The sequence below is a fragment of the Cydia amplana genome, chromosome 12 (genome assembly GCF_948474715.1).
Source record: "Cydia amplana chromosome 12, ilCydAmpl1.1, whole genome shotgun sequence".
NCBI lineage: Eukaryota > Metazoa > Arthropoda > Insecta > Lepidoptera > Tortricidae > Cydia > Cydia amplana.
The window spans coordinates 9,129,362-9,201,450 of record NC_086080.1 but is presented as its reverse complement, the minus strand read 5'-3'; the positions used below and the strand labels follow the sequence as shown (position 1 = coordinate 9,201,450).

Here is a 72,089-nt window from a genome sequence, read left to right as displayed (position 1 = left end):
GCCGAATACCGAATAGTTGCCGAATATTCGTGGCATCTCTAGTAATTATTATGGTGGCGATGTCACTGTACATGGTATTCCCTTGTTTGAAATTGGAAATACCTAATCGTTTTTGGAAAAACTTTACAGGTTGGTACGAATTGTCAAGCTCCGAGAAAACGAAATCAATTTTTTTCAAATTTTGCAACTTTAAATAAATGTGAAAATAATAATCGATTTTTTAATATACATATATGCGGTACCTAACGCCTTAAGGCAGGCCACAGGTGACCCTCGCGCAGGCAGCTTTCTCGCGCAAAGATTGACCATAGCAATCCAGCGCGGGAACGCTGCCTGCGTGATGGGCACCTTACCAAGGGCGCAAAATTTTGATAGGTATTTTTTATTTTTGTTAGATTTAGTTATTAGTTGTACTTAATTTTAGTTTTATATTCAATTTATAAACCTTATTATGCAATAAATGAGTTTCTTGGTATTGCGGTACCTAACGCAGTTTTATGGAGCCCACTGTCGTAAAAGCATCTGCATGTCCCATAAGGAGTTTACTTAGTGTCTGCACGTTTAGTTAGTCGCTTAGTAATCGGATCCTAAGTCTCGAAGAAAATGTACGGTTTCGATGAATTGTGTTGCGTGACTATATATAATATGTGTTCGTTTACGGTCTCTTATTCTATGAACAAATTGGAAAGCTTATCTAACCTGGGTTAAGTGGGTATGAAAATAACACCAGGTACTTAAAGATATTAAAAACTAAATTAAATGATAACTAACTAAAATAACAATAATGCATTAAAATTAGCTTAAAACTACTAACGTAGAAGTAGAACGACTTTTCTCCTACCCCGATCAGAGCTAACCTTATCCAATTATATTTAATTATAAATGTTGTTAATTAGGTATGTAGGTATTTTTAATAGTAATATAGGTGCCTACATATTTAGACTTTGTAGAGTATCGATTTAATACAAACATTGTGCTAAACGAGACCCTGCCAAATAATAACACATGAAATATAAACAAGGGTTCGTCCGCGCCTGCGACGCCCGCGGCGAAAAGAAATCGAAATTGGGGCCTATTGTGCTACAAATTAAAATTACAATACTTTCAGTCTATAATTTTTTATCAGTAATCTGTATTTAAACAGGTACAATACAATTGTTGTATTTAAGCTGTTCAATATAATAAATTACGTTTCATTTTATTTTTTATTTTTCTTTAGATACTTTATTAAGTATTTACAATTATAAAAATATAAAAACAGAAATAATACCTGGTACTAAATTAAATTAACTAAAAATATCTACCTATATAGTTTCATTTGTGTATGATTGTCCCATAATGGTCATAATATTTATTTAATTCTACAAAAATATGTTATGATGGTGCTTTTATTATGAATTTTGTAGGAAACATGAAAGGAAAGGGTGTAAAAGCGGAGCTCCGTGCGTGAGTGTAGTGAGCTAAACTTTTCATTTCGACTGTCAATTAAAAATTCAAAGATCTTTATTAAAAAAAAACCTTAGTTGGAAGGTTGGTAATTGGTTTCCACATCGCTATCTCGTTATTTTCTCTTTCGAGCCACTAAACTTTCCTCTTCATACCACCTCTATGCCGACGACCTCCAAATTTACTCGCAGTGTGCAATTAGTGATCTCTCTCAAACTATTAGCTCCACGAACCGGGACTTGGAATCCATCTCCAGTTGGAGTAAACGCTATGGACTGAAAGTGAATCCGGTTAAAACGCAGGCCATAATTTTAGGTAGTCCTCAACTCACCTCTCGGATTGACTTGCACAGCTTACCAGCCATAGTGTTTGATGGCGTCCAGGTTCCTTATTCGAGTCAAGTAAAGAATCTCGGTATTCTAATAGATCGTACACTTTCGTGGATACCACAGATCAGTGAGACCAGTAGGAAATTGTTTGCTTCCTTGGGGTCACTTCGTAGAGTTCGTAACTTTTTGCCGCTTGCCACCAAAATTGCGCTTGCACAATCTCTTCTTCTTCCCATACTAGATTACGCCGATATTTGTTACCTGGATATTACGGAGGACCAGCTAAACAAACTAGAACGATTACAAAATGCTTGTATTAGATTCATATATGGCCTGCGCAAATTTGACCACGTCTCGGAATTTCGAACCAAGCTCAGGTGGTTGCCAATTCGTCTGCGTCGCAACTCTCACATTCTCACCCTTCTTTATAACATTCTCTTCAACCCCACTACCCCCCCTTACCTTAAAGAACGTTTTAAATATCTCTCTTCTGCGCGGTGTGCGGAGAAGCATCTCCTTGCTCCTCCTTCTTCTTCTTCTAAATTTTATAATACCTCCTTCACTTTTCGGGCTGTTCGATTGTGGAATGCTTTGCCGTCGGATATAAGATGCGCCAAATCCCTTTCCATATTTAAAAATCTTTTAAAATCCCATTACCTGTCACTGCCTTAATTTGCTTTTATTTATTTATGTATGTGTATATATATATATATATATGTATTTTATATATTTATTGTATTTACTTAAAATAATTCTTCAATATATCTTTTTATATTTATTCTTGATATGTGAGGCTATTCTATTAGTACTCTACGTAATCTCGTATCAGCACTACCCGTTCATTGTTGTAAGTTATTGGTTTCCTGCTACCCAAAGGTTGTCTGGAAGAGATCGCTTTTGAGCGATAAGACCGCCTGTTGTTACCTAATGTAATGTCTGTTCTTTCTCTGTATTCTTTTTCATCATGTGGTGCACAATAAAGAATATATTATTATTATTATTATTATTATTATTAAACCAGCCCTAGTAGCACGGTCGCATTTTTATCATTTATCACCATGCCTGTCACGTTCTTACAAGTATGTAAGTACGAAAGTGACGGGCTTAGTAATAGTCGATAAAAATGGAACCGTGCTGAGCCCGCTGGCCTCTTTCTCAGAGTGCTTGGGTGGTTTATTAGTAGGAAAATGTATGTAAAATATTTTATGTAAATATATCTCCAATATCTCCATGTTCCATCAGCGCCAAAACCTTAAAAAAAATACACATTATAGCTCGTGGGTGGCCATTTTCAAAAGAGTTTCAGTCATAGTCAGGTTTTTTTTAATTTTAAGAAATTATTTTTAGAATATTTTTGAATTTAAATTAATTATTTTTAGAATATTTTTCAATTAAAAACGTGGCGTAGGCAGGAAAACGAAGGAACACCTTATGTATCATAAAGATTATTCATAACATACTAGTGGCTCTGTGAGCTGTAAACGTCGCAAATGGATCCGCCATTAAAAAAAAATGAACCGACAAAAACAAAATACATAGGTATTTATCGAACCTGTAGGGCTAAGATGGCCGGCTCTTTATCATTTGTCACCATGGCTGTAACGTTCTAGGGCGTTTTTTTTTGTTGTCCCTACACCTTTTTTCAAATTTGGGATTTTTTATGTTATTTCTACTCAAAATCACGAGCTCTGTCTATCCTAATAGGAGAAAAAAAGTGTCCCAAAATTTCCATACATTTTTCGATCTTTCCATTGCGCGACCGCCATACAAAGTCTATGAAAAATGGTGACGTAATGGAAATAAAAACCTTAGGACACGTTTTTTCTCCTATTAGGATAGAAAGAGCTCGTGATTCTGAGTAGAAATAACATAAAAAATCCCAAATTTGAAAAAAAAGTGTAGGGGAGGGGACAACAAAAAAACCTCTAACAAATATGTAAGTGCGAAAGTGACGCATAGCATGACAGGTGATAAAAATGCGATCATGATAGCTGGTCTGCTCACCAAATTTTACGAAAATCGAATCGGTTGAGAAATGCGACCTGTTGAGGAGAACATTACGGACATGTTACGAAATATTTTTTTCAGGAAACGGGAAGGTCTCCGTTCGAGCTTTCGCTCGGTCAAAAAGTTTTTAAGTCATAATTCTAAGCTTAATAACTACAGCCGCAACTGTCCAACTTCAAATATCAAGTAACGTACACTTGTTGAGTTTTAATAAAGTTGTGTAGTGTATCGCAATGAACGCTTATTACTCGTTAGTACCGTAAAATGGGGTAGGGGCAAAACTGACATTCAATTAAACCTCGATAACATTTTATTTTTACATATGCAAACTGAATGGTGTATATAATAAGTGTTCCGGACATTTGTATTTTAGTTTTTATTTTATTTTGGGTAGTTCCATTTCATAATTTTGACGATAAACAGGAAATCCCACCTCACCCCGTAGTCCCTCGTAATTGGGGTGAGATGGGAATTCATACAAAGGTGATTTTGGAAGATTTATTATGAGTATTACTATAGCTCCATTTTAAAATGGAATACATTATTTTTGTAGCAGTAGCCTTAAAATCCCATCTCACCCCCCTTTCATCCCTTCTCTCCCCATTCATAACCCAACTCTCCCCGCGAACCCTACTCACCCCATTTTACGGTACAACGCCACTTGTTGCACGGCTTACAATGTCGGCATGTGCCGGTATTAAGCGAGTAATCAAACAAGTTGCGCCGCCCCGCATTTAATGGGCTCGTACACGGGATTATTAATAGCAGTTAACAATTTAATTCAATAACAGGCTGAGCATGGGTTAAGTAGGAAAGTTATTTAAAGCATATTGTGCTTCTTGATATACATAACAAACATCATTGAAATTATCTTCAACCTTTAAGCTAGACTTGAACGTAGATTTTAGTTTCTGCAAAATACGACTAAATAAAAAGAAATGTTTTTCATATTATTGCATAAATATACTGCCAGCGACCGATTAGGCGGGTTCTCTGTTCATATGAGCTTTTCGTTACAAACGGGGAAAACCGTGTTATAGGCTACGCTACGCTTGTAGCGCGTAGCCTTGCTCTGGCAGTAAATTTCAGGCCTATTCGAACGTACACTGAAATCAAAATGACATCCAAAGGTATAAAACATGTGGTTTGAGACTAACTAAATATGTAACAGCAAAGAAATATTATTAGTAGTAAGTACATAAGTAAAAAACAAGCAACAACGGTTGCACTCCGGGAGTGCCGATAGAAGTGAAAACTCACCTCACTATGTTACCGAAGCCCGGTAACACGATACATACGTTTAGCGGAGGTATTCTATTTATTTATTTTATATTATTATCATTCTCAAATAAGATCACACTTTTTCATTGACATGTTTATTTACTGACATGACAACGTCAAATTATTTGAACATAGGCAAAGAGCCTTGAAAAGGAGTCCGCAACATAAATGTCAAATAACATTCAGTTTTTCTTTATTGATTTAAATGCCATTTAAATTATGAGTGGCCACCTTACGGGGCTTACGGTCACGTGATCGCCTTACGCTGTCTCGAGTTTATCATTTTTTCCCCACTTCAAAAACTGACCAGCGCCGCTAAAGAAGTTTTCACTTCAATAAAATAACCACTTTATATGCACAGGCCAGCTCTGTAAGGGTTTCAATATAGTACATTAAAACTTAACGACGCATATGATGGTCGAATCAAATTTTGACGATCACGTCCGCTTATGCCGAGCCATTTAAGCAGTTTAAGTGACTTGTAGGGACATAAAAATTCCTAGTATTCAATAACGAATATATTAAGCCTAAGATACATAGGTAATGAAACGAAACTATATTAACGGATCATAATGTATAACTAGCCTTATTAAAATATTTTTGTTCATTAGTTTTATATGTGGGTATTTACTTTTGCATGTTATTATAATTTTGACAGAGGTGAATATATTTTTCCTCAGTCACCACCACTAATGTAAAGGGTTCGAAATGTCGGGATGTATTTTCAATGAATTATGCTGATGCTTCGTTTGTGGAATTAGTCGCCTCGTACGACACACTTATCCTATGTGAGGATTGGCGCTATCCTAACGCCGGCCACCACACGGCCTCTAATATTATAAATGTCTGTCAGTCACATCAAGCACCCGAAGAGATTTGGGTGGAATAGAGCAGATAACTTATAATACTTTTTATATAGGTAGGTACTTAGATATCTCAGGACAATCTCCTAAGCGGGGTCAACGTTATAACGTTAATACTACAGGGAGGGGGAAGGCATTTTAACGACTTACGAGGCTAGTTTCAAACTAATCTGGAGTAAGATAGAACGTAATGAACCAGTGGTGAATTAGGTAATCTTTTATTAACGGCACTTGTATTTCAGTTCTGGCCTACTTTTATATTCCGTAATCCCGTTCTATCGTTTACCCAATTTATCTTCTCTGTCGGTTTCCCTGTGCATTCGAGTCTATTCAATAGCATTTCTATTCATTTGTGCATCTGCTGGTATCTATTCAATAGTTCCAGTGTAGGACGTTAAACGAGATTCTCGCTTAATGCCCTATTTAGTATTTCTTGTCGTTATTTTTTGAATAGGAACTATTCACTACATTTCGAATTTCATTGTACGAGTATGTTCACTTGTACGATATTAAATATAATGTGTCAACGAAGCAAAAATCATCGAATTGCTTTCAATGTTTTTTTAAAACCAATACTGAGTGATAGATTACATCCAATCAAGGTACCTAATTATTCCGGAAAGTTTTGAGATTAAAAAACAGTTATTGTAATTTCAGCAACCTGACAAAATAATAAATCACTTCACTTACCATTGGCGCGGCGTTTGCCGAGACTAGGAGCAAGGCGAGTGTGCTCACGAGCACGAACATACTGCTGTACGCCGAGGAACACTTCATTGTAATTCTTCTGTCGATACCTGTTGAGAATCATAAGACAGGTTTATAGATTTCTACTGCTGGTAGGTACCTTATAGTCTGCTACAAAAAAATCCATGAATTTTAAAGGATATTTTCGATAAGAATTGTACACAATTCCTCAGGCGCCGCCGCCGTGAAATAGAACTTCCAACAGTTACAACCTAACCATCCTATACACAGATAATTTGTGATGTCGTTACACAGTGCATAGCATATCCTCAACCGTCAGATTTAAGTGGTAGACCTATTCTAGTTATACAGTATAAGACAATAGAAGATTAGTTATTAAATATGGCCTGTTTGTTTTGACTGCACAGTTAACTGACTTCACCTAAAAGTTATCGCAACTAGACAATAAGGTCTATCTTTGGTCTGTTAAATTGTGTTGTGTTAGTACCTACCTATGTATTATTAATTGTAACTTAGTATAAATGTTTAGACGCAACTGACATTAAAAATCCCTATCAAAATAAACATAATAAGTATAGAAAAATAATGTACGCGGCTTTAGCTTTGAATATAAAGATTTTTCTTTTAATGTTGAAAAATTTATCAGGTACTGGGTGGCCTGAATCATACGCAAGATAAACATGACACGTGTTTACAGTAATGTTGAATAGCCTTTCTGGCTGTGTCGGACAGTCGCGGCGGGCTGAGGCTTTTTTATTAGCCCGGAGCTCCTTCGGTGTCAAAGCGTCAATAGCACTGGTGGCGTGGATGCATTGTAAGTAATTAATTTCATGGAATTTTCCGCTGTTTGCCCATTTTATTCATTATATTATTTATTTGCGAAAACCTGACGCCTACATTTACTAAATATCTGCCCACTGCCCTCGTAGCCAGTTTATTCGTATATTTTTTCGGCGTGTTCTATGAGAAAAAATGGAACTTTCATGATTTTGCTTTTAAAACTGTCTATTCACTGATCATTTATTTTAACTTTTATCCTAACTACTAATGTGAAAATAAAACCAGCGGCAAGATGCAGGATAAGTCTAGTTTAGGGACCCCTGTTCATACCTGTTTTATAAACGTATCGCAGTATGCAAGCAACCTTGTCTTCATGTGTGTTCACTACTGTTAAATACATTTTTGTGTGTGCTAATTAATTAGTTTTCATTTTATTACAATTATTGTATCGGAACAAAAACGAGCTTTATCCCCGGTATTTAACTTCTTAGCCGCGTCAAATGGTAAAATTATCTATAGTGTGACAAAGAACACAAAAGTGTGACAAAGGACACAAATTAAACGATGTGCTTGGAACATTTCTACATCTACATTTCTTTCACACAAGTTAAAAATACACACAAAAAACTGTACATCAATAAATTTCCTAGTTCGCAATTTCGTACAAATTCCTCCTAAATAAGCTTAATAAATTTATACTTGTCATCAAACAAAGGTCTCAAAGACAAGTTACTTGATTGCTGTTAAGGGTTGGATGACGGTGAATTGGCATTTGCTTGATTGTCCCAAAACTTACCAAATCTCACATTCCAAACCTTTCCCCTACTTTCAAGATAAGTGATTTATCAGACATTCCATCGTTGAGTTCAAGAATTGGTTAGAGATAAAACGGAATGTCATCAAAGTTGCTTATTCATATAAAGTAATGGAATCTGTGAGTTCGTACGATCACACAGGTCCGCGTAGGTCTTTTACCTATTATATATATATGTGAAAATTAGGTAGGTACAATTACTTACTATCCTATGACTTACGCTTTTGTGTACAGAGTTTTTTTTAAACATTGCTTGGTATTATTTTAATTTTTAACAAGCAGAATTGCTTGGTATGTTATCTACGCCCGATACTAAGCCCGATTTGCATGTGCTATTAAGTGGAGGATACGGATCCTGCGGTCTCAACTCGGCTAACTAAAACAGAGCTTAAATCGTACCTAAGCTTAAACCAAAACAGTCATTGTCAAGTAAGATATATTCGGGCTCGTGTCGAATCCGTCCATTGCCAACAATCCTTACTTTGTGCTGGTCTTTGCATTAAAAATATATAATTAAATACTGGCAGATTATAAATGTGAAAATCGTTGTGCTTTTTAAAATATTTCCAATTCCCTTTTGTATGCGTATCTTATCTTTTATACATACGTGCATCATCGGTTGCGTCTGTTTTGAGTTTTTGCGCTAAGTAGAACTTTTTTTTTCAGGAAGGAAAATCTTCAAAAAGTGCATGGACATTTTTAGTACAAGTTATAAATCCAAATAAAAAAAGCATTGTATAAGTTATTCTATTCAGAAGTTATAAATTAAGATAAAAATTACAACTAAATTGCTTGCGGCATTGCCACACAATACTTCACCAACCTAGCTTAGTCTATAATGAACAACCTAATGCAAAATATATGTATTAAGCTAATGTGGAAAGACACGGTCTAGGCGTAGATATAAAAAAAAGATTATGAATACAACTAGCTTTAATTTATACCAGTATGATATTGATCAATCTCAATTCGAGTAATGTGCGAAAGAGTCTGCTAGAACAATATCAAATTAATGTCATATTTTAAAATATAGGAAAACGCCAAATGCATCTCACAGGTAGTCTTTAAATTAACTTTTCACACCACCTATTCGGAAAAGAGCTTTTTCTTCCCTGATAGGAGGGATCAAAGTGGCACTTTTCCTTCCTGCTAGGAGGGATCAAAGTAACACTTTTCTGTTCTAGCACACTATTTTTACTGTTTTTTGCACATTATTTTTTTTTAGCTTAAATAATCTGTTTAAGCATCAGATTGTGTCAACACTAAGATTTTTTTATTTTTCTCATAGTTGATGTGAAAAGCAGTATGTGTTACACGGTATCAAAATTATTTCGTCTTGGGCGTTAACACTTGAATCCCTCATTACGCTCAGGGTTCTACTTTAGAATCCCTCACTACGTTCGGAATTCTATTGTAGAATCCATCGCTTCAATTCAATGTACGCCCTTGACGGAAATATACCATTTTGATCCCTTGTAACACAAACTACTATTTATCAATTACATTTGTTCAAAGATTTTTTTTTATGTCTACGCGCATATGTATGTGAATCTTCTTTCAGTTTACGAACGCTTAGAAAGTGGATTCGCTTGCCATATTTGTATTTACTGACCTCTTGACAAATACGATCTACATTTTCCAATAGTAGTAAAATAAAATAGACATCACTAAACCATTGAAATTAGACATGTTCAAGTGTGTACTTAAATAAAAAAGGCATTTCAAATATTTTCAATTACCTAAATATGTATTGATAAGATTTAGGGACTTTAATTTTCGGTAAGTGGTTCAGTCCTGAAACATCCAGGATTTTTTTGCGATGCATCAGCAATAAGGAAGGTATGGCTGAAATCGTTAACGAAAGTCAAACAGAAATCCAATATCGAAATTGGAGAGTATTTTGACTGGAGTTTACAATTTGAATAGGTTAGCCCAGTGTTGTTATTAATTTCCATATTTATATGATGTAAAATATACAGTAAAAAGGACACATACCTACATCTGACATAGTTTTAACTTTTTACGCAAACGAAATACATAATTATAACTTTGCGGCACTTGCGTTTGTGCCTTGGACTGGACGTCAGATACTGAAATACTAGTTAAAAGATAGTTGGTGTACTTCGTACTGATTTACTAAATAAAAGAAGATTAAAAAATACTCTTTACTCCCTGTAAAGTAAGCGTTACATTGCGTACGCCTGCTTGGAATAATACCTACCATTTATTATAAGAGCAAGTGGGCGTTTTTTTTGTTGTTGTCCCAAACACTTTTTAAATTTGGGATTTTTTATGTTATTTCTACTCAGAATCACGAGCTCTTTCTATCCTAATAGGAGAAAAAAAGTGTCCCAAAATTTCCATACATTTTTCGATCTTTCCATTACGCGACCGCTATACAAAGTCTATGAAAAATGGTGACGGAATGGAAAAAGAAACCTTAGGACACTTTTTAGGGTTCCGTACCCAAAGGGTAAAAACGGGACTCTATTACTAAGACTTCGCTGTCCGTCCGTCCGTCCGTCCGTCCGTCCGTCCGTCTGTCACCAGGCTGTATCTCACGAACCGTGATAGCTAGACAGTTGAAATTTTCACAGATGATGTATTTCTGTTGCCGCTATAACAACAAATACTAAAAACAGAATAAAATAAAGATTTAAGTGGGGCTCCCATACAACAAACGTGCTTTTTGACCGAAGTTAAGCAACGTCGGGCGGGGTCAGTACTTGGATGGGTGACCGTTTTTTTGCTTGTTACTTTTTGTTGATGGTGCGGAACCCTCCGTGCGCGAGTCCGACTCGCACTTGGCCGGTTTTGATTCTCCTATTAGGATAGAAAGAGCTCGTGATTCTGAGTAGAAATAACATAAAAAATCCCAAATTTGAAAAAAAAAAGTGTTTGGGACAACAAAAAAAAACGCCCAAGTATGATGAAAACCATTTTATATGTATGCAATTAATTATTAGATAATTTATGTTAAACTAACACATATGTCTGCACGTTTGCTAACTGCCAAATCTTGTTTTTATTTATTTAATACCTGCTCTTTAAACCAAAACGCGGATGCAGCTGAAATCTAATACCGGGTAGAAGGTAGAAGGCGTCACATTAATATGCAAAGGCGATCAAGCTGAACAAATCGGTTGCATAAACTAACGACCATTAGGAGACGCGCTCACGACGAGCTTAGATGCAATAAGTAATAAATATTTATTTATTTATAAGGGAGCTTCGTTGACTACAACAATAGGGATGATGACACATGTTGAATTTTATAACAAAATCTAGTAAAATAGATAGCAAACGAGCAATTTATGACAATAATGTCGATATTAATATAAAATATTGAAAAATTACAAAAATACAGGACCTGACAGTTTCAAAATTTAAGTTTTTTTTTAACTTCCAAAAACGATAAAAGTAAGGGTACCATTCGATTCCTTACATTTCATCCAAAAAAATATTGTATAGCAACTATATACATAAACGCAATATTTCACCGACAAAAACGCAATTTTCTTGTTTTGTCCATTCTACTCCATACTACAAGATGGGCTCCCAGAGACCTTGACGTCACGGTCCATTGCCGTTTTGTATAGGGCGTTTTGCGAGTGAAGTGCGACTGTCGGCCTTTGACTACAATTTCTGACTTTTGTGTTACTTTAATGCAATGGGTCCCATATAGACATTTGATCCTAAAAACAAACCCGATCGATTGATACCATAAATGAAAATTAGTCATGTAGCCTATTATATGAACCTATATTTTAACTTCACTGCCGAATCATGTTTACAGTTCATTAACAATGTGATGAATGATGATGCGTTAGTCTTTAGCCTCAATATATGGGACGTTCCACGACAAAGGTACCTCATGGCGGTCGGCACTTACGCTATTATTAACGACGCTCCTATACTAATGCGGTGCTACGTGACGTAAGCGCCGACCGCCATAAGGTACCTTTTTCCGTGGAACTTCACATATGAGCACTTGGAAGTTAGAACGACGTCGGGTCGATATCATATTTTTAATTTAAAATAAATAGTATAAATATTATAATGATAGAACGTATGTCCGCCATATGATGAGGGTCGTTTTCTATTTGAGCTATGGGATCCTAAAATCGATAATCAACAAATTATTTAACGTAGAAATTTGATTATTATATTCGAAATTGATTTAGTTGAACGAATGTGGAGTTAACGATAGATTTTAAATTTGTTTTAACGATATTATTCCAATAGCCAACTCCTAGTTATTACAATGTCTATTCATCGTTGTTTTAGGACTCCAAAAACCTACAGTTTCCAAACAATGTTGCCTGAGTTTCACGAACAATTAGTACGAGTAGGTATACTAGTATAATCAAATATCGTGCTGTAGGTAACGGATTTTTTTATGGAATTATCTAATCTATACCTAAGTACAACATCTGGGGGCACGGTGAGTGCTCCCGCCAAGACGAGCAAAGCAAAGCGCAAGGGCACTACCTACCTTTTCTCGAAGCGCCTCGTCGTTTTTTTGAACCCTCTTAACTTGGGTTTGGATTATACCAGATAAACAAAACTCTCGGGATATGATGTCAATAGTGGATTCATTAAGCATAAAAAATTTAAATTGCATAGCTCTTATACTTTAGATTTTATTAACCCGTCAACTCCCACGTGTGTGACGTCACCATAAGCGTTCTGGCTCAAATTTGAGCCCTTGGGAACTGCCCTTGGGAACTGACAGGTTAATGTCTAAAAAACCCCGATTTCGTCACTGACTAACTCACTCACTCACTGTTGATCATCAAAACCTCTAGGGTACTTCCTGAAGTCCTAGGAAGCTGAAATTTGGTATGTGAGATAGTATTAGTCCACAAACAACAAAAAAAATCAAAAACTTGAAATTATTAGCCCCTAAGGGGGTGAAAAGGGGGGTGGAATTTTGTATGGGAAATCAATGACCGCGGAACCGATTTACCTAGTTGAAATTTGGTATGTAGATAGTTATTGTTATGGGGAAGGATATAAAATAGTTTCAACCCCAAAATCACCCCGTAAGGGTGAAAAGGGGTGGAAAAAGGCGTTAGGGGAAAAAGGGGGTTGAAGTTTGTATGAAGTGTGTATGGGGAATCAGTAAAAAGCAGATTGTATATAAAAGATGCCCCCAGGTACGTATTTCAGGATTTTTAATAGTAAATCACCCGCAACCGTTTAAATCAGGAGATTGTCATAAGTAACTTACAAAAAGATGTGAAATCCCACCCAAAACATTTTCATGTAAAATGTTGCCAAGACGAAACCATAAGGCACGCATGACAAAAAGTTATCAGACCTCTTGAAGAGCCAAGCTTCTAACTCTACAGGCCCTACCTTCCCAGACTCTACACCTTAGTCAAAATATGTGGCTTGGCCGTTTCATTATTACAAGAACTATTTTATAATAAAAATAAATTTTTCACCTTACGCCCATGTCACGAAACGGCCAAGCCACAAATTTTGACTAAGGTGTAGATCTCGGAAGGTAGGGCCTGTAGAGTTAGAAGCTTGGCTCTACAAGAGATCTGATAACTTTTTGTCATGCGAGCCTTATGGTTTCGTCTTGGCAACATTTGACATGAAAATGTTTTGGGTGGGATTCCATTTTCTCGAAAGAATTGTTATAGAGAATGTACCTCAATTTGGGTAAACGGTTTATCAAAGTTGTTTACATAGCTAAAATATCGAAATAATTAGCTCATAAATATGTGGGTAGAAACTTCCCCATAGTAGTGAGGACCGGAAATTGCTAAGTAACTTGGTTTTCATGTACCTACCTGAAACTTACATACTCGTATTTAGCTCTCACGTAGATACCTTTGACCCAATAGCAATCAGTCCTTGTGCCTAACATGAATAGATTTTTTCCATGTTTTAAGATAAAAAATTAAAACTTATTTGCTTTTGTCGGATATCGTCACCGCAGACAAAAAGAGCCAATATGTTCGTGACTATAGGCGCTGCGTATTTTGAGAGTTCGACTTTTTCTTGGATGGTATAATAGATATCCGAAATTTTAACGTACTTACTCTTATAATTCTAAATGCTTAATCTACGTGTACATGATTCGAGTATATTGGGGCAGAGGGGGACTATATGGGTTAGTCGTCCAAAGCATGAACATCGCGATTCAGAGAGAAAAGAACTGCTTGCATCTTCTGCACCATGCTATAGGGGCATATTAAGTAAGTAAAGTATAATGAATAATTAATAATTGAAACGGTATGTTTAACCTTTAAATATTGAATAAATTTGAATGATTTTCATCTTTGAGGAAATTAGCGTTCAGTAAAATAGGTAGGTTGGGTAGGTATATATACAGAAGTTAGATTGTTGTTTGTTTATACCTTAAATCGACGTAGCTGCCTCAAGTTTCTGAAGTTTATCAAATATAAGTTTACCGTTTCCGATGATCGATGTGAGATTTGCGACGCAAAAAGGGTTTCACAAAAATCATTAACTTATTAGCTGGCTATTTATTTATTTTAATTCTATTTACTAACCTACAAGTATCAAGGCCACGGGTTTTTAATGAATATTTATATGTAATAAGCAGAAATTGACATTATTTATTTATTTTATTTTAAGGATACATCTTTGATACAAAGCCTCACAAAATTCGATATTTTGTACGACAGACCAGTGTAAGACCTAAAAGTTACTAGGAGAAATTTTAACAATCCAGTTAAGGATTGACTAGTGGAAGAAAATACCGACTATTTTAAAATTTTTAGTCAGTTTTATCCCCGGGCGAGACGAGTGAATTAAAAAAATTCTTTAAATGCAGTTTCTTTTTTCTTTTTATTAAAAATAAAATAATGTTCCCTTTAAATAAAATGAGCGTTTTAGGGCACTTTCCCTTCAGGGCCAATACAATTTTTTCCACACTGTACCTATACTATCATTTATATGTACAAACGCAGTGAAGTTTGTAAAAAGCTTTTACATTTTTATCGTATTATATCTCACAAAATAAAAATAGTTTTAAATCATTATGCGTCTAGTCATGACGTGACGTACTAAAACTGATGTATGGAGTGAGCACTCTATGTATTTTTTTCTCTATGGTCCAGTGGAGCGTACTAGTTTGTCATAATCGTCATAATGGATCCATCATCCGTCATACAACATTTCAATGACGTTCCGCCAAAAGTATCGAGTTTAATTAATCTTGAGCAAAGATTATCAATCTGAACTTTTATAACCGCTTGAGCCGGTTAGGGAAATTTTGATTTCTATTTACATTTTGGGTAACAAATTAAAATAAGCTATATTATTATATATTAAGGATATTTCAATTAAAAGTTTGTTTTGACTTAAGTTATTGAAATTTTCATGTAAACGCTGGAATTGTACAGTAATGTAAACTTTCACATTAGGAATATGATAATTTTTTAAACGTCAAAAATAGTGTCCTTAAGTACCTACTTACAACTATGTTTTTAACGTTGATTCTAAACGAGCCTTTATGATTTGTACTCGTTACATTTATTTTCTAGCTTAGATACACTTAATGCTCTTTCTATATTATATACTCAACACAATTTGAAAAATACTTATACATATTACTGGAACTTGAATTTGGCACATAGTTTGTAAGTGGTGGACTAAAGTTATCTGATTTTACGGTAACTAAAACGATCAGTAAGTTAATCAAATGAAAAATAATTAAAATCAGTACCTAGTGAATAATTAATTAAAATGTAATTTATTATTCACTAGGATTAATTATGTACTCACTACTGGTTTTCCAATATTTTACAATTAACAACATAAATAATTAAATATGTTTATAACTTTACCTCTATTGAAACTGATTATGTTTTTATAACTATTAGAAATTATAATTTCCATATAAACCATATAGGTAAAATAGTGTTCTCTATATAAGTACTACTGAATTTTTCAATTTAAAATAGTAAGTACTTCACAAGAACCAATAATGATGATAATAAATATTTTTCCGTTTTTTTAGTAACTTACCTTTAATATCGCGCAAGTAAAGTAGCAAGCGAAGCTTCCAGCGCTTCCGTGTTGTCCGCGGATGGTTTTTGAACGCAAATGAAGGATCCGCGGTAGCCGGCGCGCCTTATATACGCGACGGCGCCTACTCGTAGCGGCTGCTACGCGCGTGGTTACGTAGGGACCTACGCTGCTACGTACAGTGAGCTGCGAAATTGTATGGAGAAATTATGAATGTTATTAAAAGTAGAATTATATATTTTATTAGATTATAATATTCGATAAAATAAAGTTGCAATTACTAAAACCAATTTCAAGCCAACTTCAAAAAGTAGAGAGATTTGGTAAAATGGTTCTTTAACTGACTTCAAAAAGGAGGAATTTTAAGACACACCTCACCTCACACCTGCAGTGATTAGGGTATTCTATAATATCTCGTGCATTTGATGTCGGAAACTGTCATTTTTTAAGTGCATCTTTTGATGAAGACCTTAAAAAGTTTGGCATTGATTTGTGAAGGCATTTTTACTGTTGTTATATCTATTATAATATTTTTTTTGATCTTTATAAGCACGTATATCGCGATGTTACGTTTTCATTTATCATCAATAAATCCAAACTGCTGACCACATTAATGTAACTATTATTATTGGGGGTGGTATCGGGCCTTTGAGTGTCACGTCGACCAAGTATTGATCTATTGTGACGGCCCTTTAAAGTTCATTACTAATGCCCGTTGCATCCAGAAAATTACAGATGCTTTGGGCCGTAACGTTCTGTACCTCATAGGGTTGCAATACATGCCGCCCTAAGTAGGTACTTCTTTTTGACATTAGTGGTCCACAGGAACAGAGAATGTGCATTGCAGTCTCCTCTGACTCCTGGCAGAACCTGCATGTCGCATCTTGTTTCTTGCCAATTTGAAACATGTGCTTGTTCAACTTACAGTGTCCAGTCAGTATTCTAGTCACCGCGCAAGTTTTGTGCCTTTTGAGCCCCAGCAGCTCCTTAGCGATTTTGCTGTTGAACCCTTTGATTAGAGCTTTCGAGTGTACTTGTCCTTTAGCGAACTTCCACCAATCGATTGCTCTCTTTTTTTCTAAGTCGCTGAGCAGAGAATATGCATCCTGTTTTGTGATTCCACAGAACGGTTCTGGGCCGACCAGGGGTGTGTCTGCGCCCTTTCTTGCAAGTTCGTCTGCTTCTTCGTTTCCGTTAATGTCGGAGTGCCCTGGTACCCATCTAAGTGTGACTTTGTTGGAGTTAGCCAGTGCATTTAGGTTTGTTTTACAGTTCTGGACTAGTTTTGAGTTTGACTCAAGGGATTCTAGTGCCAGCAGAGCAGCCTGGCTGTCTGAGTTGATGTAGATATGTTGGTGTCTTAGGTTTCTGTCCAGGTTAATCTCCGCACATTTGTTGGTGGCGAAGACTTCTGCCTGGAAGATTGAGGCCTTTGTGCCCATGCTGACGCTAGCTCTGAGCTTAGGTCTCTCACCATAGATCCCACATCCTACATCATTTCCTTTCTTTGAACCATCCGTGTACCAGATGTGGCTTCCCTCTTCAACGTACATTTGGTTGTTAGTCCATTTGTCTCTAGGAGGTATTTCTACTGTGTACAGTTTGGTGAAATGACATTCGGTGTGTGTGTCATCAGTGGGCATGCTAAGGGTTTTATTTGCAAAAACCCAGGCCTTTAGTTTGGCTAATGCTTGGGAGCGCCATTTTGGCCTATTTAGCGTGCATATTCTGTAGACGCACTGCTTGGCCTCCTTTTGCACCTGCAGATGGAGTGGTATAATGTCCAGCAGTGCATCTAGGGCCGCCCCCGGAGTCGAGGAGAAGGCGCCTGTCGCTGTTAAACAAGCCGTGCGTTGCAGGCTGTTTAGAGTTTCTATTGCCGTCTTTTGGTTGGTTTTGTTACACCAGACTGCGGAGGCGTAGGTGATAATTGGCCTCACTACCGCTGTGTATAACCACATAGCAATATTGGGTCTTATGCCTCATCTTGCTCCTGCCATTCGACAGCAAGACCACATGGCCATTTTCGCTTTTTGTATAATATTTCTCAGGTGAGGGTTCCAAGTTAACTTTTGATCGAAAATAACCCCTAGATACTTGACCTCTTCTGAGAATGGTATTATTTGTCCATTAAGTCTTGGTTCTTTAAGCTTTTCGAGCTTTCGTTTCCTTGTGAATGGTACTAATACAGTCTTGCTCGGATTAATGGACAATTCATTTTCTCTACACCATTTGAATATTGTGTTTAGAGCTCCTTGCATTAAGTTGGATATTGTGTGGAGGCAAGGGCCTTTGACGATGACTACAAGGTCGTCGGCATATCCTTGTGTGTCAAAGTCTTGGCCTGACATAATTGCAAGAAGTTGGTCCACTACTAGGGTCCATAATAGTGGGGATAAAACTCCTCCTTGTGGGCACCCTTTTGTGGTATAAAATTCATGTTCTGTAGTATGGAGGGTCAGAGTGGCTACTCTGTTAGAGAGCATGCTATGTACCCATCTGGTGGTGGTTTCGTCTACTCCCTTTGATTTCATACCGTTGAGTATGGTCTCTGTGGGCGTATTGTCGAAAGCACCTTCAACATCAAGGAACGCACATAGAGCGGTTTGCTTTTCCTCTAGGGTTTTCTGCACCTTGTCAACCAGGTCAAGTAGGGCAGTCTCCGTAGATTTACCCTTTTGGTAAGCATGTTGGTTTACACTAAGTGGTCTTTCCACCAGGTATTTCGCTCTAATGTGCTGGTCAATGATTCTTTCCATCGTTTTAAGTAAAAACGATGTTAGACTAATAGGTCTGAAGGATTTAGGTTGTGAATAGTCCTTTTTCCCTGCTTTTGGTATGAAGCGTACCTTGACCCTAGTCCATTGATCTGGTATGATTCCCCACGCGAAACTTAACGATAACTACTTAACGATACGTATTTTCAATTTCATATGTTTGGCAATTTATTTAATAAAAGTAATAGTGCATAGTTTGTATATTTTCTTACCAACACAATCGATGATGATGAAATGTAAGCTAACCTTACTTATTAACCTAACTTATTTTTGGAAATCTCTATAAACACACTAATTGGGAAAGGCTGAGAAATTGCATAATCATGCGAGCTTAGCCGCGGGCATTATAGCTGATATTTAGATAAAGGATCAGGAATGGGATATAATTATATAGACCAGGAAATCCAAGCATAGTCTTACATGACGCAGTCTGCGCAGCCTAACTAAAACTAAATTTTTCATTCATTTACACTGTTTTCATCATATATGCAGGATTACTTATACCAACACACTTATAAGTAACAATAACTAAATGAGCTTACTTTCAAGTTGAAATAAGTTTTTTGTCAAACATTGAATTTTTTATACAATCTTTTATAAAGCTGACTGTACTTTCCTTTCAAGAGGCAACTAGTACTCGTCGATACAATTCTAAAACACCCAAACACAATTATGTTACGTCTTACGTCGTTTTATTACAGAGTAACACCTCCGAGGGAGAGAGACACCTCACGTCCATACCATAATATTACATTGTCATCCATTAACTTACATATTATATGCAAATTTTCATGTAAGCGAATTTATTGTAATTCTTTTGAGAATAAAGATTTCTTTAAACTGAATTTTCACCTTCATCGGAAACCGGGATGTGGGTCAAATTTAACTTGCAAGATTTGATTACAGACAGACAGACAACAGGGTAGGTGAAACGGAAAAAATATATAAGCTTGTTAAAGTTCTAAAAAGGAGCGGCATTCCAATTTTATCAATCTGTTCTTGATATGATATTTGTTACTCTGTTTAACCAAACCAAATAGATCCAGGACATCTGGAATCAATGACAAGTACTATATCAGGCATATTCAATTGTTAATTTAAACAATCTTAAAATTAGTTTCGAGAACATCATCAATAAGGCTTCGTCAGTCACTAATTTAGACAATATACTATTATTTTATTTCCAACCGAATAAACATTATATTATTTACAAATGGCAACTCACCGTTTTTTTTTTATTTAGAAAACAAACAGCCTTTTACAAATAAGTCTTACAAAAATGACTAAAAATAGGCCTAAAGTTTCATACGTTACTAAGTTGACTATTACAATGAAAATTAAATAGGTTACTTAATTATAAATTACCCGTAGGTATAGTTGTGAGTACAGCACGCAAATAAAGTAAGAAAAAAATGCTAAATATTTACTTGAAACAATTTTTCAATTACTAGTAAACAAAATACGCCGAACTTTGTTCTTGAAAACGGACAAACTATGAACAAAAATGTCTATATCATTGAGCGACGAGCGAAGCGAGTTTTCTTACTAAATACGTCATTTTACCCTGCAGGATGAGCCATGCGATTAATCATACACAGGATTGATCACACAGCGGTGTCAAGATAGGCCCTAATAACTATTTGGAAGTGATTGCCGAGCAGCGATTATCCATTGGCAAACAGATAAAATTGACAAATGCCTGTTTATTGACTAGAGTAAGTGGCGATCTTATCGTTTTATGAAGTAGACTGGCCAACAAGACGAGGTTCCGTGCGATTTGGTTTATGTGTAATTGTGTATAAGTCACAGACTTAAATATACCATAGATCAAGCAAATATCACGATTTATATTGAAACCAAGCGTGCCGACTTTTTACCACCTACTGTGACGTCACAGCCGCAATTTAGTGATGAGAAATCCTAACCGATTCAAAGACACCAATGCCCCTCTGCCCCGCTACGATTCAACTGTCTTGCTCATACTCATAGATTTTATATCTGCGGTCTCGCTCGCTCACTCCCCGCTCCCCCGCGAACCACGTCAAACATCACAAATCGATTGTCATAAATGACATCGATTTTCTGACAGACAAATGATAAAGACAGACGAATGATAAAACAGACAAATGATTTTCTTTCCAACTTTTCCCTTAAATGAAGTCTGTGGTATAAGTACTATTAAAATACACATTTTAACTCGTTGGAAACTTAGTTATAGTATTTAAATTGAAACAATATGCGTTCACTGTTATTATGTTATTTATACGATATTTAAATAGGTGGTCAATTTATTTAATTTTTAGCTAATTTTACGGTAAATATGAAACATAGCCTAATAAGTGTTATTTGTGTCAATTTATCGAGAATCGTCTTGAATCCAATCGAAGCTCTTTTGAATACAAATGATCGAAATATCGTGTAACAAACAAAAAACCATTGGTGGTTCACCATTGTCTTCTTGGAATACAGTTGGAATAATACAAAGGTAATATTTTACGAGATCCAACAAGACGGTTTCGTGTTACAAAGTCGGAACAACTATCACTGAAACTAAAATAATAGTGATCCAATTTATGATGGCGATTGTCAGAATGGAGCGTGTGATGACGCGTGAAACGGACTGTAACAGTATCAGGGGGCCGATTTTTGAATTTCGACTGTTCGATTTCGTGTATTTCGTTCAATAATATCTCCACTGCTAGGCATTTAAATTCTACTAATAGAATTGAAATCGAGTGGTCAATACCACTAGATTCCAAATTTCTATCACTCGTATTTCAAAAATCAGCATTTCGCCGTTTACCACCGATTTTCGAGTGACGAAATCGAGCGATCGAAATTCAAAAATCGGCCCCCAGGCAGTCTACATAAAGAGTGGAGGATAGTGGATGAAGTGCGAAACAATTGACTTTAAAATACTTAGGTAGGTATAAGTTACTTATAGTTTGTCATAGGACTGTCTCATTTCAAACATAAACAGACAGAAACATACTATCTTTGTCTTACACTAGTAGTTAGCACCCAAAAGAAAAGGATGAGTATAGATTTTTTTGTTTTTATTTAGTGACAAATTTGGTTTGACCAACTATATAATAAATATAAGTATACCATATATTAATCTGTTTTAAATTTATTTTTGAAAAGAATAATATTTGACGCCATATGTTTAATTCCGCCTACGCTGCTTCGTCATAAGTACCTACACATTAAAGGTCCTTTGTCAAACGAAAACCACTTTACCATCATTTTGTTTTTAGGTACTTCATTATATCTATAGCCGTCACAGCCAGATATAAAGGTTTTAAATTCTCCTAAACAAAACGATTGGTCCACCTGCTGCCATTATATAGTGATTAATCATCATCTTCCTCGCGTTGTACCGGCATTTTTGCCACAGCTCATGGGAGCCTGGGGTCCGCTTGGCAACTAATCCCAGTAATTGGCGTGGGCACTAGTTTTTACGAAAGCGACTGCCATCTGACCTTCCAACCCAGAGGGTAAACTAGGCCCGTATTGGGATTAGTCCGGTTTCCTCACGATGTTTTCCTTCACCGAAAAGCGACTGGTAAATATCAAATGATATTTCGTACATATAAGTTCAGAAAAACTCATTGGTACGAGCCGGGGTTCGAACCCGCGACCTCCGGATTGCAAGTCGCACGCTCTTACCGCTAGGCCACCAGCGCTTCCATTATATAGTGATTAATGTTTGTCTTAAAATAATTTCCACGAACATGACGAAAACATTGTGTGACACACACCTAGACAAAACACTGCGTCATTCTTTCCTACATACATACCCGTGATCCATGATGCACTTTGTATTATAAAAATTGCCCAAGAGTATGCCGGGCCATGCTTAGTGGTTAAAGTTAGAGCGGAGGAGGACGGACATGGCGAAACTAGTTGTATTTCCTAGTTGACTACGGAACCCTAAAAATTACTACAAAGTTTCGGATATTTCATATATTGATTAAAAATATTATCTGCTTATACTTTTAAAATTGTGATGACATCGAAATATCTGCACAATGAAACTACAGAATCCAACTGTAATGATGTTTCAATTTAATTTGGTATACAGTATGAAACAACAATAGTACCTACTCGTAACACATTTCCTAAAATGTCCCAGAAAGTTTCTAAGAAACATTCCTTTTTTTTTTCCTTACACATTTGGTAACAAAAAAGGAATGTTTCTTAGAAACTTTCTGGGACATTTTGAGAATTGTGGTGGAAGTTATTCAGCTTCATGTAATACTTTACCAGCAGACCAATTTTTATAGAAATCTAAGATGTGATCGAAATGTACAAACTTTTTGAGAATTGCTCAGTTACGGCACAGAATAAGTAATAGTATTATCATACAGAACGGACACGCACCGCCCCGCCCCGATTCGGATTACCTCGCCCGCGACAGGCCGCGACATGAATGTGTGCGTAAGTCGCTCTACTGAGATTCCGTCAGAAACTCAATGACGCGTGTACAGACGTGCCGCGCACACATATGAACGCAAATCATTTTTGATGTATGGCGTGTCCGCCCTGTGGTTACGGGATGAATGAGAATACTCAATCATGAAAAATTAAAAAGCCATGTAAAGTCCGTCAACCAAATCTTGTCAGTAGTAAAAGGCGGCAAATTTGAAAAATCGCGGGTTAGCAACACTGTGTTCAAATAATTCCAAAACGCGTGTCATCTGTGTTTTATCTGTGGAATGTGGATCGTGAATGACAGCCGTCACCTTATTTGTTTTCATTTGGTTTTCATTCTGAATCGTTTCTGTTTCAAGAGATATTTCTGCTGTCACCATTAAATACCAATACATTCAATAAGAATAAGCAAAGCTAAGGGGCCTACAATGTACAATCATGCTCGTTGATGGTAAACATTACTGAAACAAACAAACAAGTACTGGAAGAACTCTTTCGAACTTTTAAGATTGTGTTCAGTTTTTTTGTTTTAGGGTTAAAAGGCATAAATAAAATTAAAACGTATGCCTAAATCTATCCAACAAGACCATAAATTGTGTCCTGGAAACCGTCCATAGGCCCACATGTCTAATATTTTCAGCAATCGGTTGTGACTATTTACAAAGGTAAACCTTTTAAACAGTATTAAGAGCCTTGATTATATCGCCGTTCTTTCGCAATATCTACCTAATCCATACATGTTTGTTGCAGGATTAAATCTTGCCCAATATAAGGCGTTCGTAGTAGGTAGTATCTCTTCAGACAATACTTACCTATGGCGGTTTATGTACGTGTACAACGCAACCAAGTCGAAAAGTGACCCTTATCTTATTTACCTTTAAATTAAATAAACACCCAAATATCAGTTGTTTTATTTTTAATATGTATATATTGTACAATATATACCAATCAAAAAAAATACACAGGTATGTCATATTCATCCAGAACAGTACACTAATTTACATTATCAAGTGGCATATTATATTGTAAATAACAAATATATGCACTATCTAATTATCTGCATTTTGATATGATTTTATTTTAGTAAACTTAGAAGATATAGATAGGGAACAAATAGAATATAAGCACTACGATAGAGAGTTGTTTTTGATATCTTCAAATTTGTTCATCATTTTGATTAACATTGTTTTAACATCGCTTTTAAATTGTCCGTCCATGTTTTAATTTTTTTCAATAAACCGCGAGTGACAATTTGAATTGACGTACGCAGGGCGCGCTCAGCGGAAAAAAAAACTGTTGGTTCGATGTACATTGCTGCTTTTCTTAGCGCAATACTGCTCTTTGAGTGTTGCCCTACTTCAGTTTGCTTTACATTGCTACTGACAAGATTTGGTTGACGGACTATATTCACGTTGCCTGTAGTTTCATAACAAGCAATATATATACATATAAGTTTTAAGTCCGGTACGTTGACAAAATTTTTGGCACCGACAAGTGATCTCTTTCCCAACATAAATAAACCTCAGGATCCGTGAAACTATGCTCCATTGGAGATCAGAGTTACTGTGGTGGAATGAGGTGACGCTCTCAATAAGCGTTATAAATGACAACACATCGTACTTATTCAGAAACGGAAATACCATTACAATACCAATTAGGTATAATATTTGTATGACGTTAGCCAGAGCCACAAAACGCACGGTCGACGCTGAAGCCGACCGCCACACATTTGCCACCGAAGTCGTACCGTATAGATATCGCGATGACAACAACTATATTTGCGATGGCAAACCTTTTTATAAGTGGGTAGGAAAACATTCTTGACCTTCCGTCGCAACTGTTTTAAATCTATTTCACCCAGATTTCACCCTCTGTTGAATCACGTGACGCTATGATGACGGCGAGGCATAATGCAAGCCAAGCAGAGAGAGACTGCGATTACCAAAATACTATCATATAAAGAGCCTCTGCGTGTTACGCATTGTCCAGAATAGCACCCAGTCTGTCTGCTGAAAACCTAAAAATGGCATACTACGGGTATTTCCAATCGATTTTATTGCAGGGTGTGATCTTTGGGGCACGGCTGCTGAGCGTGACAGAGTATTCAGGATGCAAAAACGCGCCCTGCCCAAAATCGATGGAAAACCTGTAGACTACTCAGCACAGAGTTTGTTTAAAAAACATAAAATACTCACCTTACCGTGCATATATATACTCACGGCATGCATGCATATAAGATCGAACATAGATATGTATAAATCTAACACTCAAATGCCCGTGGGTCTCAAATGCGCAGGTGACCCAGGTTACTTGCTCCTAGACGCCGACTCGCCAAATCACGACGGTCACTCAGTATTATGGGGCCAAACATATATAATGCAGTACCCAATGAGATACAATACTCAAAAACAGATTCGATATTTAAAAAGAACCTTAAGATGTTACTTTTAGATGAAGCTTATTACAGCATTGATGAATTTACTAGTATCACTAGTATACGGTAAGATCATTGACCCAGCGCTGTACCTAATATTATGTTATATTATAAATTGTATACACATACCTATAATAAGTAAAATGTAAATAGTAATTAAGTAACGAAATGACGTGTAAATGTATATGTTTCTTTTACCGTAAAATGGGGTGAGTAGGCGCAAAACTGACATTCAAACCTCGATAACATTTTATTTTTACATATGCAAACTGAATGGTGTATATAATAAGTGTTCCGGACGTTTGTATTTTAGTTTTTATCTTATTTTGGGTAGTTCCATTTCATAACTTTGACGATAAAGAGGAAAACCCACCTCACCCCGTAGTGCCCCGTATTTGGGGTGAGAGCTAGGGCTTTTCATACAAAGGTGATTTTGGAAGAATGTTGGATCGATTTTTTTTTATTATGCGTATTACTATAGCTCCATTTTAAATTGGAATACATTATTTTTGTAGCAGTAGCCTTAAAATCCCTTCTCACCCCCCTCTCAAACCTTCTCTCCCCATTCATAACCCACCTCTCCCCGCGAAACCTACTCACCCCATTTTACGGTACCAATAAATTACTGTATCACTGTATCATTGTATCACTACCGGTGAGATTTTGTTCGCGGCAGCGTGCGTTTCGTGGCCGTTGCAAACAAAAACATTTTTGATATCATTCCGTTACATCAAATGCATGTTTGAGAATGTAGCCCACTGCCCAGCTTTCGATTAACAAGCGTAGTGATAAAGTCGATCAAGATACACTGTTAATTAACCACAAGGTGTTTTGCTTTGTTTTCTGCCTCGTCCAATAGGAAATTATTTGTTTACATTACGTAGGTACCTACAGTCAGAAGCTTTACAGGCATATTCTAATTTTAACAACAGGATATGAATTAGATCAGATCCATATCTAAACCAGATGTATGTTTCCTGTTATTAAAATAAGAATACGCCTGTTAGTTACTAAAGGTTGCAAGAAAGGTTTTGTGGATCAGACACTGGTGAAAAAGAGTTTTCAGATTTTAAAAAACAAAACCAAAAAAAACACCTATTCAAAGTGGCAGCCATTTTTTACAAAGTTTGACTACGAATTCATATTATTAAGCTACCTTGCGGATCCTCAGATATCAATTTTCATCATGATAAGAGCAAAAGTTGCTGTCAAACGTACCGTTTTCGAGTTACAAGCAAAAACTGAAAAGGAGCAAATATAAATGCACACCTGGGATTGAGCAAACTCGGATTACACGCATTTAGGACCGAATGAAGGTATCAAAACGATTTCCAGCTGGCTGGGAATTAACTACTCGAAAAAATCTAATATGCCTATACCGTGTTTTTATTGAATTCCGTTAACTTCGGTGTATGGTTAAGTACGTTTAAGCGCCACTTGCACCATTCCTCTAACCCAGGGTTAACCTGTTAAACCTGGAGTTACCATGGTCACCAGTACAGTTTGACACTGGGTTAATGGTTTAACAGCTTAACCCCGGGTCAGTGAGATGGTGCAAGTGGCCCTAAGAGAACTAAATGGCATAGTAAATTAAAAAAAATTTTTTTTTGCTGTTTAAAAAAATTTAGATTAAATAGTAATTAAATGTAGCATGTATGAACTCATTCTAAACACTAATCAATATGTAAACCGGCCCTAAGGCAAATGTACACGCTTGTAGAGGCCTTATAGGAAAAAAATAAATTATTGATTATCTCCGAAATGGAGTTAATTAGAATATCGGAGTCTTTGAGAAAGTTACTTGATTTAAGCTCAGGAATGCACCCTTGAAATTAACGGCAATAGAAAAAACACGGTGTATAAGGGTAGTATGTAGATATTATAACGCAAATTTTTAATATCGCGTAAAACTGATATATTATGTCGTATTCGTAAGTTAGGAACCTTAAAAAGAGGCTTGACATTGATAACCCCCCAATGACTAAAGACTGAATTTTTTATGATATGTAAGGTTATGGAGGTGGTTTTATATGCGTACCTATGACAATTGTAAACTAGAGACCAACTCGAGACATAAAAAAAAACCGTCGAGCTCCGAGGTTTCTAATAGTGCCTTACTACCTATTTAATGTAAATTGGTTGGAGTCAACCAAATAAACACCCAAGAAACTTTTTCAAAATATTATTAAAAATTGTATCGTAGGAAATCTTGTACTTATTTATTATCAACCAATATTCATATCATAGTAGATGGTGAATATTTTTCCATAGTTATAAACTTTTCTAATTTTTTTTCAACAAATGTGTTTATTATCAACAATTAGGTATATTTGTTATCTCAAAATTTATCAAATCCTGTGAACTGCTAATGGGTTAATTACTAAATTAATATCATATTTTACATAAGAACTTAAAATGCCTCCTCGTCCTAGCAAGAGGTCGATTCTGATTGACAAATTTGTTATGGCTCTGATCTTGAGGCAAATTCTATGCATTTCGATACGAAAATGATGTCATTTTGCTATTGAAATGTATGGCGAATGGCCGTGCGTGGATTGTAAGCGTTGTTGGATTCACAGTGCATTTCGTTCGCACTAATCAGCGGAAGGTCGTGTCAAAACAAGATAAAGGCCGTAACTAATTGTTTAATCAGAATTGGCCTCAGAGTTTTGTGCTACGTGCGTGGCGGAAAAAAAACAAGCTACTACACTCGGTCTAGGAATATTTTGAACTTTGATGTACCTTCTTACTATTTGACCGCTGTCAACTGCCAGATAACTAACAGATTAGAGCGATCAAAAACAATTTGAATGTAAAATTTATTTAAAACAAATGTATTTTCAAAGACAAGGTCCAAATTTGTGTGTTCGAGTTACTAACTTTGACAAAATAAATCATGCTTCCATCAAATTATTATTTAATGGAGGTTTTCACAATCCGGTCTCATTTAACTGTCGTCAGTAATCGTCAGTTAACAGGATGGCTGTTTAATTTTTAATCGATTAATGAACGTACATTTTTTTCTACACATTACATAATATTATTAATATTATTATATAAAGAGGCGGGGACAATCGGAAACAATATAGGTAGGTAAATAAGTGTGTTTCATTAAGAACATGTTAAAATTGCATTTGTATACTGGTATTTTATTCTTATTATGTAATAGCGACACGCCAACTATTTACATTAAGTACTATGAATAGAAAAAAAACCGGCCAAGTGCGAGTCGGACTCGCGCACGGAGGGTTCCGCACCATCAACAAAAAATAGAGCAAAAAAATCGTGTTTGTTGTATGGGAGCCCCCCTTAAATATTTATTTTATTTTATTTTTTGTATTTGTTGTTATACAGAGATACATCATTTGTGAAAATTTCAACTGTCTAGCTATCACGGTTCATGAGATACAGCCTGGTGACAGACGGACGGACGGGCGGACGGACAGCGAAGTCTTAGTAATAGGGTCCCGTTTTTTACCCTTTGGGTACGGAACCCTAAAAACTTGCAATCACAGAACCCGCACAAGATTCTAATAATTGCAGAAAATAAGAATGGCGGAGTAATTTGTGATTGGTATTCAATGTAGCAAGAAAGAAATGGAGAGAAACTAGACATTTATTAGTTCTCGTTTAGTCAAGCTCTGAGTCAACCGACATCGACAGGTGACCTTATGAAAGACCTTCCTGCTCCCTTGTGAAAGTTGTGTCTGAAAACAGTTCTATATTATTTGAGTCAAAGATAACAAAACAAAAAACCAGCGAGGGTTCCGTACAAATTTAACTTATTATTTATATTATTTTTAACAAGCTTTTATTAGGTCGACCTGTATGTAACTAAGTATGTAATGGAATCTAAGGTAACTAATTTAACCATCTTCCAAGGATCGTAGCGTCATGAAAATTGGCAGCTGTATGTAGTTCTGATGACAATACAATAATATGGTACTGTCGAACTGATCTGATGATGGAGACAGGAGGTGGCCATAGGAACTATGTAACTAACATGTAATGGAATCTAAGGTAACTAATTTAACCATCTTCCAAGGATCGTAGCGTCATGAAAATTGGCAGCTATATGTAGTTCTGATGACAATACAATAATATGGTACTATCGAACTGATCTGATGATGGAGACAGGAGGTGGCCATAGGAACTCCGTGATGAAACAACGCAACCTAATTGTGTTAGGGGTTTTTAGAATTGTCTCGATGAGTATTAGTTGTCTGTCGTAAGAAAAGTACAGTCAGCGATAAAAGCTTGTACCAAAAATTAAATTTTTGCCAAAAACTTATTTACAAATTTATACGTTTGAGATTTTTTCCTGTACTTGTACTTTAGTATAGTAGATATTACTTGGTAAATTTCATAGTTCTAGATCAACGGGAAGTACCCTATAAATTTTGATTCCCTTAAGTGTAAAATAACACGTTTTTTGTGGCATAAACGACCGTATCTTTTTTTACGTTACCTTAGAAGTTTGATTTTTTCACAGCTTCATGGGACTTATGGAAGTAGACCTGAGTATGTGGTTTTAATTTCAACTTGATATCTCCACGCGTTCCCGAGGTAAAGGGTCTTGACAGACAGACGGACGGACAGACGGACGGACAGACGGACAACAAAGTGAAGGGTTTCCGTTTTTTCCATTTGAAGTACGGATTCCTAAAAACTGATCTGTACTCGAAAGTGAAGGATACATACTGGAGCGTAATTTCTAGTTCCGGAAGTGAGCGAGCGTTGTTATAAATATAACTTCGTGAATTACCTATGCTTGGAAAAGTTGGAAAGCAATATTGGTAACGCGAGTTTTGTATAGGTAACGCGTATCCTGCAGCGCTAGTAATATCTGCAGTTACTAGGCAAGTATTCTTATTTACAACTATGTATGTAGGTGTAATATATTACACACAGGTAAAATTACAAGATTACTTTAATGTAGTTGGTAAGTTTGTAAACGCGAATTTACGTAATATATATACATGTATACAGTACAGACAAATATTTTTAGATTCGCGTTCGTATATCATACGCTTTTGTAATAAGGTTACAAGTAAGTAGTAATAAGGATACAAATTGACACTAACGTTTTTATTGAAATAAGCTAGGGGAAAATAGAAGCGGGATTTCCTTAGCACGTAGGTAGTAATAGTAAATCAAGTTTGGGGGCATGAGGTCGTTGGGAGTGATTCAAAGTAACAACAGAGGAATATATATATTGCATCGATTGATCGATTTTTTACATTTATTTTTATTATTTTAATGTTTTTATTTATTTCTGTAATTAATAATTCAATTATGTAATTTGATTTTTACCTATGTCTGAATTTTATTGTACCATTGTAGTTTTAATATTTTATTGATAGTATTAATGAATTTGTGCTCATCCGGTTGTGTCTGTGTTTTGTGACTCTGTATTATTTATTAACAATAGTCTTAAGTTATGCTTTAATTGTACATACATACTAACACTTTTATGGGCTTTGTCTGAAATAAATGATTTTATTATTATTATTTGTATGTCTTTGCCATATCACGGGCCGGCCAATCAAGGCAAGCACAGAGGCGAGGGCCAGATGACAGGGCCCTCTGGGATATAGGGGTCCGCGGTGTCGCCACTCACCGTCAGCTCGCCACAAGCTGCCCCCGCGGGTTTATTATTATTATTATTATAGACGTGTTAACCTAACCCTCCAAACCCGGAAGATTTCAGTGTAAAAATATAAACTTCAACTAACGACGTCAAAGAGTCTAAAGGGGCCCACATATTAACAGTCCGCCGGACGGTATCGGCCTGTCAGTTAGAACAAAAAATTGACAGTTCCGAACAACTGACAGGCCGATACCGTCTGGCGGCTTGTTAATCAGTGGGCCCCTTAAGCTGAAGTCGTTAGATTTTTCTGTCGTCTATCATACATGTAATAAAGTAAATTATTATTGTTCACTTATATAATATGTATATTTAATGGCATATTTAAAAATGTATAGTACCTAACTTAGCGTTAGGTACTATACGAATAGTTAAACGATAATTCAATTTGTTGTTATTTAAGTAGGCCCTCCGTGGCATGAGTAGGATTAAGTTTCAGAACTAAGGTACTTAACAAATATACATATTTATTATAACAAAGCAGTTGTATATAATTGTCTATGACGCTTATGTAAAGTGCAGTAAATATTGAAATATAAATACCTACTACAAATGCGTTAATTTACCGCGTCTCGCTCCGTCGGCGTCGTCGTCGGTTTAGGGATGATTTTTTTACAGAACTGGTCATTAAGTGTTAAAACATGAATATAAAACTATAGTTATTTGTACAACAAGAGATCAAAGTTTGATATTTCTTCGAGTGCTTATTTTGAGTCCCGTGCAAGCGAAAGATTCTATAGTAGATTCACGAGCGTAGCGAGTGAATCTAATTTAGAATCTTGAGCGTAGTAAGGGACTCAAAAGCGCACGAGATGTAAATAACTTTGATCTCGTGTAGTACACAACATTTTTCACCTGAGCAGTGAGAACATACCTATTAGACAACTTGAAAAATGTAATCCTTCTTCATCATTTAATACCTGCACTCATGTTTTCTTAAGATATACAAACAATTAAGTTTAATTACCGCAATGGAACACAAAAATAAAACGTACTTAATAATAAATTCCAGTAAAATAATATAGAAATAACAAACATTAACTGACACTTCAATCGACAAGTTTTTTTTTGTAAAAAAAATCTTTGTAAGATACGGTCCGAATTGCGGATACGTACTATTTGTCAACTATGGTAGAAATTATTAAAAGTAAAATAATTAATTTTGCGTGATGATCTGTGTATTTTTTGAGTTCATTATTTTAATTGTACAATAAAATACCTAAAATATAGTATTTTATCAGTTTTTATCAAATCTTAAACTTTATTTTTATTAATTAATTATTAAGAAATCATACTCGTACGTGGTTTGGAACGATGTGGTCTGAAGTTTTTCGGGGGTCTATTATAAACCGTGAATATACCGTTGAATGTCGTTTTAACTTTTTTTGTCTGTTTCTTTTTGCTAACTGTGTGAAAGGGACAGATATAATAGAACCCAAGTATTTCGAACTTTTATTAGACCCCGCATGTTGAAATGACATTTGACTATAAAGGTCACTTGAATGTCATTTTGTCTCACTCAGTGAGCAAAATCGCATTTTGCTCACTGTTTTTAAGAATCAAAGTACCCTTGTTCGAGCTGCTGAGGTGAAAAAACTATTTTCAATCAAAATAAGCTAAAGCTAAAAATTAAAGATACCTATCAAAATGTTGTCCCTGTCATTAAATCGTTATCTGAAAACGATATGACTACACAAAATTGTAGAGACCAAAAAAGTGGTAGATTCGAAATTTATTGATTTGACATCTTTTCGCGCACGTGTCGCTCACACCGCGACATTCACAGTGCATCTCCCTCGTACCTACTGACATTGGTGCAAGCGTGATGCACTGCGTTTGAGTTGACGCAGTCGCTAGCGTTTAAGGCCGCGTAAAACTCATGGTGATGACACAGGTTAGTTAGTTACGTATTCTATTCTATAAAATGCCAGACATTCATTTGACATTGTATAGAGTGCCTAGGCAAAGTTACATTATTTTAGTTATATTATTTGGTATTTCATATTTTTAAGACATTTTATAAGGCAGAAAACATATACCTACATAATGAAACTTGCTTTGCCGGATTGAAGTCAGCGAAGTCAGCATATTTTAAAATCATACTGAAGCATTAAATTTAAGCACTCAAATAAACATAGGCATAAGCCTGCAAACGATGCGCCTTTGATGAATGGCAAGCAATTAGAATGTTTTGATCAATTTTACCATTCGAAGGTAACAAACCCCCGCTGTGTTAATAACATCCGTGGGTACATCGCCCCGCTTATTAACTTTTAGCGCCATCATGTTTATCTTCCCTTAAAACATGTCAATAACACTTCCGATTCCGATTAGGTTTGAGTTTTTAAACTACAGAGAAATGTGTGATGAAATGAAAAAAACATACCAACAAGTCTCCATCGTCATACAGCTCGACACCGCTGTGAGCTTCATTACGACAATATGCCCGGGTAAGGTGCACAGAGGCTTTTAGGTAAGAGAAGAAAGTTACTATGCAATCTAAGGCAGGTGAACTAAAGTTCACGATTTTCGGGAAGTCATATTTTAGATAGTTAGGTACCAGAAGTGACCAAACAGCAGCTTAACCCCCCTGAAACCAACTTGTTGGCTTTCTCAAAGTCCAATTTTAGACTTGCATATATGTTCACATAGTTCAGCTTACTTATAGGTAAATTTATAGATACCTACACATATAAATAATATGTCCCGCTCGATTTGCAATAACCTCATATGACATGAAAATGTTACCTAAAATTGTTTAGTCACGACTTTTAACAACCTTTATCGTGCCGTCGCGTCGGTGGCATCGACACGCCTAAAAATTAAATATTAGGTTATTATAAAATGCTCGTAGTGTTAACCATCCGAAACTATGCTCAAGAAAATAAAGTTGTGAGCTTGAGCCGCATTCTTTTGTTTTTGCTGAGTAACAACGTAGGCGACAAGCTGTGTAATTAGCGTAATTTGGAGTAATAATGATAATGAGGCAGACTTTGGGAACTTTGTGTTATGAAGAGATAAAACTTGGACAAAAGAAAAGGTCAAGAAAACTGGATTAATATATGGCTACTTTTATCCCGGGAATCATCTCCTGTTTCGGGTGAAAGTCTGTACATACGGGCAAGTAATAAGAGTTTGGTAGGGGGGGTAGTTTTTTAACGACTACTACGTTGACAAAGTCGCGGTCAATGGCTAAGTAATACAATACGCAGGTGATGTATTTATGTTCTCGATTATCATCAACAATCGAGCACTTTCATTTTATCTAAAATTCACTTATCCTACTATGTATATTGATATTTAATCCCGTGGCCCGTCCATTATCTAAAGACCACCAATGGTTGTAGCATGTTTAATCAATAATCATACAGAAGGATTTGGTAATCAAAGGCCTTTTAGGTACTTAGTGAAAGACGGAGCAGAACTAAGCAAGAAAAGTGGAGGCTCAGCACGGACTAGGTAATATAATATAATATACTATGAGGGTAAATTGTAATTTTCTTTGAGGTTGTGCAAAAAAAAATTGTATTATATAATTGTATATGTAGTAATTTTTTATTATTTATTGCTCAAAAACAATTATTTTAGAATGCCCTTCGTTGCAGCCATCTATGGATGTACCCCGACCTTTTGGAAAAACTTGATAATGTAATAAAGATCACCCTTTCATCCGTCATAAACATTGATTTGGGCAACAACCAATGGTCTCAAGCCTCCCTTCCTATTAGACACGGAGGTATTGGGATCCGCAAAATTTCGATTATATCACTTCCAGCATTTCTCTCATCAATCCATAGTACTCAAAATTTAGTTGCGAAAATTCTAAAAAACCCTTCTAATCTCGAAATTTCTTTTGCTACAGATGCCATTGATTTTTGGAGGGCGAACTGCCCTAACACTGACCTGCCTACGACTCCTTGCTCGCAACGACAATGGGACGAGCCGCTCTGCGTTCTGGTACGGGATCACCTATACGAAACGTTTACCAGCCCCGCGGAGCGTGCTCGTCTCCTTGCTTGTTCCGAGTGGGAGTCGGGGGCGTGGTTACACGCTTTACCCTCCAAAAATCTGGGTACTCTTCTCAGCAATGAGACATTTAGACTCTCGGTGGCGCTGCGACTCGGAGCGGTCTGTGTTGCCCCGCACACTTGTCACTGTGGTTCCATTGTTACTGGTAATGGCCTGCATGGGCTGTCTTGCAGCGGAAGCGCGGGCCGCATCTCACGCCACGCCAGCATCAACGATATTCTACGCCGGGCCTTTACCAGTGCTGGAGCTCCAGCCGTCCTAGAGCCCACTGGCTTGTCCAGGGACGATGGTAAACGGCCCGACGGCATGACCCTTGTTCCCTGGAAGCTGGGACGGCCCCTAGTCTGGGACGCCACGTGCGTCGATACTCTTGCGCCGTCCTACCTTCCGGGGACCTCGACCAAGGCCGGGACAGCCGCCGCAGCGGCCGAGCACCTCAAACGGCGCAAATATGCAGCCATTGATTCTGGTTGCATGTTTGAGCCGTTTGGGGTGGAGACCCTCGGGCCATTGCATATTTAAGGAGCTAGCGAAGCGTCTGTCTGATGCTACGGGTGACCAGAGAGCTGGCTACTTCCTTGCCCAACGAATCGGCATCGCCATTCAGCGCGGCAACGCCACCAGCCTTCTGGGCACCCTACCATCCGGCGCCGAGCTAGCTCCTATTTTTTATTTGTAAATATGTGTATATAGTTAGATATCTTTAGTTAATTTAGTATGTATTATTTCTGTTCTTTTTTTATATTTTTTTGTTTATCAATAAAAACCCTTTTAGAAGCAAGGTAAAACTAGTCTCCTAAATACATAGGTTACAATACTTACAATTAAGTGTAACGATACAGAAACGGTTAGGTCGGTTAGCACTTAGCAACCACTGATTTAGCTGTAGAATGTTTGTTTCTAATCTAACCAATCTTCGAAAAAGTAGTTTGTCGCCCATAGATAAATTGCGATTGTGACGTCATAGCAGAACAAAAATCGACAAGCTTGGTTTTTATTGTTGCAGGTGGCATGAGTTCGTTGCATAGTTTAATATATATCTGTGTTGCTCGGATTAATTTGACTCATGTACCTAAATTATACTTAATGTAAAAATATTGAGAATGTATATAATATACCTTTACTTGCAATTTCTAAATCCGGCCAAGTGCGGGTCGGACTCGCGCACGAAGGGTTCCGTAACATTATCTATAAAAGCGGCCAATTGCGAGTCGGACCCGCCCATGAAGGGTTCCGTATTTAGGGGATTTATAACGTATTAAAAAAAAACTACTTACTAGATCTCGTTCAAACCAACTTTCGGTGGAAGTTTGCATGGTAATGTACATCATATATTTTTTTTAGTTTTATCATTCTCTTATTTTAGAAGTTACAGGGGGGGGGGGACACATTTTACCACTTTGGAAGTGTCTCTCGCGCAAACTATTCAGTTTAGAAAAAAATGATATTAGTTTCAGTTGTAAGTATGGGGAACCCCCGAAAAACATTTTTTTTTTCTATTTTTGTGTGAAAATCTTAATGCGGTTCACAGAATACATCTACGTGTACTTACCAAGTTTCAACAGTATAGGTCTTATAGTTTCGGAAAAAAGTGGCTGTGACATACGGACGGACGGACGGACAGACAGACAGACAGACAGACAGACATGACGAATCTATAAGGGTTCCGTTTTTTGCCATTTGGCTACGGAACCCTAAAAAGCATGAACGAATTAGAAACGCGATGTTGCTTACACAAGCCTGATAATTTCCTTTTCAGCTGGGGTATGTATTTGATATCTGTTGTAGGAAATTCGTATAAAAATGTTAAAATATTAGGGAATAATTAATTTTTCAAAGTATAAGTTGCTTTTTTGCCTTGGGTTGTTCATTATATATATATATATATATATATATGTATATAAAATACAAGCAGAGTTCTATATTTTCCGATATTACATTAACAACAATAACAGGAATAAGTTCGCCTTTGTCTTGCCTACCCTGGGCCATATTTCTGTAGGAATAAATATTCAATACGTAAGTACATACTTACAAAAAAGAGAAGATACCGCAAGACTTGGCTTGGCGAAGATCTCACGTGTTTTCTTTATTTATACTGATGGTCCTTATTTTATTTCCTCTATAAATTTACGACGAAATGTTAGGTATGTTGCAAAAGTACTTCTGTGGCTAATAAATATTAACAAATATTTGAAAGAAGCTCCGTTTCATGTGGGTTCAAAACTCATGCTTAATAATACATTCGAATACATTAAACTATAAATTTATTAGAATCTTTGACCGTGTGTCTACGGACGAGAGGACATGGGTTAGTTATCGGGGCTGTCACGAGGATAATAACTACCTATTTATGAGAAATTAACACTTTCACATTTGAAATAGAGTTTAGTTTTGAACTTTAGTTACAGCTTTAACTAAGGTTCGATGTTTCTCTGGAATGAGGGACTTACATTCTAATCAGTGTTTGTTGAAGCATGTAGTAGAATTACTGTCTTTTGATGTCTTCGGTAGATCGAAACGGAGATGTTAATTAATGTACTTATAATACATCTCAAGTACGAGGGGGCGTAAAGCCAGGGAATTAGACGGAAACTAAAAATGATATGGCGCGCCGCGCAAAACTTGCGACGGGAGATAGGCAATCGCGCGGGGTATTATTACCTGAAAAGTTCTGTTTAAAATTTTGCTCGTCAGATCCCTTAGCTACTATATCATTAACTAATTTAAACTAAAGTTACTCTGTTACGGTACGCTGGGGATATTCTTCAACTGAAAATAAATTAAAAGACACGCGTTTGTGATTTTTTTCTATCGACCCAACTATAACCTTTTAAGGCTTATGGCTGGAGTTAGCGTGGGCCCCTCTTAGGTAAATAAGGAGGATGACGATAATTCTCTACCGTGGCGTACGGGATGTTTAGAAAACCTAAAGGACTAAAACCAAACATACCAAAAGCATGACAATAAAGCACATACATATCTGACCTTTTTTTAAATGTAACATTGTTTTTTTCTGGGTTTTTTTCGACAGTAAAAAAACATTAATATTGATTGGTAATAAATACGATTGAAAATATTAGACTAAGATTCACAGAAAACATAATAACATTATCTAGACACGCGGTAGCGTGTCCAGCCAAGTTCAAAGAAAAAGGAACTGGCGACGCAGCAACCGTGTGTAATATTACACAAACCATTTCGAGCTACATTTGACCCCTTCACAACTTGAAACCTACTTAACCTACACACATGAAATTTGGCACATGTATTGAAGTCCCTTAGCTTTTACAAAATACAAAATTTCATAAACATAGCTCAAACAGTTATTGATAAATTAACGTTTAAAAACCGGCATTTTTGTGACTGACTGACATATAGATCAAAAACCTAACCCACTTCTAGATGACTTAGAAACTTGATATTTGGCATCAAGGTAGACTATTAGGTGCATATAGAGGAAAAAATCTGAAAACTGGAAATTATTGATATTTCGATGGAAAAAAAATAATTAGTACTTATAGACCAAAAACCTAACCCACTTCTAGATGACTTAGAAACTTGATATTTGGCATCAAGGTAGACTATTAGGTGCATATAGAGGGAACAATCTGAAAACTGGAAACTATTGATATTTCGATGGAAAAAAAATATTAATACTTATAGACCAAAAACCTAACCCACTTCTAGATGAATTAAAAACTTGATATTTGGCATCAAGGTAGACTATTAGGTGAATATAGAGGGAAAAATCTGAAAACTGGAAATTATTGATATTTCGATGAAAAAAAAATTTATACTTATAAACCAAATACCTAACCCACTTCTAGATGACTTAAAATCTTGATATTTGGCATCAAGGTAGACTATTAGGTGCATATAGAGGGAAAAATCTGAACACTGGAAATTATTGATATTTCGATTGAAAAAAAAATTTATACTTATAGACCAAAAACCTAACCCACTTCTAGATGACTTAGAAACTTGATATTTGGCATGAAGGTAGACTATTAGGTGTATACAAAAGAAAAAATCTGGAAACAGAAACTTTTTGACAATTAACCGCGCGTTAGCGAGGGTCTCCTTTTCAGCTTAGGCAAACTGCTTTCATGATGTCAACTCATAATGGCGAGTCAACAACGACACATAGGTATTCTTAATATTGAACTTGGCTCTCATTTCACATTTATGTTTTTGTTGGGATTATTATCACATTAATGGCCAACCCGGTACCATCAGCCTCGTATTTAGTAATGTTAGCTAACATTATGATTGGCTTCATGCAGTGAAAATCATGGCGAGCAGGTGAGTGGCACTAATAAAACTTTACATTAACTCTAACACTTAACGACTATTCCTACACAGCCTAGGCAATCATCTATAATGGAGTGGAGAGTGCTTTAAGGAAGGTTGTAGTAGTTAGGTATAGGTATTCTTCTTCAAAACAATCTATACATAGTTTTCTCATTGAACGATCGCTGAGAAGATAGTGTTTATAAAAAAACAACGGGTTGCACTCCGGGAGTGCCGACAGAAGTGAAAACTCAATGACTAGTCTAAAATGTCTGCGGCACTATGTATAATTGACCCATCCTCCTTTCTATTGAAAAACTTTAGTTCCGAAATTGCTGGCCAGTGAGCTTGTTTAAAATTCGAAATTCAAATTTGTACCTAGCGTTAATTGTTTAAAATTCGAATAAAAATTGTAAAGTTACCTTGCAAACCTCGCATCTAAATATATTTGGTCATGATATTTTGAGTTTTATTCACCAGTACTAGAGTTCACTTTTATTAGCGATTTCATCAAGATGTAGCTTTATTGAATTACATTTGAGTGATATAAAGTTAGAATGTAACTGTGAGATCCTCGTATTTCAGCCCGTACAAGAACCTTTTTCATGTAATGTCATATGTCATTGAGTTTTTCTTTATTGATTTAATTTAAATGCCATCTTAATGAGTGGCCATCTAAACCTTACGGTCACGTGATCGCCTTACGCTGTCTCGAGTTTATCATTTTTTACCCACCTCAAAAAGTGCCCAGCGCCGCTAAAGAAGTTTTTACTTCAAAAATTACGGTGTCCAATTAAAATCTTGTAACTTAAAATAGTTATTTACAGTACATATGGGGCTACTTTTCCGCACTAGTGCATAAAATAGCACTTTTCGTGCATATGTCGAAACTTTAAAGTGCCATATGTACTGTGAAACGTTGTTCGATACAAGTGCGAAAAACAGGAAATTCGAAACGAGTGGCGATAAATTAAAACCGACCGAAGGGAGTGTTTTAAATCGACACGAGTTGCGAATTACTTATTCGCACGTGTATCGAACAACGTTTCACAGTACATATGGCATTTTAAAGTTTCGATGCTATTTTACGCACTAGTGCGGAAAAGTAGCCCCATATGTACTGTAAAAACCTTTTTGTCATGAAAGTTGCTTACGAAGACCATGTGACGGTCGAATCATTACAATATCAAAACTTTAACAAATCTTTAAAATCTGCATACCGCTCTAGCCTAGCTGCACGTGTCCGATCTCTGCATTTGTGCATCTCTGCTTTAGGTTTCGAATAAAATCGCAACAAACAGCTTCTAGTTACTTACGATCCGCCGCCGTTTCCCTTTATGCAGACTTGGACGTTTGGTAGTGTACTTGTACGCTCTCTGCAGGTCTGCAATAAGAAGAAGCATTTTAAGCCAATTTGAACTTGTAACTACAATTGATATTATTTTCATCTAGTTGTGACATAAATTCAATTACATATAGGTATAACAGATTCTGTTATTAGCTCAAGTTTTGTTTTATACAATAAGATACCTATAACGTACCTACATACTTTAGGTGCTACTATCTTATTCTTCTAAATTAGGTATGTAGTTCTTTTCTTTTTGAAAAATACTTCAAGTGTTGGTAACTTGGTAGTAAATTGCAAACTAATGGATAACAACTTATTCTCAGTTTTAATTGTATCTATTACTATTTAGTACTCTCCTTATATTTACGAGTTGCGAACGGTTGTACTAGCTCGCCTTGTGGTCGCCAGATTTCAGCGGGACGCCTTTGCATTTATTTAGGTATATATTTCTGGTTCAAGCAATGGTAGTGACGATGAACTCTCAAATTCTACTTTGTTCGGCCGTCGACCCGTGAGAAATATTATTTCATCTATTTTGATCAATCAAAGCACGGCTTCTCAGCTCGAAGTACAGTCCCAACCGGAAAGAAGTGTTAAAATTAGCAGACAATAATATATTAATTAATTATAATTATGTTCACGCACCTACTAGCGACATCTAGCGACGCTGCGACGACAACTGCTATACCGCCCCTCTCCGCGCTCATCTTGTCTCGTTCATTCGCCTCGATATACGACACGATAAACACGTTACTCTTTACATTTAAATTTTGAGCTGTATAAAGCCACTTTTCGTAATAAACGAATTTTCTATATATTTTAATAAACGTCTTCATTGAATGGACCCTGGAAAACCACCGAATCCTGCACATAATTTGATCCTCGAGCCGGATACTGCGAGAGAAGTCAGCTCGTCGGGAAGACGAAATACCCTTGCGAGACGACACCAGCACCTCATCAGCGTCTGCAGCAGTGAACGGTCAGGTCTACCAATCCCGTCTATTCCTTTCCTAATCGATCTGTGTTAAAACCGAGTTTTTTTGTGCATTCCAGTGCCGCTCGTTACGCAAGTCGCGCAGCAGCAGTTTGTGATCTACCGTACCAGTTTGGAATTTGTGCACGTGAGTAGTTCCAATTTCTCTTAATCTTTCGAAATGGGTGAGGGGGATGAAACTGGTGCTAAATTGACTATTCCTTCTGGATCAGGGTCACCTAGAAAAAGTCAGGCTACAATTTCAGACCTCCGCAAACAAAGGGGTACCTTGAAAGGCCGGCTTACGCAATTCAAAAAATTCGTTGATTCTCTTTTATCGGTGACTCCTTCTAAAGTACAAATTGCTGAATTAAAATTACGTATGCAAGCAGCTACAGAGAGACCTTTAAAAATTTTAATGACATTGAAAGCCAAATCGAACTTTACTCTCCAGAAACAGAAATGTCAGCCAATTCTGAATACGTAGAAACTCTCGAGGAGTTATATTTCGGTACTATGACTAGCGCTAATTGTTTAGTCGATGGTGTGGAGACAAATAACGTTACTATTTCAAGTTGTGACCATGCTGCCGTGAACAAACCGTTTTCAAAATTTAAACTACCCGAAATTAAGTTGCCCTCGTTCGATGGTTCGTATGATCGTTGGCTCGAATTTAAACATTCTTATGAAACAATGATTCATAAACATTCCGATCTCGACGCGATTCAAAAGTTTCATTACCTTCGATCATCGCTAAGTGGTAGTGCATTACAAGTAATTAGTGCGTTAGAATTCACGGCTGCCAACTACATTCAAGCATGGGAATTGCTTGAAATTCACTTTCATAACCCTAGGCTTTTAGTACATAATCACATAAAATCGTTGTTCAATATTTCAGCCTTGAAACAAGAATCTTCGACTCAAATACGTAGACTGATAGATACCGTGTTACGTAATTTACGCGCTTTAAAAACGTTAGATGAACCTACCGACTCGTGGGATACGTTGATTATTCATTTAATTGTGTCGAAACTCGATACGACCACGGAGCGTAAGTGGGAATCTCACATAGGGTCTATCTCGGATAAGTCAATCAATAATGAGTCTAAGAAACTTAAGCTGGAAGATCTCTTATCGTTCCTCAGAAACCGGGCGGATACGTTAGAAATGATAAACTCTAATCACTCTAAGGCACCGACCGCGGTTAGTACTAAGCCTAATTACACGTCCAATAAACCTACGCAAGTGGTCAGTTGTGTCTCTGCTAGTGTCAATGCTAATAATAAATCAAAGCCTTTAAATAATAAACGTTTTCGAAACTGCGCGATGTGTAACGAGAATCATGCGCTTTATACGTGTGCTAAGTTTTTAAATTTAACTGTCCAAGATAGGTTAAACTTAATTCGTAATAAAAACTTATGTAATAACTGTTTACGCGAAGGGCATTCCTTAAATGAATGCATATTCGGTCCGTGTAAGCAGTGTCAACAAAAACATAATAGTTTATTGCATATGGATAGTACTCGCGATGATAATGTGTGCGTGAGGCCGTCGAGTGCGCCTGCACACAGCGCGCCGTTATCAGTGCCGAGTACACCTAGCTACTGTGTATCAGCTGACCGCGCGCCTATGGCTGAGTGCGAAAGTGGCGCGGAAGGTAATCGGTTCATTCCCAGGCGAGGCTTACTTACTACTGCGTTAATAGAAGTAGCCGACGCGAACAATCAATTCCATACGTGTCGTGCGTTTTTAGACAATGGGAGTGAACATTGTTTTATAACGGAAGAGTTACGTAATCGATTAAACGTTAAAAACATACAGTCCACTATTCAGATTTCGGGTGTTTCAGAAATAGTCACACAGTCAAATCAGTCATGCGATGTAACTATAAGATCTAAAAATTCGGATTATTCTATGTCATTAAGGTGTTTTGTCTTGAAGCGCGTAACATCCAGTTTGCCCTCGACTTACATAGACTTAGATAGTATACGTATTCCTGATAACATTCAGTTAGCAGATCCCAATTTTAACGTGCCTTCAGAAATCGATATACTGATAGGTTCAGAGATATTTTGGGACCTTTTAGACGGTGAAAAGATTCGATTGCCAACAGGGCCGTACTTAATAAATTCGAAATTCGGCTGGTTGGTATCTGGTCCAAATAATACACGGAACTTGCGCATTAATAATCAAGTCCATTGTTATTTTACTCAAACGATTGACTCTCAACTTAGAAAGTTTTGGGAGATCGAGGATATCCCTCAGGTAGATAGTATTCTTACAGCTGACGAGCAGAAATGTGAGGATATTTTTATCAATACGACTAAACGCGAAGAAGACGGTCGGTTCTCCGTCCGAATGCCGCTAAGAGAATCAGCTGATACGTAAACTAGAACGTTTGCCGGAATATAAACGTTTATATTGTGATTTCATGCGAGAGTACGAAGAAATGGGTCACATGACTCGTGTTACCGACTATGGTACACCTAATTACTTCCATCCTCATCATGGTGTATTTAGGGAGGGGAGTGCCACCACTAAATTACGCGTTGTGTATAGTGGTGCTGGCCCCACCACCACGAATAAATCGTTGAATAGCATTCAGCTGCCGGGTCCAGCACTTCAAAACGATATTTTTGCTATTCTGCTACGTTTCCGTCAATACAAGTACGTTGCTTGTGCTGACGTGGAGAAAATGTTTCGGCAGGTTTTGATCCAACCAGATCAAAGATCCTTGCAAATGATCCTCTGGCTTGAAAAACCTACCGATCCATTACACGTTTATGAACTCAATACGGTCACGTATGGGCAAACTAGTGCGCCATATTTAAGTCAACGTTGTATCCGACAGTTAGCGTTGGAATGTGGTGATGACGTCATCGCGCGCGTTATCAACCAAGATATATTCGTAGACGATTTAATCACGGGAGATGATGATTTCCAAAATTTACTTGACATATGTCAAAAAACGTATAACGTTCTGCAATCAGGATGCTTTCCTTTACGTAAATGGACCTTTAATTGTGACGTTACGCAGGATAAGTCCAAGGAGCATTTTGTTGGTGAACACACCCAGAACAAAACGCTCGGGGTAGGTTGGGATAATACGCGCGATGAATTGTATTACACTACAAAAATCGATCCCTCGCCTAACTCGTCGTACTTAAATAAACGAATGATGCTATCGATTATTTCACAGATTTACGATCCGTTAGGTTTACTTTCTCCTGCGGTGATAATTTCCAAAATTTTGCTTCAAAAATTATGGTTAAGTCGTATCGATTGGGACACCCCGGTCCCAGAAGACATTAAATCGATGTGGAATAATTTCATAAATACTTTGAGCCGTTTAAACGATTTACGGATTCCGCGTCATGTAAGGGGTGTACACACTCGACACACGGAATTGCATATTTTCTCAGATGCATCGTTGCATGCTTACGGCGCGTGCGCTTATATTCGGACATTTGATGAAGGGTCGGATGTAACTGTTAGATTATTGTGTGCTAAAAGTAAAGTCGCACCCCTGAAATCTCTAACTATCCCGAAACTCGAACTTTCAGGAGCGCTCGTTGGTGCTAAACTTTACAAGAAAATAACCGATTCCTTAAGGTTAGCGTTCACTAAAGTTTACTTCTGGTGTGACTCGACTATAGTAATTTCGTGGTTGGGCATGTCTCCGCATTTATTGAAGCCTTTTGTTCAAAATCGCGTTACGCAAATAAACGATCTCACCGGTAATGCGACATGGTTGCATGTGAGAAGCGAAGACAACCCTAGTGATTTATTGTCTAGAGGCGTTGCTTTAGATAATTTAATTGATTGTAACTTATGGTGGTTCGGACCATCATTTTTGCATGACACAAAATCGGATTTTATTCATGACGATACGAGTAAAAATACGGCAATCGAAGATTTACCCGAGTTACGTTCGACCGCGGTAAGTTTAGTTTGCAATCAGCAAGATGAACTATTCAATTTCGATAGATGTTCATCTTACAATAAATTAATTAGAATCGGCGCGTATGTACTCCGCTTTATATTAAACTCACGCATTAACTCTGAGCGTAAACAACTCCGCCAAACCGGTTCATTATCGGTGGACGAGCTGAGTGCATCACGTCTTATGCTAGTTAGATTTGCACAGATGCAATCATTTCCGGACGTCTACGATAGTTTACTTAAAAATAAACCGATTAAGACGAATAGTAAACAATATAATCGTATCTCCGGTCTTAACGTGTTTTTAGACGATCGTAATAATTCAAAAGTGATTAGAGTCGGTGGTAGATTGTGTAATTCCACAAGTTTCGATTACAACAAAAAACATCCCATGTTATTGTGCAGTAAACATAAGTTAACGGTGTTGTTATTCAATTATGAACACAGAAACCCGGTCGCAGAAAAGTAAACATCGCTTAAGTGTCACTGTACGACAAAATATTGTTTTATAATAGTAAAAAGTACGTTTCTAACTCATCACAGATATCACTACCGCACCTCAAAAAGGAAAAGTGTGTAAAAGATTAAAAACTTGAAATTACTACGGGATTAATTCGAAATATCAACAGAACATAAGTGAGGTTAGTGCCCTACATACGCATAACTATAAATAAGCTGCCTTCATTCACTCTGACAAGTAACGCGAAGTTGCCAGCGCAAATAAAAATTTCTACCAAAACAGTTCCGTTTCACTCAGACAATTAGACATTTGGTAGAAATGGAAGGCCAATTTCAACTCTTATTCGATCAAATGAAAAGTGAACTGGAAAAACAAACAGAGACATTAACAGAGTCGATCACAGCCACTATTATGGAAAAAATCGATGAAAAACTGCAGCCTATTATATCAGATAGTAAAAAACTACAAATAAAAGTAGGAAAACTAGAAGAAGAGATAGAATATCTGAAAAGAGAAAAGAAAAATAACAACATAGTGATATTTGGCATGAAGGAAGGTGAAACATCTACTACTCAATTATTAGATAAAGTGAAAAATACTTTTAAGGAGGATCTAGGTATCAACATAGAAAATGGTGAAATCAATAATGCATTTCGTCTGGGGAAAGTAATTAGAGACAATAAACCTAGGCCAATTCTTCTATCCTTCGTAAGTACGTGGAAAAAAAGTGATATCATGAAAAATAAAAAGAACCTGAAGGAGATATACGTGAAAGATGATTTCTCAAAAGAAGTTCTAGAAAGAAGGAAAGAGCTACTCCCTAAGGTAGAAGAGGAAAGAAAAAAGGGGAATATCGCATACCTGAAACACGACAAACTCATAGTTATTGAAACAAATACTAACGAAAAACGAAAGAGGCAACCATCTTCATCGCCGCAAGTAAGAAAACAACCCGCACTTTCGTCGAAAGATAACAGAATGAACGCCTTCGATATAATGAGAAACCGATCGAACTCTCTTTCAAACAACACAGCCAGTGGCAGTAAGGAACAATAGCAATTAAACGGCAACCGGAAAACACAAAACAACAATGGAAAACAAAAAGCTGAAAAACGAAACACTCTCCCAAGCCGACTGGTCCTCGTGGGAGAAAATGACCGCGACCCTCTAAATGAAACAAACGAAGAAGCAAGTAAACTAAATGAAACAACCTCGGACATATATATAGCGACTCTGAACACACGAACGCTACGGACCCCAGAAAAACTAACGGAGCTAGAACTGGCCATAGAAAATATGAAATGGGACATAATCGGAATCAGCGAAATGAGACGGTATGGAGAAGAAATTGAAGACAAAGGGCAGTATATAATGCACTACATTGGAGAAACTAAGGGACAGTTTGGGGTTGGTTTCCTGATAAAGAGTCACTGGGCAAACAAAATAGAAGAAATAAGGGGAATCAATGAGAGAATAGCTCTCCTCAACATTAAACTTCCCACACATAACCATAGGGAAGAGATGTGGACCATCATTCAAGCATATTCACCAACTGAATCTGAAAACTCAGATCGCAACGAGAAGACGGACAAATTTTACGAAGATTTACAAGCAACCGTTCAAGGTTCGTATAAAAACCTAATTGTGATGGGAGACTTCAATGGTCGAATAGGGGTTTGCAATGAAGGGGAAGAACAAACAATAGGAAAACATGGACATGGCCAAAGAAGTAGTAACGGAGAAAGACTAGTCAATTTTGCATTAGAAAATAAACTTAGTATTTTAAACAGTTTCTTCAAGAAAAAGAAGTCAAAAAAATGGACATGGACATCACCCAATGGTAAATATAAAAACGAGATTGATTTTATCCTGACCAACAACCGAAAAATTTTCAAAGACATACATACAGTACAACAACTTAACTTCCATACGGACCACAGGATGGTAAGAGCATCACTGGCAACGAATCAGAAACAAAAAAGAAAACATTTTCAAAATAAGTACAAAACTGCCTTGGTGCTAACTGGTAATAAGGAGTCACTTCTTGAAAATTTGAATACTACAATAAACAGACACGCGACTATAAACTACAAAACGACTCAAGAACGATACGACAATCTACTGGATATACTCAAAACAGAAACTACTAATACAAATAAGCAAAACAAACACACAGAAAACACACTATCTTCAGAAACTAAACAATTGATTAAAAAGAGGAAAGAACTCATACAAGAAGGTAAAAACAAGCAAACTCGCGAAAAGATATCAGAAATAAGCAAACAGATACTCGTTCACATAAGACAAGATAGAAAGAATAAACGACTGAACCTTATCAAAACATCCATTGAAAAAACTGGAGGACTAAGGAAAGCGTTAAAACGACTTGATCAAAAGAAAACCTGGATGCCAAACGCAAAAAACAGACAAGGAAAGTGTACAAGCAAAAGAGAAGATATACTAGACATTGCCACAGACTATTACAGAACACTTTACCAAAAACAAACAACACTACCGGAAGAAATCCAAATGGAGATATTTACAGACACCGAACCAGTACCAAATATACTACAGGAAGAAACGATAAGAGCAATCAACACACAAAAACAAGACAAAGCACCAGGCTCAGACCAAATAACGAACGAGTTACTAAAATACACGTTACCTGTGATTGGCCCAAGACTAACAGAAATATTCAACGACATCCTAACAACCGAAAGCATACCTAAAGACTGGATGAAATCGACTATAACACTTATACATAAGAAAGGAGACAAGGGAGACATGAGCAACTATAGGCCAATAAGTTTAATGGCAAACATTTATAAGATATTTTCAAAGATAATACTATCACGTATCACGGTCAAACTCGAAGAAAATCAACCTAAAGAACAGGCGGGCTTTCGAAGCAAATTCTCCACGATAGACCACATTCACGTCTTAAGACAAGTGCTCCAAAAATACAGGGAATATAATAAAGTCTACTACTTAGGATTCGTGGATTTTAATAAAGCATTCGATAGCATATATCATGATAGCATCTGGAAAGCGTTAACAATACAGGGAGTAGAGGCCAAATACATTAGAATACTCAAAAACATCTACTCGAACAGTACGGCCCAAGTTAAGCTGGAAAGAACAGGGGAAGAATTTCCACTCGAAAGAGGAGTCAGACAGGGCGACCCAATCTCACCGAAATTATTCTCTGCGGTATTGGAGATGGTCTTTAGAAACCTAGAATGGGATCGAAATGGAATCGATATCTACGGCGATAATCTTAACCACCTACGTTTCGCAGACGATATCGTCCTGTTTTCTGAAGACCCAAGTAACTTAGAAGAAATGTTACAACAGCTATCTGATGAAAGCGCCAAGGTAGGTCTCTCAATGAACACCTCCAAAACAAAGGTGATGACAAACTCAACTAGAGTAGATATCAAAGTAAATGACGGACAAATACAATATGTAAATGAATACATATATCTAGGCCAACTAATAGCCCCAGAAGACACAATGGAAAAAGAAATAAACAGAAGGATTACAAACAGCTGGAAACGATTCTGGTCTTTGAGCGAAATTATGAAGGACAAAGACATGCCTATCAAAGAGAAAAGAAAAGTATTTGATACGTGTATCCTCCCATGCTTATCGTACGGATGCCAAACATGGGCACCGACCGAACAACAAATAAATAAAATAAAAGTATGTCAAAATGGAATGGAAAGAAGTGTTCTAGGAGTAAAACGCAGAGATAAGATTAGTCTACAAATTATAAAGAATAAAACGAAATTCAAAAACATTCAATCTGTTTACAAACGATTAAAATGGAGATGGACAGGGCATATGTTAAGGGAACGTACAGAAAAGTGGGCAAGATTAATAACGGAATGGTACCCATGGGACGGGACAAGAAACGAAGGAGGACAATTTAAACGTTGGGAAGACGACATAAGAAAGATAGCTGGCCCAACATGGAGACGAACTGCAAAGGACAGAACAAAATGGAAAGATTTAGAGGAGGCCTATGTCGAAAGACAAGCTGTAAAAAGGAAGAGACGAAAACCGGTTGCCGATTCACTTAGTTAAGAAATATAGATATATAGTGTAGTATTAAAATAAATATTGTGTAAAGGTACCTACTTAATACTTATATTGTTATGGTGTTAAACAGCAATAAAGGCTTATTTTATTTTATTTTATTTTATTTTATTTTATTTTATTTATGAACACAAGCGGCTGCTACATGGCGGACCGCAGCTACTCTTATCTACTTTGCGTGAATGTTGGTGGCCTTTAGGTGCGCGAAATTTGGCAAGGAAGATAGTTCGAGAATGCGTTACCTGTATTCGAATGAAAGGTAAAGTACCTAGTCCTATCATGAGTAATGTTATTATGGATCGTTTAGAGTCTGGTTTCCCGTTCATTCGCACAGCCGTTGATTATGGCGGGCCAATTTTCATCCTTAATCGAAAGGGGAGAGGAGCTCAGCTTATTAAATCGTATATTTGTTTGTTTATATGTATGGTCACACGAGCCGTTCATTTGGAACTTGTTACGAGTCTCACCACTGAAGATTATTTATTAGCGCTTAAACGTTTTATTAGTAGACGAGGAAAGCCTCATATTATTTATTCGGATAACGGAAAATGCTTTGTTGGGGCCGAAATAGTTATTTTCGATACAAGTGCGAAAAAGAGGAAATTCGAAACGAGTGGCGATAAATTAAAACACGACCGAAGGGAGTGTTTTAAATCGACACGAGTTGCAAATTACCTATTCGCACGTGTATCGAACAACATTTTACAGTACATATGGCACTTTAAAGTTTCGACATACGCACGAAAAGTGCTATTTTACGCACTAGTGCGGAAAAGTAGCCCCATATGTACTGTAAAAGAATTTTCCACATTTTTTAAAAATAATTCGAAGGATATAGTCGATTTCGCTGCCAATGATGGCATCAAATTCAGTTTCATTCCTCCTTACTCCCCCCATTTTGGCGGATTATGGGAGGCTGGAATAAAAGCGTGCAAATTTCATTTAAAACGGGTAGTAGGTAATGCTAGGTTAACGTACCAGGAATTCAGCTCGGTTTTGACACAGGTCGAAGCCATCCTGAATTCCCGGCCCATGTCACCCTTGTCCACAGATCCTACTGATTTATCCCCGCTCACGCCAGCCCATTTCCTAATTGGTCGGCCGTTGACCTGCCCTGCTAGCGAGGACCTGACGGACGTGCAGCCTTCCCGCCTGTCTCGCTACGCCAGGATCGAAGCCCTACGTCAACACTTCTGGCGTCGTTGGGCCACGGAGTACGTTGCGGAGCTCCAGCGACGAACCAAGTGGAAGACGCAGAAAGACGACATAGCGTTGAACAGTCTCGTTCTAATCAAGGACGATAACCTGCCTCCTCTCAAATGGCGGTTAGGCCGAGTCACGCGTCTATACCCTGGGAGCGATGGCGTGAACCGTGTCGCCGACATCCTCACGGCGACAGGAACAATACGACGCAGCTTTTCAAAGATCTGCCCGCTACTACCAGAGCCGGCAGACCTAGACGGATGAAGACTACTTTGGGAGACGGTGCTCCCAAGGCCGGGGGCATGTTCACGCACCTACTAGCGACATCTAGCGACGCTGCGACGACAACTGCTATACCGCCCCTCTCCGCGCTCATCTTGTCTCGTTCATTCGCCTCGATATACGACACGATAAACACGTTACTCTTTACATTTAAATTTTGAGCTGTATAAAGCCACTTTTCGTAATAAACGAATTTTCTATATATTTTAATAAACGTCTTCATTGAATGGACCCTGGAAAACCACCGAATCCTGCACAATTATTAATATTATCTATTATGAATATTAGCAAAGAAATAATTACAATAATTATTTGCCATTTTGATCCATACAATTGTTTAGTTTATACATATTTACACAAACATAATAGGTATTTGTATAGTAAGATTTGGGCTAATTCATGTAACGCGTGGAACTTAATATGCCCTTTCGAGTAGAAATAGAAACACAACCTGTGTAAATAAACAGCGGCAACGTTACGTAAACAAACATGATGGGTCTTCCTGCCGGGCTAGCACATGATTGTCACGACATCGACAGTAGGGTAAAGGCACCAGTAGTCAGCCTTATAACGACTTTTTTAAGTTTGAACGTTCGGCATTTCTACAGGATTAGTCGGATAATTAAACAAATGACATGGTTAGATCAATTGTTTATCATAGTTTTAAAACAAAATATTTAAAAAAATAACAATCCTCTTTATAATATCTCTAATTAAGTTTAAACAAAAAGTGGCACTTTTCTCCAGTAGTCAGCCTCCAAAATCCAGTAAGCAGCCTCTGTGTACCCAGTACTCAGCCTATATAAACTATTCATATAATTAGATCAAAATCACTAATATTTATATCAAAATCAACGATATTATAATTATTTTTTTTAATTTTTGTTATCGTTATTGTAGTTAGTTGTAGTTTTTAATTTTAGTTTATAATTTTTTGCATATATCAAAATCAACGATGTTATACAAATATCTATTTTTTATTACTATTTTATTACTATTTTAGTTAGTTGTAGTTTTTAATTATAGTTTATATTTTTTTGCATATACATATGTATTACTTACCTACTTGTTTACTTATTTAATAAAAAAAAATCTTATAGGTACTGTGGAGCGTAGACTGTAGTTTTGAAGTTGAATTAAAGTTCTGTGTTAGCGACGCTCCTAATAAATTAGATAATCTTAAGTAATCATATACGTTTAAGTCTGTATTCGTAATAAAGATTATTTTATGTTAGGTAGGGATCACGTATTAGATTGTTAATAGATATAAGTAACATGTAAATTCGAATTTAGGTACGATTCGTTATCTAGTATTTAGAAAGAAATACTAAATTTCCCTTATTTCCCGATATCCCACAGTAGGATAAACTGATAAATAAGACAAGGAAACCACTTTTAGAAAGAGATGTAATACGTGTGTCGTGATTGGTCAACCAAATCGCTGAGAGCGATTACGATGCACGGTAATTTCACTATAGATTAGTCATATTTCGTTGATTATTTCGTAATCTATTAGAGTTAGACTATCCCAATGTTTGTAAACATTGTAGGTCATTAACCTACTAACACAGTAACACAGGTGCCGATAACGTAAAGCAGGTAGTATTTTGCCTAGAGCCCGAGAAAGGGTCACAAAGCGCTCTATTGTTATGGAGTTACGGCACACAATAGCCTTTGTATTCGAAGTCTTTACGAGCAGTACACCTGTTATTGTTTATTTTTGTGTCCTATTAACCTAGTTAACTGATTGTAATAGTTTAAGTCGATAATTAGAGCTATATTTGAGATATCCTTATGTAATCGACAAAGAAGTAATGAAAATTGTCAAGTGTTTGTTCGGATGACGTAATCGACCAATCAGAGCGCAGCTAGTTACGCGAATGGGAACGCATTTTATTTCTCTGTCGAAAGGGGTATTCTCGCTCTTAGAATTTAGTATAAAAGCAAGGCGGGACAGCTACGGAGCATTCAGTATTCGTTCAGCGCTCAAGAAGAAGAAGTCCAAAGGAAAACCTGAAGGAGATCCGGAGCTGTGCCGCCTACCGTTATAGGAGTATTTTTATACCTAGTTACCGCGAGTAATAAAAGTCAGTATAAAATCCGAGTTAGTTTATTTTCTCTCTTTCGCGTGGCGGTCGGAGTCTTCGCGGAGCAGCGTGGTAGCCTGGGCCGATCTCGGTTATAAGAGAGGCGCGGGTAGACATAACCGGCGTTACCTTCTCCCTGGCTATTGGGGGCTATATTGGGCCGCGGGCTTCAATATTTTCTGGTCCTTCGAACCGGATCTACTGTCTGCGCACCGGGACGTCGTGTTCAAGACTACTACGGATCCAGTGAAGCCACGTCACAGATGACCGACAGGATGGTTATCACTCGGTCAAATAAATCTACGTCGGTACAGAGCGACGAAGACAGGCGGCGTTACCTAGCTGAGGGCGCGGCGGCAGCTCACCGTGAGGTTGCTCGCGCAGACGCCGGACGGGTTGAGGGCGCCGACGCGGCGCGCCCTCCCCCCACCCCTGCCGAGTCGGTCGACGTAGACAGCGATCGTCCGCGCGCTCGTAGCGCGGAACCGTTTGGCGCAGCGAGCGCAGTATCGTCACAGCTCCCGCTCAGGACGGACGACTTCTCGAAGCCACCGAGGACTCCCTCGCAAGACAATACGCTGCTGTGGAGTAGGGACCTGCACAAGCGCTTACGACGTCTTACGAGGCCCTCACCGATACCGTCGCGACGCCCGAAAATGAAGTTTGGGAACGTCGCAACTACGCGGCCGCAGGAAGCTGATATGGAGTCGAGCACTCCGTATGTACCTGCCCGCACTCAATCCGTGCATTCATACGCCAGTACAGTCGTCGAGGCCAGGCTATCTCAAGCGGAACTCGAGGCAAGCGAACGACTGGCGGAAATCCAGAGGAAGGAGTTGCGACTCGAAGCCGATTTAGTAAGAAAAAGGCTACAAGTACGGAAGACGCAGATTCGAGCGGAAGGAAGTACTACAGACGCAGTCTCAGACTTAGGTGAAAACGAGCCACAGCAACAACGAAGAATCATCAAGTGGATCGATCAATCGCAAGAGGACAAGACGCGAACCGAGCCCATCAACAAGAGGTTAGCCGACGAGCCCCCGCCAGATTACGAGACTCCCAGGCGACCTACGCGGGACGAGCGGCATATGCGACGCCGTTCACCGAGCCGCGAGGAGCGTCGTAGGCGATCGTTATCGCCACCAGATGAGCCCCGTACGCCGCACACGGCGCGTACGCAGCTTACTCAAGAAGGCACAGTAGCGGAGTCAATGCTGCAGCTTTTCGAGAAAATGCAAATGGCGGCTCGCCCGGCACCGAAAGACATTTTTGAGTTGCCTCACTTCTATGGGGATGTAAGCGAGTGGCGGAGTTTCTACAACACCTACACCGAGACATCGAAGCGATATAAATTTACCGACTACGAGAACGTTGCAAGATTGCGTATGGCATTACGCGGGGACGCGAAGATGTGCGTGTCACATGTCCTTTCTACAGCGACTTGTCCAGACATGGTTATGCGAATTTTAAAGAAGCAGTTTGGCAGAAGCGAGGTGCTTTTGGACAAAGCAATCGAAGACCTACGAAGACTGCCACCGTTGGGGCCGAGCGCGAACGACCTCAACACATTCGCCATCAAGATAATGAATATAGTGTCAACTATAATGGATATAGACAGACGACACTACGCCGACAATCCGATGCTAATACGAGAAGTAACGGATCGATTATCGCCTCATCTTAGAAGCAGATGGTGCGACTACGCGAAGAGGCATCGCGACACCGACGACCCAGAGATCCTGCAGCTTGCTGATTTCCTGATGGAGGAGAGCGAACAGGAGATGTCATTCTGCCATGCCCGCGCTGCCCCGAGGCGTGCGCAGATACCGGCAGCAGCACCGCACGCGCGCGCGGCCGGCGCTCGACTGAATGCACCCGCGTCGCGTTATCCCCTTCCCGCTACAACAACGAACGCGAATCGATACGGCACAGGACAGAAGGTGGCGTATACGGCGCGTCAAACTATCGCAACGAAGACTACATGCCTGTACTGCGGCGGCGGTCATGCTACACCGGACTGTCGCAAACTGGCTGCGCAGAGTATAAGCGCGAGATGGGAATGGGCGAAACTCAACAGAATTTGCTTCAGATGTATGGACGCGAAACATCTCAAGTCACAATGCAAGGCGAAAGGATGCGGCGTGGTAGGCTGCCCACACGCGCATCATCGATTGCTACATACCGAGCCCACTCAAGCGAACGACGAAGCTACAATGGCGGTAGCTCAATCGACACAGCGAGCGGTCGCCCCACCGAGAGTGACGTCATCGTTTGCGGCGGCGGAAACAGAGCCGCGGCCTACAGAACGAGAGGACAACGACCCACGCGTCTACGTGTCATCGACCCCGAATTTCAACGTATTGCTGAAAGTACTGCCTGTAACAGTTACAGGGCCGAAAGGGACGGCTCAAATATTTGCCTTTCTAGACGACGGATCTACGCTGTCTATGATAGATCAAGATGTTGCGGACGAGATAGGAGCGATCGGCGAAGATGAGCCCCTCTGTATACGTGGAATACGGAATCTCAAGCACACATCGATTACGCAAACAGTGAAGGCGAAGGTGGGCCCGCTACGGGGAGGCACTATGCACGATATCGTCGTGAAAACTGTAGAAGGCTTGGGAATCAGATCACAGTCACTGAATAAAGCCGAGTTGATGAAATACAAGCATCTGGAAGACCTAGGCGACGAGTGCTACGTAGGTACTGGAGTTCCACAGATGTTGATCGGAGGTGATTTTTGTCACTTGAAGACCCCAATAGAGATCAGGCAGGGCGGCAAGGACGAGCCGTGCGCCATGAAGACTCCGTTGGGTTGGGCGTTCTTTGGACGAATGCCACGAATAATACGCACCGTCGAGCAAACAGTACTTCACTGCCGTATGGACGACGAAGACGACTTGAATGAACAAGTTAAGAAGCACTGGTCCATCGAGGCGTTAGGCGTAACGCAAAAGGATAATGTGAGTCCGAGCGATCAGCGAGCAATCGACATTTTCGACTCTACGGTACGAAAAACTACAGGAGGCCGGTACGAGGTTGGTCAACTATGGGCGTCTGACAACGTGAAGTTGCCACCGAGTTATGCAATGGCGTTATCGAGGCTGCATAACTTAGAGTCGAGAATGCGACGCGACAAGGACTTCGCTGAAGACTACGAGGCCCAAATTCAGAAACTGTTGAAAAAAGGATACGCGGAGCGTATCATGGAGCCACCGCAAACTGATCGCACCTGGTTTTTGCCGCACTTCAGTGTTTTCAACCTGAATAAAGGAAAAGGAAGAGCCGTTTTCGACTGTGCGGCGAAAAGTCTTGGAAATAGTCTGAATGACTATATTTTGTCGGGACCGGATCTACTACAAAGTCTACTGGGAATTTTGTTACGATTCCGCGAATGGAGTTTCGCGGTAACTGCGGATATTCAAGAAATGTTCCTGCAAATACAGATGAGACCCGAAGACCAGCAAAGCCAGCTCTTCTTGTGGCGCGGTACTAGAAGAGATATGGAACCCCGAGTATACAAGCTAAATCGAGTATGTTTCGGCAACGTGTCATCGCCTTTCCTTGCGCATTCCGTGCGTAATAGGAACGCGCTCGACAACAGAGAGAAATATCCGGACGCGGTCTACGATATTCACAACAATCATTATATGGACGACTACGTGGCATCGTACAAGACTGAAGATGAGTTGCTGAAAATATCGAAACAAGTACGAGATTCACACGCAGAAGGCAGTTTTCTCCTACGAGGTTACGCGAGCAACAGTGTCCGAATGATGGCAAGCGTCGAGCCCGAACTGCACGCACAAGAGCCTACTCATCTAGGAGAAAAACAGCAAACTGTTCTGGGCATGACATGGGACCCTAGAACAGACACCCTGGGCTACAATACGAAGATGCTACGAGTACCCGAGGCTGTGAAGATGTACGAGCGAGCGCCAACGAAGCGAGAATTGCTAAGCGCAATAATGTCGATATACGACCCGATGGGACTTATCGCACACTTCGTCATAAGTGCAAAAATTATATTTCAAAAGGTGTGGACGAAAGGCACGGCGTGGGACTCACCGCTACCAGATAAAGAAGCCGACGACTTTTTTCATTGGCTGGAGGCGCTGAAATACGTATCAACTTTACGTATACCAAGACAGTACGAGACACCGACGCGAGGTATAAGATATACGCTACACGTATTTACGGACGCATCGATAGAAGCTTACTGCGCCGTAGCTTACTGGCGCATCGAGAATGCGCAGCGAGAAGTTCGAGTCAGCTTGGCGGCGGGAAAGAGCAGAGTGTGCCCACTGAAAGTTATTTCAGTGCCAAGGCTAGAACTATCGGCGGCAGTCATCGGAGTCCGGCTGGCGGAGACTATTACACACGAACAGAGATACGAGATCGAGCAAGTTTACTACTGGACGGATTCGCGAGTCCTACTAGGATGGATTCAGGACGACGCACGAAATTATAAGCCGTTCGTCTCACATCGCTTGGCGGAGATAACGGAGAAATCGGATCGGCAAGCGTGGAGATACGTGCCAACGGACGAAAACCCGGCAGACCACGCTACAAGAGGCAAGCCTTCAAGGAGGGTCAGCATCGACGACGAGTGGTATAGAGGGCCGCTATTTCTTCATCGACCCGAGGCGGAGTGGCCAGCTCAGAATATCATCGCGCAACCTATTGAAGACCTACCTGAAAGAAAGAATATAGTCAAGCAAGAGACTATACTGGCTACAACTACGATAAAGGCAGATCCATCGAGTGTATTACCGGATATACAGCGATTCAGCAATTATGACCGTTTGATCAATGCAACTGCATACGTGTTGCTATTCATAGACAAGCTGAAGACGAAGAACAGAAGGTTACAACTTCAAGTTAGCCACTTGAAACGAGCAGAGCAGATGTGGCTACAGAATAGTCAACGCAGGAGCTTCCCCGAAGAGATAAGGACTTTGAACGCTGGGCGCGAGTTAGAGAGGAAGTCACGTCTATTCACACTAGCACCCGAGCTATGCAACGACGGCGTGCTGCGTATGAAAACAAGACTAGGAAGCGCTCCTGTATTATATTCGTCATTACAACCGATAATATTAGACGGAAGAGACTCATTCACAAGATTGATGATTCAACGAGTACATCGGCGATCTGCACACATACATAATGAAGCCGTCATAAACCAGCTACGACAGGAGTATTGGATATTACAATTGCGACCGACAGTGAAAGCAGTAGTACGAGACTGCGCGCTATGCAAACTACGACGAGCTTCACCTCGAGCACAGCCGCTAGGAAACCTACCCCCCGAGCGACTACAAGCCTACCGACGACCATTCACTTTCACCGCTCAAGATTACCTAGGACCCATGCACGTGACAATAGGCCGACGACGTGAAAAGCGCTGGGTGTGTCTGTACACATGCCTAGCTACGAGGGCTATACATCTCGAAACCGTACATAGCCTGTCTACAGATAGCGCTCTACTAGCACTAAGGCGCTTCGCGGCGAGAAGAGGATGGCCGAGCGTTATGTACAGTGATAACGCAACATGTTTCAAGGCAGCGGCAAACGAGCTACGCGAGGCCTACAAACAATGGCTTCCACAGTTGCAAGCTTACGGCGTACATCAACGGATGCAATGGAAGTTCATCCCACCCGGCAACCCATCTGCAGGCGGAGCGTGGGAGCGTATGGTACGCACCGTAAAGACAGCGATGCTCTATACATTCAACACGCGAGCACCGAAACAAGAAGTTTTCGAAACACTACTTACTGAAATTGAAAACATCGTCAATAGAAGACCTCTAACACATGTGAACGTCGATCCCGATAGCGAAGAAAGTCTCACACCGGCACACTTTCTTTTGCTACATAATGCCAACTTACCTATGGTTGGTGCCTACGAGGAAAACGAGACACGACAGTGGAAAGCTGCCCAGGCGCTAGCCGACCACTTCTGGCGGCGCTGGACCAAGGAGTACTTCCCACTGCTGGCACCACGCAAGTCGTCTGACGATGGAGGGCGGCAGCTCCAGCCGGGAGACGTGGTCATCGTGTCCGAGCCTAACGGACCACGCAGCGTGTGGCCTAAGGGAGTCGTCGAGACCATCTACCGAGGACCCGACGGACGGGTTCGCTCCGCAGACATCCGGACAAGGCACGGGACGCTGCGCAGGCCGAGCTGCAAGCTTGCAGTCATCGCGTCGCAACCCACTGCACCAGGAGTCTTCGACTGCGGGGACTAAATGTTAGCGACGCTCCTAATAAATTAGATAATCTTAAGTAATCATATACGTTTAAGTCTGTATTCGTAATAAAGATTATTTTATGTTAGGTAGGGATCACGTATTAGATTGTTAATAGATATAAGTAACATGTAAATTCAAATTTAGGTACGATTCGTTATCTAGTATTTAGAAAGAAATACTAAATTTCCCTTATTTCCCGATATCCCACAGTAGGATAAACTGATAAATAAGACAAGGAAACCACTTTTAGAAAGAGATGTAATACGTGTGTCGTGATTGGTCAACCAAATCGCTGAGAGCGATTACGATGCACGGTAATTTCACTATAGATTAGTCATATTTCGTTGATTATTTCGTAATCTATTAGAGTTAGACTATCCCAATGTTTGTAAACATTGTAGGTCATTAACCTACTAACACAGTAACATAGGTGCCGATAACGTAAAGCAGGTAGTATTTTGCCTAGAGCCCGAGAAAGGGTCACAAAGAGCTCTATTGTTATGGAGTTACGGCACACAATAGCCTTTGTATTCGAAGTCTTTACGAGCAGTACACCTGTTATTGTTTATTTTTGTGTCCTATTAACCTAGTTAACTGATTGTAATAGTTTTAAGTCGATAATTAGAGCTATATTTGAGATATCCTTATGTAATCGACAAAGAAGTAATGAAAATTGTCAAGTGTTTGTTCGGATGACGTAATCGACCAATCAGAGCGCAGCTAGTTACGCGAATGGGAACGCATTTTATTTCTCTGTCGAAAGGGGTATTCTCGCTCTTAGAATTTAGTATAAAAGCAAGGCGGGACAGCTACGGAGCATTCAGTATTCGTTCAGCGCTCAAGAAGAAGAAGTCCAAAGGAAAACCTGAAGGAGATCCGGAGCTGTGCCGCCTACCGTTATAGGAGTATTTTTATACCTAGTTACCGCGAGTAATAAAAGTCAGTATAAAATCCGAGTTAGTTTATTTTCTCTCTTTCGCGTGGCGGTCGGAGTCTTCGCGGAGCAGCGTGGTAGCCTGGGCCGATCTCGGTTATAAGAGAGGCGCGGGTAGACATAACCGGCGTTACCTTCTCCCTGGCTATTGGGGGCTATATTGGGCCGCGGGCTTCAATATTCTGCGAGAAGAGAAGAAACAGCACTCAGGAACGCGCCAGCCGGGATACCTTCGAAGTCCGCTTGCCGTACCTCCAATACCACCATTACCGGGTTAGTGGGTTAGTATGTTAATAAGAACACATATTTATGGTTAATATGTTACGTGTTAAGACATATGTTGCCTGTAGTAGTATGTAGTGATGAGTGAGTAAGCTACCACGGCGGGAGGCGGTATTTATAGGCGCGCGCCCCACCATAGCCACTTAGGCCACGCCTACTTAAGACGTGGGTGTTACGTGCAGAGTCAGTTTTCCTTTATTCGACCAATAAGCTTACGCTATTACATTTGATTGGGGAATGGGTAAAATATATTTATTAGGAACATAATTGACTTAAATCTAGGCATATAACACAAATAATATTATTAATAACACAATATAAGTTAAAAATACACATGAAAGTAAAGGGTACATAAAACATAATAAAAACGCTTAAAACTAACATGCTTAATTTTAATGAGCTATACACGACAATCTCCCCCACGTGTGTCAACACCGTCTGTGTGCGAAGAGTGTATAGGTATAAGTCTGGAAACTGGGCGACGGACTTCACCTGCGCGGGTGCGGACAATGGCTACTCTCACGTGGCCATCAGGGCCGGGAAAGAGTTGTGCGATTACGCCTCTAGGCCATGTCCCTCGTGGCATGGAGCTATCCGCTACGATGACTACGTCCCCTACATGTAGTTTCTTTACGTTTTGATGAGCACCTGGCCTAGGGAGGAGGCTGGGTCGGTATTCTCGCTGCCAGCGCCTCCAGAAGTGGTCGGCTAGCGTCTGCGCTGTTTTCCACGAAGAGAGTGACATAGTCGCATCTGTGAAGACGCCCAGTGGTGACATGGAGCTCGATCGGCCGATGAGAAAGTGGTTCGGCGTCAGGGCTTCGACGTCTAAGTCTGGATTCACTGGTGTCAGCGGTCTAGAGTTGACTGTGTGCTCTGATTCTAGCAGTAACGTGTGTAGAACTTCTTCGTGGGGTGCTCTCTCTTTTAATGTTACTTTCAGTGCTGTTTTTACGCTGCCTACGAGTCGCTCCCAAGCGCCGCCGGCGGAGGGGTTGCCGGGCGGTATTTTCTTCCAAGTTATAGCTCGCTCGGTCAAAAATGGCTTGAGACTGTCGGGCAGCGTCCTTTTGGCCTCTGCTAGTTCTCGTTCCGCGCCGTAGAAGTTAGTGGCGTTGTCGGAATAGAGAACTGTAGGCGTGCCGCGTCGCGCTATCATTCTGCGTAGTGAAAGTATCATAGAGGATGCCGAAAGTGAGGCGGCAAGCTCTAAATGTACAGCGCGTGTCGTGAGGCATGTGTATAATACGCCCCATCTCTTCTCGCGGCGGCGGCCTATAGTTATGTGCATAGGGCCAAATAGGTCTACGGCTGCGGCGGTAAATGGCGGTTGATTCGCCTGGAGCCTCTCTGACGGTAGGTCGCCTACAGGAACCTTGAGTGTGGTTCCCTTATAGGTCCGACACCATTGGCACTTATTCGCTAGATAGCGAATGCTACCGCGCAGCCCGATAATGTAGTATCTCTGTTTCAACTCGTTGATGACGGTCGCGTGGTTGCCGTGTTTGAAGAGAGCATGAAAATGATGTACTAGTAACTTGACGAAATCTTCTTTCGCTTGCAGGACGGGTACGTGTACGTCTTTGTCGATTCTAGCGTTCAGCACGACGATTCCGTTCTTGTCAAGTTGTACAGCTATCTTGTGTAGAGGAGATTTCTTCGGTAGTGGCCGCCCAGTTTCCAGTAACTTAATCTCTTCTGGAAATGAAGCGTGCTGACTCCGTCGAATTAGCAATATCTCTGCTAAATTTAACTTACCCTTATTCACCTCTGTGTCTGCTTTCCTTGATAGCAATGAGGCTTTAAATACCTCGGCGGCAACCAGAATCCTAGCGGTGGCGTGAACTAGTCGCACGTTAGCTATGAATGATCGCCATGCGGGTGCGAGCGAGACGGGTATAGGCGAGTCCCAATCGATTCCCGTTATCCATATTCTCCGCATTATCGATTTGCTTGACGCCGATATGGGACTTACGCAACCGATCGGATCGAATATTGATATCGCGCTACTCGTGACCTGCCGTTTTGTAGGTCATTTCTGACCGTTAAGTACGTCTTCGGGCGTATTACGAAAGTTTACGTTGAAACCTAAGGTGTCACGCTTGTGATTCCACTTCAAACCTAAGGTACGTTCGCTCTCGTTTGCGCCTAACTGCGACGTTTCCTCCTTACTTTTAACTACGTCAGCTATTACCGCAGGATGGTTCGATGCGAACCCGCGAAGCTCGAATGACGCGCGCATGTTTAACTCGTAAACCTCGTTTGCTACGCGTCTGGCTTCCTCCTCGGACGTATCGAGTGCGATCAACATGTCGTCCATGTACGTATTCTTTATCGTTTTTTCAGCTGCGATCGGAAATTCCTTACTATGCGTTTTTGCGTTTTCGTTTTTGACGTATAACGCGGTTGTCGGCGACGCTGCCGATCCGAATATAAGCCGCTTCATTCTGTATTCTTGCGGTGGAGAGGTGCGGTCCTCCCCCCGCCAAACGAAACGTAACGCATCGCGATCTTGCTCAATTATTTCGATCTGTAAAAACATTTCTTTGACGTCGGCTATCACGGCGATTTTACCTTCGCGAAAGCGCACTAATACGCCAAAAAGTGACTCTAACAGATCGGGGCCGGCCAACAGCGCGCTATTTAGCGAACGTCCGTAAGCTGTGGCGGCCGCGTCCCACACTAATCTCATTTTGCCGCGTTGCGGGTGAAAAGTGGGGAAATGCGCTAGATACCACGTCCGGGGTGCATCGGGGGGCGGTGGCGAGTCCATTTTCTCCGCGTAACCTTTGTCGAGCAAATTGCTCATATGCTTCGCATATTCGGCTTTAAGTGTCGCATCGCGGTCTAGTTTCCGTTCTAGACTGTATAGCCGTTTTAATGCTTGCGCTCGGTTATCGGGGAGTTTCTCGTCATCTGTCCGCCATAGTAAGCCCGATCGATACCTTTGCTCCCCCGATATCTTCTCGCATGTGGCTTTCAATAAGTCTAGCGCGCGTTGGTCGGGGTCGGCCCGAGGTAACTTTTGCGAAACGCCTAATGACTCGATATCAAAATGCCGTTTCATAAGTTCCAAGGCCTCGTCCTCCGCGGTTTTAGGCCGTGCGTGACCTACGAAATGAACTGTGGCGCGCCGTGTGCGATCGGGGCCATGCAATACCCAGCCCAGCCGCGTTAGGCTCGCTACAGGAAGGTTAGGCGGGCCGTCTAAAATTTGCCGAGTAACGATGAGATGCCAGTTATCTTGACCTATGACGATAGTAGGTACTGCGGGCGGGTAACTTAATTCGTCCGCGATTTTCGATAAGTGATCGCACTTATCTACTACGTCTCGCGGTACGCCCTGCGCGCCTAAACCTACATCGCAAACTGTGAACGTCTCCATCATTTCCATATGTCGGCTACAAAAACCCCGTATGGCGACTCGTAATGAATACGAATCTGGGTCCCGTACTACGCCGCCTATACCTTCTATTTCTAAAGTTTCACCGCGTACGCGAGGCGCGATTTTGTCCGCAGTTTCGTGTAGCATCAAAGTCATTGCCGCGCCTTCGTCTAATAGCGCGAGAGTTTGGACGGTACCTAACGGTCCCGACACCTCTACAGGCATGATTTTGAGGTACGTCTGCGGAAGTCTAACGTTGAGTACTGATGCCGCCGGAGTACTATTACCGTTCGCGGGCGCGGCCGCGTTCAATCCGTGTAATAGTTTATTATGTCCGGCTTCGCACTGACTCATGCCGCACGCGACATATTTGCACTTAAACGGCTTACGGTGATTCGCGTCTAAACATCTAAAGCACAATTTAGCACCCTTCACTAAGTCCCAACGCTCAGATATCGTCGCAGCTAGAAATTTAGAACACTCACTAACTTTGTGCTCTTTGCCGCTTTTACATATGACACACGTAGCGTGCGAGACAGAGACGGACGATATCTGCCTTTTGGGCTTAGCTCCGGTTGACGCGGGCTTTTTTTTCAAATTACCATCGCGGTGCTTGACTTGAGCTACAGTCGGTTTACTATTGCGCGATCTACTTCCCGTATCACGTGCGTATGTTTCGTGGGAATCTGATTCATCCGAATCCGAACTATAATCGCGGTGGAACGCGGGGGCGCGAGACCCAGAGAGAGCTTGGCTCGATCGTCTCGGTTCGTGCTCAAAAGACACCGTGTTCACCGTATTCCGCAATCTATTAGACGGCCTATGTCGGTTGACGCGCTTGGCTGCAGTGCTAATTTCGTTAAGAAACTCGGATATCGCAACTAACCCGGGTGATTCTACGTTAGACTGCCTATACTTTGCCCATTCGTAGCGCACTATCAGATTCAATTTGTCCACTATTTTGTTCACGAGTTCAGGCGCGTGTAAATACTGCTCTTGACGCAACGATCGAATGGTGGCGACGGCGTTCGCGATATGCGCGGCGAATGACGCTATGTTCGAATTGTCTTCGGATAAACGCGGCATGCGTTTTATATTATGAAGTTCCGTAAGCACAATTTCCTCGGGGTCGCCGAATTGCCGTTCTAGCGCTTCCATTATCTCGTACGGGTCCTGAACTGTGTACATAATCGATTTTACGGCCGTCCGAGCCTCGCCCTTAAGCGCGCGCCTAATACGACTGACGTTATTGACGGCACTAAACATGGGGGACGTGTCCTCGAACTCTGCCCTAAATGATATCCATTCTGTGATATCTCCGCTGAAGGCGGGTAACTCGGCCGGTTTGTGGTAGATAGGTGCGTAATTATTATGTGGCACTTCATAAAATCGCGGTTGCGGTCTGCTAGCCCGGTCGGCGGCGGCGCGCGGCGCGGCGGTCTGTTTCGGTAACGGGATTTTACTATCATTCGCGATCTCGTGCTGTGTCTTCGGCTGTCGTTCTACCCAATTCCTAGTTCGTTCTTCGACTTCAGTCGCGATACTGCTGCCGTCAGATTGCGCCTTTACTTGGGCAATCTGCAGCCTCAATTTTGCAGTATCGGACTCTGTCTTAGCAACGACTAGAGCGGCTTTATGAACCTCGAGCCGAGCCATTAGCACGGCTATTTCACTATCGCGGTCCCTATGTACCGATTCGCGATCCCTATTTGATGCGCGATCAGACGGCGCCCGCGGCGGCGGCGCGACAGCGGTTTCATTACGTACTAGCGTATTCGACCTACTGCGAACTACTACCGTATCATCAAACACTTCCGAGTGTACCGACTCATTATCACCACTAGTTTTCTGGTTGCCACTGGTGCCTTTGCTCCACGTATTCGTCTCGCCGGACGTCGTCTTGCCCGACGAGGGGGTAGGGGTGTCCGCGTTGGGCGCAGGGGCAGGCAGGCCCTTCCTGCGCGAGCGAAGGCTACGTGCTTCCTTTTCCGACATCTTCACTGGAAACACTTTACACTTACACTTGACACACGCGGGGGGTCCCTAACTATATACAGATTTACCTACCTAACGCCTATGCTCTGACGTTACCGAGCGCAACGTCAGTGCCCCTAAGCGTGGATCCCTCGGTGCACTGAATCTCCCGCAATGGCTAAGTGCAATGCCTAGAGCGTTCGAAAGCAGTGTGTTGGTATCACCATGTGACACATGCAACTAAAGTTGCCAGGACACGTGAGTGGAGGAGAACCTACAACACAACACGGTCCGACCGGCAAGTCGGTAATGGTGGGGTATGGGAAGGTTATTGGGGTAGGGTCTAAGCCGAAGCGAACTTCTAGGCTCAGCGCGTACTTGTTTCTTTTTTCCAGTCTGAGTGTTACTTGAAACTCAGCGCGTACTTGTTTCTTTCTTGATCCGGCTCGAAGGACCAAATTGTGGAGCGTAGACTGTAGTTTTGAAGTTGAATTAAAGTTCTGCGAGAAGAGAAGAAACAGCACTCAGGAACGCGCCAGCCGGGATACCTTCGAAGTCCGCTTGCCGTACCTCCAATACCACCATTACCGGGTTAGTGGGTTAGTATGTTAATAAGAACACATATTTATGGTTAATATGTTACGTGTTAAGGCATATGTTGCCTGTAGTAGTATGTAGTGATGAGTGAGTAAGCTACCACGGCGGGAGGCGGTATTTATAGGCGCGCGCCCCACCATAGCCACTTAGGCCACGCCTACTTAAGACGTGGGTGTTACGTGCAGAGTCAGTTTTCCTTTATTCGACCAATAAGCTTACGCTATTACATTTGATTGGGGAATGGGTAAAATATATTTATTAGGAACATAATTGACTTAAATCTAGGCATATAACACAAATAATATTATTAATAACACAATATAAGTTAAAAATACACATGAAAGTAAAGGGTACATAAAACATAATAAAAACGCTTAAAACTAACATGCTTAATTTTAATGAGCTATACACGACAGGTACATACAATTCTTATGACACGAAATTTGTTGGCCATAGGTACTTAATTAACTAACACTGTTCTTGCAAACTAAGACTCCCAATATTTATTTTCTAATAATTAATCCGTCAAAAATTAATGAGGTAAATCAGGTAATAAATAATTATGTTTCTAGTAGGTATTCGGTAAAAAATAATTAATCGAGTCTATGCAGATCTAATTATCATTAATAAACAAAGTCATATACCGACCAGGAAAAAGCAAAATGATAGTTATGTATAGTTAACGTCAAAAATATGTATACACTTTTGAACCTTATTTCAATGAGATATGGTTTAAAAATGTAGACATATTTTTGGCAGCGACTTACCAAGCAAGGTCAATGGCTGAGTACTGGATCCGCGAAACCCAGTGCTCAGCCGCATTAAAACGTTATTTCAAATGCGGCTGACTACTGGGTTTTACTTTAAATTGACTAAGGCATGCCTAATTAAATTTGAAAATGTAAATTTAACGGTCCTAACGGTCGCATTGGCTCGAAAATAATAAAATAAACGAATAACCCAAAGGTCAGCCGTGGGGGGCTGGGCACTGGATTCTTTGGAAAAAAGTGTTATCCAGTGGCCAGCCCCCTCAATTTATAAGTGAAATATTGATATTTTCATTCAAATATAATGCAATTTAATAGATAAACTAATAAATAAACCAATCATTAACAAAAACAATAACTTTTAACATTAAAACATAGTTTTTCTTGCCTGTTAATAGAACACCACGTGCAGTAAAAAATATGGCGGACATGACACTATTGCACTCGTCGACAAACAGCACCTGTATGAACGAGTATATTTCTTCCCCCCGTTCCCTCACCGCACCTGTCGTGTGACGTATTAACCAATAAGGAATCAAAGCTCCTATTTGAGTACTCGCGATTTGTTTGAACGAATATACCAGATATTTATGACCAATAAACGACTCAGAAGGCTGACCACTGGTACCTGGCTGGCCACTGGTGCCGTTACCCTATCTCGCGGCGAGATAGAGACTACCCGTCCCTCTTTTATTAACAGACTTGGAAAAAGACGGGTAGTGTATCTCGCCGCAAGATACCATTAGGAATCCTCTAGACCAGTGGTTCCTAACCTTTTCAGTCCGGTTACACCTATGACTAACTAGGGAACCTGATTTTACCCCTCCTCCCAATGGTAATAAAAAAATAAAACGTGTACGTTTGTTGTATTGTTATATTAGGTTAGCTTATTACCCCCGTAAAATACCAGTTTTACCCCCACGGGGGTAATTACCCCCAGGTTAGGAACCACTGCTCTAGACGGAGTTTAGAGCAATTATTTCATGAAACCGATGTTGCCAAAAATACTGGGGTGCGGGGGACGAGGTGAGCGAGTCCAGAAGGCCTACCGCGAACCACGTTCGACGTGTTGCCTCCCTGTCACACTTACGTACGAAATTACAAGTGCGACAGAGATGCAACACGTCGTACGTGGTTCGCGGTAGCCCCTCATTGCCGTGATTGGTCCGTTCAAAGACACGGACGTCACACAAATACACTTTGACTCGAAAATGGAGTAAAACTACCGTATATTTGTGACAGAGGGGGTAGCGCTACTATGCTCAGTCTGGAGGATGTCTTGTCAGTGCAAGATACTGTCGCGCCAATCATGTGCTAGGGATGCTGGGGCATGGAATTAACTGAATTACTTATCGGTGACAGACATGCAAGAGATATTATGAGTTTCAAACAATTATTTTGATCGGTTGAACAATGAAGCAATAATTTGTCATCAATGCCAAGCCACAAATTGCACGTAAACAACCCGTATTACATATCAAGTCGTGTGGGGCACGAAATGTAGGTACTTTATATCAAATCGATGGCGACGAAAAGGTTAAAAGAATTCCAAGACAACCCGTGGCGTGGAAGAATGAAGCATAACAATCATATTTTAATAATGTTTACCTACTTCAATGAACTTTAAGGTACGTCTCGTGGTTTAATGCAAAACGATACCTGATATTATGAATTGTCACATTCAATAACAGAATAATATACTGTCCTGAACAGTAATTGGCATGGAGATAAAGATAATATTACTAAACGTTGCTGATGAGGCATCGACTATAATTACCTATCCAACGAAATGTCAATAATTTAGCATCAATTAATTATAGCAATTAATTATGACCCTTTACGTCGAATACACATATGAATATGACCTTACCACGAGTCATTGTCAGTGTCAGCATATATTCACTAACGTCGGCGTAACTTAGGTACTTCTTACATATGTATCTCGCTCGCACTAAAATGCCAGTACGAGCGACATTCATAGTCGAGATGCACTACAGAGTGACTCGTGGTGAGGCTACGTCGGTTCAGTGCATAAAATAGTAACCTATTTAGTTACAGGTATCTGACATCCTCAGATTATAAACCTCTCATTTGTCTGGACCACTTACCTAAACCTAAAAATCCTAAGCAGCTATGGTAGTTTTCATAAAAGGGTGATAAAAACTAAACGCCGCGGCCTATAAAACCGAAGAAAACACATTAAGAAATGTTATTCTCCTGTTACTGTTGACCTTCATTCTCTAAAATATAACAAATATAATACATAAAAATACAAAAGTACATACATATATTCTTTAACACGAAATTATATTTTTGATATGCAAAATCGAGATTACGATTAGGTACTCGTGATTATAATATTGTATGTTCCTATTGGTAAAGATAATTATGATAATATGTATATCTAAATTCAACATACCTATAGTTCAACATAATAGAAATCAATCAGGAAAAAAATTGTATGTGTTTAAAATTTATATTTGCTGCTTCGTTCTAGCCTCATGAATAAATTCAGGGAAAAAATTGCAATTTTATGTTTTGTAAAAGTAAATGGTATAAATTCGATAGCGCAATATGCTAATTACTAATTTAGATATAAGCTACTAGCTGTTGCCCGCGACTTCGTACGCGTGGATTTGTGAATTGGTGGTTATATATTCTACATTAGCTTAGAACATTGTGCAGCAAGTGATTGCGGTAGGACGGTTAATCATTTGTTAATTATTAATATTATACAACGCATAAGACTTCGTCTTTCACAACCTACGAAGTTTCAAGCCCCTAACTGAATAAAATTGTCCTCGATATAATCCCTCTAAACCCCCTTAGAAGATTTTCATGTCCTCTATTTAATAAAACCTACTACCTAACTACCTATTTACGAAGTTTGAAGTTCCTAGCTTTAAATAAAATTTGAACCCTATACAAACTTTCAACCCCTTTTTAATCATTTTAGGGGATGATTTTTTAAAAGCTGAAATTATTTTTCTTGTATTCTAATAATATGCCTTTATACAACGATTCAAGTCCCGCACTCAAAAAAATGTTTGGCATCCAAACAAATTTTCAACCCCTTTTTCACCACCTCGGGGGATGAATTATCAAAATCTCTGAAATTAGTTTTCTTCTCTTTTGATAAAATACATTTTTACGAAGTTTCAAGTTTGTAGCTTTAAATAAAATTTGAACCCTATACAAACTTTCAACCCCCTGTTTTAACCCTGTTAGAGGATGAATTTTACAAAACGCTAAAATAACTTTTCCTGTCTTCTAATAATATCCTCAAATAGAAAGATTCAAGTCACGCGTTCGAAAAAATGTTTGATATCCATACAAACTTCCAACCCCTTTTTCACCACCTTAGGGGATGAATTTTCAAAAACGCTGAAATTGGTTTTCTTGTATCTTACTTTAATACCTTTTTGCAAAGTTTCAAGTTCCTAGCTTAAAATAAAATTTGCACCCTAAGACGAACTTTCATCCTCTTTTATCCCCCTTAGGGGTTGAATTTCCAAAAACGTAGCAATTACTTTTTTTTGTAATCGGCTATTATGCCTTTCTAAGAAGTTTCAAAGCATTTGTAATGGATTAAAACTTTCAACCCCTTTTTAACCCTGTTGGGGGATGAACTTTACAAAACGCTGAAATTAT

General features: G+C 39.4%; 5 protein-coding genes across 5 annotated transcripts in view; 3 read left to right on the top strand and 2 right to left on the bottom strand.

Annotated features, from left to right (window-relative positions):
- LOC134652989 (allatostatin) overlaps window positions 1-16,304 on the bottom strand; it is a 20,846-nt gene extending 4,542 nt beyond the window's left edge. Inside the window, exons 1-2 of the mRNA XM_063508263.1 lie at window positions 16,239-16,304; window positions 6,617-6,723 (exon numbers count right to left, since the gene is read on the bottom strand). Of these exons, the coding sequence (XP_063364333.1) occupies window positions 6,617-6,703 (87 nt within the window). The 5' untranslated portion in view covers window positions 6,704-6,723; window positions 16,239-16,304. The remainder of the gene's footprint in view (window positions 1-6,616; window positions 6,724-16,238) is intronic.
- A 30,589-nt stretch (window positions 16,305-46,893) lies between these two features.
- On the top strand, window positions 46,894-47,631 carry LOC134652774 (uncharacterized). Its single transcript, XM_063507935.1, has one exon. The coding sequence runs from the start codon at window positions 46,894-46,896 to the stop codon at window positions 47,629-47,631; it is 738 nt and encodes a 245-aa protein (XP_063364005.1).
- Window positions 47,632-50,801: 3,170 nt separating this feature from the next.
- Window positions 50,802-52,401, top strand: LOC134652595 (uncharacterized). Its single transcript, XM_063507757.1, has 2 exons — window positions 50,802-50,932; window positions 51,725-52,401. Exons 1-2 carry the CDS (start codon window positions 50,926-50,928, stop codon window positions 52,138-52,140), a joined length of 423 nt encoding a protein of 140 aa, XP_063363827.1. The 5' UTR covers window positions 50,802-50,925; the 3' UTR covers window positions 52,141-52,401.
- Window positions 52,402-54,520: 2,119 nt separating this feature from the next.
- On the top strand, window positions 54,521-60,496 carry LOC134652728 (uncharacterized). Its single transcript, XM_063507889.1, has one exon. It carries the CDS (start codon window positions 54,521-54,523, stop codon window positions 60,494-60,496), a length of 5,976 nt encoding a protein of 1,991 aa, XP_063363959.1.
- A 3,251-nt stretch (window positions 60,497-63,747) lies between these two features.
- LOC134652727 (uncharacterized) lies at window positions 63,748-67,095 on the bottom strand. The gene has a single exon (XM_063507888.1). It carries the CDS (start codon window positions 67,093-67,095, stop codon window positions 63,748-63,750), a length of 3,348 nt encoding a protein of 1,115 aa, XP_063363958.1.
- Between the last annotated feature and the right edge of the window lie 4,994 nt (window positions 67,096-72,089).

Bases quoted from the DNA above. Each gene is read 5' to 3' on its own strand.
- LOC134652727 (XM_063507888.1), bottom strand. From the start codon at position 67,095: ATGTCGGAAAAGGAAGCACGTAGCCTTCGCTCGCGCAGGAAGGGCCTG.
- LOC134652728 (XM_063507889.1), top strand. From the start codon at position 54,521: ATGGTTATCACTCGGTCAAATAAATCTACGTCGGTACAGAGCGACGAA.
- LOC134652774 (XM_063507935.1), top strand. From the start codon at position 46,894: ATGGAAGGCCAATTTCAACTCTTATTCGATCAAATGAAAAGTGAACTG.